Here is a 58,655-nt window from a genome sequence, read left to right on the forward strand (position 1 = left end):
CTCATTGAGCGTTGGGAAAGACCGAAAACACACACACACACAATTGCACATGTGCAGTAAAAGCATTAGGACAAATAAAACTAACACAGAGGATGTTGCAGTGTCAGCCAAACATGAAGTGCCTGAGCGAATGCCATACCATTACTAACCTGCTCTCCTACACATGTTAGGGCTGTACCCCCACACGCTACAGTGTGTTTCACAATGACTCAGAGTCAAGCCTTAAAGCTATGATGTCAGCTCATGGCAAAATTCATCCATGCTATGAATAATATCTCAAATGGTAGTTCATATGCATAACCCTGAAGTGCAAATTATGGATAAACATTTTGATAAACTTTTTGATAAACGTTTCCGTCCACCAACCCATACTACACCATGACACCATCATCAATGGGTGACAGGAGACAACAATTTTTTTTATCTTTAATGCTACTTCTGGGTATCTCTTCAAATTGGTCTTTGAAGACCGAACACACTCGAAGAGGCTTGGAATGTCAAGAATGCCACGCAGACGTTCTCTCACCCTCTCTGCCAACTTCTGCCCCTCTGAGGGGGCAAAGAGGTCACCAGGCGAAACGGACCGGAGGTGATGTTGGTGCACATTCTGAGGGCCCTGACCAAACAACCGCGCTATTTGTCTTGTCTGGCTCTTAAAATACTTGCGCCCATTGTCGCTAACCACGGTCCGAGGTTCTTTTTTATGGGCCTCATTAAATGCAGCTGAGAACATAACATCATACAGAGATGCATGGCGTAACAAACTAGGTCAATGCACTTGAACTTACTTATCGTAACTCTTTCTAATGAGGCGGCAGAGCCAGAATCGCCTCCTTAAATATTCAGAGCCGTTCCACACTTTTCGGAGCCTCCGTATGTGCCGCGCCGCAGTATGAAAGTCAACACTGATGAAGCTCGTATATCTTCCTCTCTCCAACCTTCTTGTCCATCACCTCCCATCTCCACATCTAAGTTTATTTCATTCCCCTCTGGAACGGGGCCTAGTCATGTCCAATTCGCACTGATCGGAACGTGGACATATTTTTTCGGTTTTATTTTCGTGTTCTTTTTTCCGTCTTCCCCTCTCACTCGCCTCCAGCTGTCTTTTGAGGGAGATCTCCTCTCCTAAGCACCTTCATATGTTCACCGGCCGCGGCCAAGAAAGCTGTCAACACAATGGAGCGGAGCCCGGAGCAATGTGCTCCCCAGGATCGACCTGGGGGCCTTCTGTCAGTGCCACTTTCGAGGGCGAGCACCACGGGCCCTGGGTGTGGGTCTCCCCTGCTCCATCAGCATGGAGCGAAAGGTCAGGGAAGACAAGAGGAGAGCCATAGAGCCACGTCTGACCAGCAGAGAGAGGCCTGAGTCAGGGCCCGGGACTCTGGGCTCTAAGACGATGATGACACTTTCTTGTGTGGTGCTGATGGAAGCAGAGAGGACATCTATCTCTGTCCCCTCTCTCTCTCTCTCTTTCTCTCTCTCTCCATGTCTCTCTACCTCTTACTTGTTGCACCAAGCACGGAGTCCATCTGGGGGAGAAGGGGAGTAAGGCAAAACGTCTTAGCTATGCCACACTGGACACAGGACATCACAAGACACGATAAATCACCCGTTAGTCTGGCGTGCCCTGAAGACGTGCTTTTGATTATGGCAATAAAGGGCTCTTTGGGGTATTGCGGCTCTAAATAGCAATAAATCCAGTAGAGAACAGACTGTCAGCAATGGCTAAAGCAGGCCTAATGACTCCCCCTCTGGACGCGAAACTGCAGTGGTATTCCAGCCCACGGGAAAGGAGATTCACTACAGATATGACCACTGACAGCGACTCTGACCCAGTGAATAAACATGATATACACAAAATCATTTGAATTGCTTGGTGCTATGTATGTGAACCTGAATGCGTGAAGGTGAAAATACACCACATTAGCCTTTAGCTTACCGTTGCAGTTTTATTTGGAAAGTACTGCACTGCATTGTTAAATGGTCAACTATAGCTGTCGTTAAAGGTTCAGCCATAGTGCACAATCCCATTGTTTGTATTGCACAAACTCTTGATAACCCATTCAGCCTTCAGAGATTTATAGCTGCAAGTTGCAACCCCTATTTCACACTTGGATGTGCTGACAGCTTGTGTGGAGATGGCTTCCTGACAGTGCACTGCTGAAGGTCAGGGGATATCACGAGTATTTTAGATTACAGTGAACGTATGGCTCCACATGCTGGAACGATACATGACCACGTGCATTAACATACGCTAAAATAACCTCCGCTACCAAAACTCAGTCCAGACGAATGGGAAATGACTTATTTTCGTCTCCGGAGCCATGTAAGACATCGGCGTAATGTGTACTGGCAGAATCAGGGTTAAAGCCCATTCACCACCATCTAAAAGGCTTCCCTTTCCCCCCTTTGCAAACTACCCCTAATCAATACCCTCTCCGTATCAATTTCTCCGACCTTTCAGATTTTAATCGGCTACCGCTGGACGGGGCAGTGCCAGATCTCCTGTTCCAGGGGCCCGTAAGTGAAAGCAGTGAGCGGCCGAATGAAGTCAGTGTGCCGATGTTGATCAAAGGCTCGGCGTCTTGCTGACTCTGCGGCCCTGATGTCATCACGCTGGCCAGAGGCAGGGCGGCCCTGAAAGGTTAAGGGCAAACAGATAAGATGGAGCGCAGAGATGCATGGCCCTGTGTTGAGGGTGGCCGGGGGCCAGGAGCTCCTATTAATAACACTGACAACTAGATTACCAGCTGTGTGTGTATGTGTGTGTGTGTGTGTGTGTGTGTTTTAGAGAGAAAGAGTGTGTGGTTTAAAGAGAAAAAGTGTGTGCCTGTGTGTGTGTGTGTGTGTGTGAGAGAGAAAGAGTATGTGTGCACTTTTACGGTTTGTGTATGTGTGTGTGTGTGTGTGTGTCAGTCGGGGACAGGAAGAGGCTACACTGCATATCCAAGCCAGGTGTGTGTCAAGCATGTGTGTGTGTCCGAGTCCTTGTAAGCATGCTGTTTTTTTGGGAGTGGGGATGGGGTGATCTGAAGGCCTTGTTGTCTTTGAGTGCAACTGGGGAAAAACTTGGAGGGCCATTCCGACCCTTCTCTTCTCCTAAAAAGGACAAGTTCAGAGAGAGGGAAAGGCCTCGCAAAATCCCAGCAGATTAGAGAGATTGAGAGCGCGCACTGAAGCCGCTCTGCTGGGGGTATTGGACTAACAGCAACACAAAAGGCAAATGGGGCTGTTTGTGGGGGGGTGGGCCTGAGGAAGGATGTTTAGCCCACGGCCGTGTTGTTCAGGGTCACAAAGCTCTCCGCTCTCTCACCCACTTGGCAGCGAAGCCCTTGCTCTCTCGCTCCCCTGCATTAGACACGCTGCGTCTCAGAGGGCCGTCCAACGGGCATTCAGACCACGGCCGCTACTCATTCACTCTAGCAGCGAGAGACCAGAACTGATGAATGACCTGCGAGCGTGACACAGGGCCCTTACTTTCAGACAGGGATAAATGGGCTGTCAGGCCGCCACAATAGGGGCTGCCGGGCAGATGAAAGAGCCCCCAGTTGCCCCCCGTGGCAGGCCTTTGCGCGCCGTGCGGTGATAATTAGCCAGACTGGTCCAGACCGCGCTGCAAGAGGGTAGGTTTGTGACGAGCTTGAGAAGTCTGGAGCTCTCACACTGCATGTGAGGCAGTGAATGAGTTAATGTTACATTTGCCAACAACATGGTTTTATATTTACAATGGCAGTCTCAAACAAACCACATTAGCAATTAATGTACAAAACAGAACACGAATCTCACGCACATACTTAATTCAAATAGGAAGAAAGTGTTACCATCCATAGATAAAGCATATGTGGTAGTCCTTACTCGCTATGACAAATGTCAGAATGATGATTCCTTTGTGAACTTCAGTCACAGGGGATAAAAGCCTCTTCCCTTCTAGGAAAACAGGAAATACAAATCTATTTTTAGGTTTTAGCTTCAGTTAAAGCGATACTTTTTTAACAATCACTTCCTATATAGTGGACTGTTGGCTCACTACATGCATGCATACATGGCAGGCCCATATAGGCCCACACATAAGGCAGCGCTGGCTAATTTAAAGAACAGATAGAAAGGGGAGCTGGCCTCTGTAAAAGAGGCGCTTCCTTTGAAGTCCATGTCATGGAGGTGCAGGGAGACAGGGCCCACACCACCCGCACTCCCAAAGGTTAATTCCATTATGGAAGGAACGCTCGTTTAATTGTAAGTGTCTCGTATCGGCCGTGAGGTGTTGGATGAGAGGTCTACCCCTATACCACGCTCCCTCATTCCCTACCCTCCCTCTCTCTCTCTCTCTCTCTCCCTCTCTCTCTCTTGCTCCCTCATTCCCTGCACTCTCCCTCCCTCTCTCTCTCTCTCTTGCTCCCTCATTCCCTGCACTCTCCCTCTCCCGTCTCTCTCTGTCTCCCTCTCTCTCTCTCTCCCTCTCTCTCTTGCTCTCCCACTCATTTGGCACCAGCACACATTTTGCACCCTCTATTTTTACCGGCTAGCAGCTGTGTTCAGCACTGCAGCACACGCGGGATCCCTTTCCTCCTCTTTCTCTCTCACAGATCGGAGCGTACGGACGCCAGGATTCCACTGACTTCAATCCCGAGCCCTGCGCAAAATGACCTTTCAAATATTGATACAGACGGGACGTGATGCCCAATACATCACATGGGCGTCTGCCCCTATCCTTTTCCCCCATTCCAAGCGATCCGTGATTACGCCCGTGGGATTTCCTCCGTTTTATATTGGCCATAAAAAAAAGTAATTGCAGCCGCTGAAGCTGGGCGTGAGGTGTTATGGTGTGCTTGCGCTCTCTCACACCATCTCTCTCTCTCTCACACACACACCACCTCTCTCTCTCTCTCTCTCTCTACACACACATTGTACCAAATATATGGCAATTAATATGCGAGGAGTGCTAGTGTTAACAGAGACCCTGAGCTGGACTAACACTGCAAATCCAGGAAATAAGATGTCTTCATTTATCTGTAATTATGCAGGCTCGTCCACAGCTGCAGTATATTAGGCTTAATTCATTCAGGGGTCTTCCAGCGCGGCCCGGCCTGGGGTCTCCCCTGTCCACTTTGCGCCACAGCAGGCCGTGGTTACCGTGTGTTTGTTTTGGCGTTAAGGTGCACGCGACTGTCTCCGTAACATCCTTAATAAGTGCAAGGGATCCCGAGCGCCAACCATTAGCAATGAGGTTTTAGTGTGTGTGTGTGAGAGTGTGCGTGTGTGTGTGTGTGTGTTTGCTAAGCAAGACTGAAGGACAGGCACTTCAAAAATGAACCTCATCTGGTTGGAAAATATTCTGGAATCACAACATCACCACAGGGGAACAGCATGTAAACAAATATGTGTGCTTAATCTCCGTTAAATACCTCACCCATCCCACAGTTCACTTCATCAAAGCAAGCGAAAACAATCAGATTGATGGCATGGCAGACTGTTGCGTCCCTTAGCGCCATCCCCACCAACCTGCTAACACCCCCAATCCTTCCCCCCCTGTCCCCTCGCATACTTGTCACACTTAAGCCCTACCAGACACACAGAGCTCACGCTGGCCATGTCTCTCCTCGTGCTCGGCCCAGCCCAGCCAAGAGATGGCATCTGCGCGCCGAAAAACTTTCTATTTTTCATGCGTGGCGTGAATGGGCCCATTGTGCGGCCCCCGGAGCCATAACCTGTGCTCTGTGAAGTGTCAGCGGAGTGTTACTCATGCTGTTATCTGAAAAACTGACAGAAATGGGTTCCAGACTCGGGCCCCCAGAACGCTCGCACAGGCAACACAGAGGTGATTTGTGAACACGCGCGACCGTTAAGAGGCTCATATATTAACAGGGAATTTGTAGAGTTTTTATTTTTTAGTAATTCGCTCACCCGCCACCCCCTTGTCTTCATTTGCGTTATTCGATGTGTCAGCGTTGAGAGGAAAAAGGCTCCTTGTGTCAAACCCGCGAGAACGCGCGCATGTTGTTTGAATAAGAGCCACAGAAATGGACGATGTGTCCCTGTGCATTACTTACATCGAGGTGCCTGGTCATGGATGATTGATCGGATTTGCCTAGATGGGCCACTAGGCACCCATTATAATTTCCTACTTAACATTCAGTTTCCCTTGACCTATATAAACCCATAAGACTGCCTGAACAAGAAGTACTCGAGGCGCAGCGCATATGTCCGCGGCGGTTCCATCGTGGGGTAACACTGTTAAGGCTTTCCTCTGAGCTCTGGGTCACCGCTGTCTTTAACTGCGGCCGATTCGGCAACGTTTGAGAAAACCCTCTGGGACTTATTATGGCACTATCTGACACGGCGTTTCGCTTTGAGCAAAGACACTCCATCTCAATTACGGAGCCCGAGGAATGCTTATCATCATGAAAATTAGGGTATCTGTTCCCGGGGGACTATTTGCACACTCCCTCTCTCTCCAGTGGGCTATGTGTCAGAGAACAAGAGAGAGAGAGAGAGAAAGAGAGAGTTATGCATGTGTATGAATGTGAGTCTTAAGAGTGTTTGGGTTTCTGAGTTTGTCTGTGTGTGTGTGAGGGGGAAAAGAGAGCAAGTAAGGCAGAACATGTTTGTATAGTGACAATACTCCCATCAGTCTAAAAAACAGAGCCAAACAATCCAAGCTTTTAGTTGTCCTTTTCTTCTCTCTCTTTCTATCTTTCTTTCTCCCTCTTATAAATGCATACAAACACACACACACACATACAAACACATGCACACGCACACACACACACACACACACACACACACACACACACACACACACACACACACACACACACACACACACACACACACACACACACACACACACACAGCAGTGGGTGTTCGCTTTCCCCAGCTCTAGCTGAAGCCTATCAGCAGCAACAAAGCGTCTTCACTGTCACCCAGCGCCACATCCTCCACGCCTCCCCAGGCGGCTGACAGGAATGTGACAGCGGACGGAAGGGGTTCAGCGGCTCATCCTGCCCAGGCCGTGACACCACTTCAGCGCGGCGCAGTTCTGTTTGCAGGGGAGCTATGTGTGAGGCACGCGCAATCCCAGAGGGCTTTGGTCAGCGCCGCACACTTCTGTGCGATCTGTTCTTTAATTGACCTGCGATGCTACCGAAACATCTCGGGGCACGGCCAAGAATAATTTTTGGAGCTATGTGTGACGGACCCTTTCGGTGAATGTCAAGGTGTGCAATGGTTGTACGTGAGAGACAGAGAGGGAGAGTGTGTGTGTGTGTGTGTGTCAGCCTTTAACTCTGACCATTGAGTAGAGCTCACAGCATAGATGCTCAGCAGTCAACTACCATTGGCTCTGGGACATCAAAAACGCAACAGGAGCCACAGAAGTGTCCAGTAATATCACACAATATGCAAAGACACACAGCATGCAGCTCAGCATGCAGTCAGTATGACTTGCGATGAATAGAGCAATATCTGGAACGATTGAGTTTGTTTCACTGGAAAAATGAAATTATTTCCCCATACCGAACCTTCATTGTCAGAAGCACAATCCCGCACTGGGATCTGAATAAGCAACTATGGTTGACCATGTGCATGCGAGAAAGCCATGTTGGGAAGTGAGGTCTAAACACATTTGCCTTCGTGATATATGCCTGATGCTCCTCGTCTTGGCCCTAAACTGCTACATTCAAGAGGCTAAATTCAGTCATCCTCACAAGCTGATCTCGGTGGACTTCACCATTTCTCACAGTAACCAAAAACTCATTGAGTCATTGAAGAGGTGTTGTTGGGCAGCCATTATTTTCCCACATGACAGCATACATCCAGAACTTGTAGTGAGGGGGGCCCATTTCAAACATCCCACCCCCTGATTGACTAGCCAGACAGCCTCTGCTGTAAGTTTACTTCCACATGATTGATTAAGCAAATGTTAGCGTGGCTGGTTTTGGGTTGAGGCCCCCTTCGACTGCAACTTGCCTTTTTTTTTGTTTGGCCACTGGCTGTGCAGTCTGGACGAGGGCTGATGGAATGTCTCCGTCCACACTGTCACAACCAGCCTACACACACACACACACCATCCCGTCCATACACACTTCCACCACATCTCTCTCTCTCACACAGGGAACACCCTATGTGCCGTACACACACACACACACACACACACACACACACACACGCTCTCACAGTCTCGCACATGCCAAGAAAGGGAGGCCAGATACTGGGGTGAATCCCAGCATTTCAGGCTCGCTCGATCACCGTCTGCACGTCTGTCCTCACCGAGACACGGTTGCCAGCAGCTGAACACAGCCGAAAGGCAAACTGTTCTCTCCGCCCAAATGCATGGCCTAAAACTCAACACTCTGTCATCCTCTGGCATGTTTGTGTCTGAGCGGCCATGACACATCGCACCGATTTCGGCCAACGTAATGAAATCCCAATTACGGCTAATTCTGAACGATCTCCAAATGACAGATACTTAAATAGCACCTGTGAAAGCTGAACTCACAAGCTGTGCGGACCTGTAATTGTCAGTTTTTTTTTCTCTTGCCAGGACAATTTCAGTGACGCGTGGAGCAATATAAATGAATGGCCGGTGAAATGGACTCGCTAAATCACTCATTTCAGGACAGGAAAGGGGGGGGACTAAGGAAATGGATCTTTCAGGGGTTATGACATATCTAGTCTGGCTGGGGATTTGGACCGCAGAGGCTGAGAGAGAGGGAGATGGGCTACATTTGAAAGTAGGACAAATACACGCAGGCAGGTTTTGTGGGGTCCCTTGGCTCTGCATGTGTGTGTGTGTGTGTGTGTGCGTGTGATTAAAGGAGACGGCGGTCTCCTCGTAAGATTAGGGATTAGGTGCACTGTGGCGGGTCTTGACGTCATGCACCAGACAATCCTCTTTATTGCCCCCCAATGGTGTCTAGGGTAGAGGAGCGGGCGGCCGGACCAGGGGTAATTCGAACCTGCCACGCGTGGAAGCCCATTCATCAATGGGCCACACCACCAGGGAAAGGACACACGCACGCACGCACGCACGCACGCACACACACACTCTCTCACGTGCCTATACATGCATTTGCCCACCAATACACTCAAACATACCAGTCTGGAGGATGGATAACAGATAGCCCATAGGTTTCATGTCACATACTCATTTAAACATGTGACATAATGTACCAGGGCAGGCATTCCCAACAACCTTTACTTGACATTTCATGCTAAACATGCAAATGCATACAGACACACACACACACAAGCTTATACAAAAACACACACACACACGTACACACACACAGACACACGCAACAAGCACACACACACAGACACACACACAAACACACAAAACCTGTAACATTACAGTGAAGCACTACAGCAGCTCCCTCACTGCCTGCCAGTCTGTGAGAGAGTCTGATTACAGAGGTAATGTTATGCAAATGACGGCCATATCTTATCAGTCGGGGGCTCGCTCCAACTCAAGTGTTCTGTTCTGATAAGATCAAAGCAGGGTGTGCAGACCTACGGGGGTAGCACCACACCTCTCATCTCTCTCCCTCCCTCCCTCCGTCCCTCCCTCCCTCCACCTTCACCCTTAGCGGAGAGAGATTTGCTTGAGAAGGCAGATAGACTTTGGCCCGTGAGGAACCATCGCCCAAGGGTCCAAGGGCCCGAGGGTTTATCAGCACCAAGGTGCCTGTGAGACTAAACAAAGCTTAAGGGTACCAGAAAGGGGCCAAGCTAAGTCGGCGTGAGCAGACGCACGAGCCAGAGAGCCATGGGTTAACTGCACACGGTGGAAAGTCCAGGCTTTCGTACACGGATTTAGTCACAATGCCTACAGCGTATATACGTGCCAAGCAGGAATAAATTATCTGCAGTACGGTATGTGACTTTTGTCAGTAATGTATAGAATGATTGATGACGCTGCCCGGTGGATTCTGCTGGTATTTAAAACAGAGAGCAAAGCCCCGGCGAACTTGGATCCAGTGACTTATTTCTTCCAGACCGGTGCATGCCAAAAGACACTCGCCCTCACCTAACATGTCGGAGGGCTTAATGAGTCTGCCAGTCACGACCAGATGCCCCGCTGATGCTCCGCAGGCTCCTCCTTGTGAGGCGCACCACGTAGCCGGGACCACCTGCGGCACGGATGCGCCGACAAATCAAGGCGCTATAAATCATCCGCTGATCTATGACAAGCATCTCTCCTCTATGCTCGCATCTCCACGCTCCTCTCCTCCCTTTCTGTTCCTCTCTTCTCCCTGTCTTCCTTCATCTTCTTTCCCCTCTCTATCCTCCCATCAGCCTGGGAATGTGTGTGACATGAACAGTGAGTAAATAAGATGGTCGCTTTTGGGAATTGTCTCGAATTGTAAAACGTGACGCAGCTGTATTGATTTATTGAGGTGGCAGAATGCAAGCCAACGAGCTCTGGAAGGCCCCGGGAACGCAAGGGGATTTTCAATATCACCCGACTCAACAGAAGATAGCATGACATTCCCCTCGTCTCTCCTTACAGAGCCTTTTGGGGGTTATACACCCTGTCAGTATCAGTTACGACATCTAGTTAGTTATCAGGTTTGGAAGGCAAAACTCACAGGGTCCAAGGCTTACAATGTCTCTTTGTGTGAGAGCATTTGGGCACAAGAGTTTTAAATGCTGAGATGCTCCACAGAGACAGAAGGCATGTATGGACTGTTCACATTAGTCTGGGTGCAGCTGTTTCCAGATTGAACTACTTCGTGGGGCATTTAGGAAGAATAGAAAAATTAGGAGACTTTCAAGAAGACTTTCAAGGAGACTTTGGGTCACACTCTAAATGTATTAGAATAATTGGGTAACTTCCAAAGGATCTTGCTCAGCACAACTGTGTTCTCGCACCATTCCCCTCCAGCTGGCTATGGAACTTATCACACCGCTAATAATAGCACAGACGTTCTGCCAAGTTACTCTTATTAACATAGATATTCACAGAAAGAGGGAGAGAAAGAGAAGGGACAAAGAAAGAGAGAGTGAGCAAATAAATCAATATCCAAACTTGACCCTTAAAGGGCACCTACAAGGTAACTGTAAAATTGGACTTTACTGCCCTCTGGTGGAGGACTTTAGCAACATAGATTTTCCATTAATACCCATGCGAACAGCCACTTGCACATGCAAACACACTCACACACATAAAGGCTACACACAAACACATGCAGGACGCCAATCCAGTTTTTACAGCGTTCATCAAATTGCCTCCACTCTTTTAAATGTCAACCCAAAAGACGTGAAAACAAGCCTACGCCTACTGCCAGGCCCCTGCCTGAGCCGTATAGTGGAGCTATATTCGGCCCTTTTGTGGTGAAAGCTGGCGGCCTGACGCACTGGCCCCAGGCCTGTAAAACCCATCAGTTCGGGCGTGCAGGGAGCGGCTGGCCTGACTGTAAAACAGCAGAGCCTGTGTGGGAAATGCCATGTTTACAGCCCTTAAGAGCAGTGTCACGCTTCACAGAGTGTGTGTTTTTGTGGAGACTGTGTGTTTGATTTCAGTTTGTGTGTATTTGTATGTATGGATTTAAATGAGTGTGTGTGTGTGGGGGTGGTGCGTGTGTACGTGCATCCACAAATGTCTTTTCATACATATGTATGTGTGTGCATGTAAGTGAATCCAAAAATGTCTCTTTATACATTTGTGTGAGCGTGTGTGTGTATGTGTGTTCCTGTTTGTTTGTGTTTGTAAGCGCTTCTGCATATGTGAGTGTGTAAGTTAGAAAGTCTACACAACCGTGTGTGTGTACGCCTGTGAGTCTGCCTGTGTGTGTGTGTTTGTGTCCAGACTGGCCGTCTGGAGCAGAGGGCCCCTTTCGTCACTCAGCACCCTGGTGGCTGTGTGGTTCGCTGGAGCGGCTCCGCAGCTCGCGGCCGCTCCGCCTCAGTGCTCCTGGGGCGCGCTGGGAGGGTCTGCTGGGGTGCCGCGTCGCGCTGAGGCCCTTCGCTAACCACCTCTGCAGAGAGTCCACTGGAGCTCAGCCAAACACCCACACATCCACTCACCCACACCAGGCACTCATCAATGTGTGTGCGCGTGCAAGAATGAGTGTGTGCACGCGTGCATATGTGAATGTGCACGTGTGTGTGTGTGTTTGTGTGTATGTGTGCACGGGTGTGTACGTGAGTGTGTGTGTATGTGTGCACGGGTGTGAGTGTGTGTGTATGTGTGCACAGGTGTGTGTGTGTGGGTGTGAGAAAGTGTGCATAACACACCTTTGTTGGTGTTAGTGCACATATGTGTGCATGGATGTGTATGCAAATCTCTCTGTGTGACTAAGCGCGCTTGCCTGTGTCTGTGGAATCAAAGCTATCTGTCATAGAGGGAGTGATATTTCATTTTTATTTTCTGTTTTATCGTAATTCATTCATAGACACTTCCAATACAAATTCTGTCTCATCTTCATACTCTACCCTACACAGCCACCACAGAGATATTACTCATAATGAGGAAGAACTGGGGAGGAATCAGGAGTCCAGTGGGCTTTGTGTGAAGTCCAGCAAAGGGCCACTAGATGGCCCCATTACAAAAGGTGGTAACCCAGGGAAATGAACAGAGAGTGGAGAGTCTCAAACACACAGTAACGCAAAGACACACTCACCGATGGTATGACGAGAGACACACACACACAGGCACTGCGCGCACACACATTCCTAGACCCACAAACACACACCTCTTTCTCCCTCCCTTGTTTTCGTCAACACACACTCACACTCTTCATCCAGGGGGAGAAGTTGGCACGCAAAAAATATGCTTTGACAACCCAAAATCGATCCTTGACAGATCAATGATTAATCTTCTACGGTACATGGAGCACATCCTCGCAGTGCTTACACTAACAAAACTCTGGAGCCACAGCGGCCTTGAGCTTTTTAATACGGCGGATAGTAAATGGCGTCAATAAAGCCCTGGTGTTGTACATTAACACAGACGGGGAGTGGGTGGCCAAGATCATTTTCTATGGGGCGGAGTGATTCGAGGAAAGTTGCCCAGGAGTGAGTGCTTTTATGTGTGTGTGTGTGTGTGGGTGTTGAGCGTGCTTGTTTGTTTCTTTTCTAATTTGTATTGGTAGACATCCAGCTGATATTGTACCAGAGGTATTCAAAGCTCAGAAGTCCACTTTAACAGCCCACATTGCATTCAAAACTTTTTCACCGGCTTGCAGTCAGTCCCTCTTTGATCACAGAAGACATCAGTTGCGAACATGATGCGCTCTATGACAGTGTACAGTGCTTTAGCCAGCCGCTCCTCCGGCTAACCGTCCCTGAGAGAAATCTGCCATCTCGCCGACGCGTTTGAAGAAGGCTTTCAACTTCAACTGAGTTCAGCGCACATATCGTTAGCATTAGCCATACCAATCAAATATTTTCCCTTTTTACAGGCCGGTGTCTGAGTACCGCATGTCCGCCGTATATCTGAGTGACAGCGCGTATCATTGGACATGAAATCGCGGACTGCGGGGAGGAGCCCCTCACATCTGTACCAAAGGTGGAACGAGAGAAAACAAATCTGCGAGGCGTCGTCAGCGGGCAGCCGCCTCCCGCTCTCGCTTCAGTCGGCCAACCCGGGACCGAGATGTATAGACGGATCCAGGCACGTGCACGCCGTCATAAACGCCGACCACCTATCCAGTCTGTCCGCTCATTTTTCATGCCTTTCATCTGGTGCTTTGAGCCGAAGGCATATTAAAGGAGCTATGTGCTTCAGTATGTGATGCTAACTAGGCCTTGGTATGTGCTGCAACACACATGAAAGGGGTTGTCGTGTGTGTGTGTGTACGTGTACGTGTGTGTGTGTGAATGTGTGTGTACGTGTACGTGAGTGTGAGTGGGTGTGTGTACGCGAGGAAGGCTGTAATGTGAATGCTGTCTGCCCACTATGAATCCTTCATCAGTTTTAATTAAGGGATTAAAGAAAGAGCAGTCTCTGGGGAATATGAGCTCCCACATTCCATAGATCAACTATGTTGTGTGTGTGTGTGTGTGTGTGTGTGTGAGAGAGAGAGAGATAGGAGGGGGGAGGGGTTATGCAAGCTTTCATTTGATTTTGAGATAAATACATAAGTGCAGCCATGAATGAGTATGGATTTGTGGAGTTATATGGTCAAGAGTGTGTGTTTTTGCACCTGTACATATTACAAATGCTTGCACTTGACTGTGTCTGTGTATATGTATGCTTCTGCATGTCTCTGTGTGTAAGTCCTCCTCTATGAGAGCAGTAGGCGTGTGTGTGTGTGTGTGTGTGTGTGTGTGTGTGTGTGTGTGTGTGTGTGTGTGTGTGTGTGTGTCTACATATGTCTTATGTTCCTGTGGTGCACATGTGAGCACTCTCCATGCATTAGCCATGTGGTGTTTGTGTATCTTCTACACGTGTCTTTCTTGGGTCCACTTTCTTGTGTGCCCAGGTTGATTTCTACATGGTGTGTGCCATATGTTTGTGTCCTGTACGTATGCTCTACATATGTGTATGCTTGTGAGTGTGTGTGTGTTGTGTAAGTCTTTGTGTGTGTGATATATGTGTACTAGGCTAAATGTGTGTGTTCTGTGTATATACCTTAGATGTGTGTGTGTGTGTGTGTGTGTGTGTGTTTATGTGTACGGTTGTTGATGTGTGGGTCGTGTCCGAGTTGCTGTGAGCCCGTGCCAGGAGAGTCCCAGAGTAGAAGCGCGCTTTGAAAATATTTGCGCTCCACCGCAGCCAAGTTGACTTTAGCGCTGTGCCTGCCGACCCACTCTCCTGTTGCGCCGGCGGAGACAGCCTGGGCTGACCGGCTCTGGTTTCAGCCTCACTGAGCGCTCTGTTGTCCAGCAACCTCCCCAAACACACACCCACACACACACAAATACACACACAGACACACACACAAATACACACACACACACACAGACACACACACACAAATACACACACACACACACACAGACACACAGATACACACACACACCCCTATACTCCAACCCCCATCGTACAGCACCACCATCACCACCCTTCTCATCCCTCCAGCCAGGCCCCCGGGACATTAGACTCGGCAAGAATTCGGCGCAGTAAAAGCAAAAGGAGTTTTTGCCTCTTACAGTGGGAATTCGTTCTTGTGTGTGCATGAAGACAGTCGTTAATGTACAGCTCACAAACTTTCAAAAGCCCTGGTGGCCCTTTGTGCAGGCATTCTTGTGATTTTGGTCGTCCGTTATTAATTAGACTAGCCCAAATTTTTTTACATTTTTTTATATATATTCGAGAAAGCAATAAAACAACGTTTATTTAACAAGCACGGCAACAATCATCATAAATATCCTTATGCATCTTAGTAAAGTTTGTTCTTTTTCCTCTGTTCTTTTCAGAGCCCCAGCTGGCCTTCTGCAGGCCACACTACATTACAAAACTTGTTCTGGCTGTTGGGAACATCATCTCTCCATCACAAGCTCAAAAAAAGTATTTATTTAGTATTCTTTTTCCCTCCCCACAATCCACCTGTGCTACATTTTATGGAATGCAGGCTGCCGGGTGGAACAGGGGCTGCCCAAACAAAGACAGATGAAGGACTGCTGAACAGTCAAAAAAAGTGTTCTACCTACAAGCTGAATCCGATTACCGGGAGAATATTTGGCCTACCTAGGATTAGAGGGTTTGAACTGGTCGGAGATTTACAAAGATGACATTCTAGTCAAATTGACATCGTCTCTCACATCCATCTTCATTTGTTGCAAGATGTGTCCTTCTGCTTGAGTGGTGAACTCAGTGGTTTGACTGGAGTGAAACATAGTCAGAGTGACTCTTGGAGGTAGTTTTAGGATTTATTGATGATACCATGGAAGGAGGTTTGCTCTAGGCAAACTAGAGTTGCTTTAAAATGCCAAGGGACACAGAATTGACATGACAGCAGGTTTTTCTTTTCTTTTCCCCCTTTTTTGTTTTTTCATTTTTAATTCTGGTTGTCGATGTTGTTGATGACTTGTTGTATTGGTGTTCTCATTGTTGAATAAAAAGAAAATTGTAAAAAAAAAAAATGCCAAGGCATGCTGCAAGATAAACAGAGAGGCCCAGTCTGATGTGATTGAAACTCCTGACAGGTAGTATGCTTCTGCGAAGAGTGAGGGAATACAGACAAAGACCCCCATCTCCTTAAAGCAGGTTCAGACAGGTAAGTGTGGAGGTGCGGTGGGTTGAAAATGTGACAAAACTTTCACAACTAGCTGCCGCGCCTCTCCACAGACTAATTGAAAAGAAAAGTGTCTAAATGCTAATGTTCAAGGGTGTGTGACTAATGGTTAGTTCACTGCAAACATGCCCCAGGGTGGGCCAGCGAGCTCACATTATGAGGAGTTTCATAGCGGCACTTAGGCTAATTGTTCATTTAAAGAATAATGAAATTGAAATGAAAATATGAATCGTTGAGAGATTTACTGGGAAGATAACAAGATGTTTAGATGAAGTAGTCTTTTAAGCACACAGCTTAGTGAGATGCAGAGGTCTTGGCCAGTCTGGCATCTTTGACAACACACTGATTACCTCACAGCGCTCCCTACACACTGCTCTCGATCATGTTTCAACAGCAGTTTCATGTCAGTCCCAGTACCGATGCCAGGGACTTTCTGGATCAGTGCCGCTGTGCTGGAGGCAAGGTCAGACCACTACCTCAAAGTCTCTCATAGCTCACCGAAGAGGAACGTCAGCAGATTTTCATCTCAGATAAGGGAAGAAGAAATGTGGCGGCTTTGCGGAGAGATGGAGGCTGACCGCCTCGCCAAGTCATCATAAATGAGTAGGAACAGGATAACCTCTGGGACTTCAAAGACGCACGATCAGGTGTTACATATGACTTCCATTCGAAAGATATCTTCTGTGATTGTGTGCATGTGTGTGTTATGGAGAGTGTGTGTGTGGGTGGGTGTTATGGAGAGTTTGTGTGTGTGTTATGGAGAGTGTGTGTGTGTGTGTTATGGAGAGTGTGTTCGTGTGTGTTATGGAGAGTGTGTGTGTGTGTTATTGAGAGTGTGTATGTGTTTGTGTGTTATGGAGAGTGTGTATGTGTTTGTGTGTTATGGAGAGTGTGTGTGTTTGTTATGGAGAGTGTGTGTAGATGGGACTGGAGCACTGTTTGAGCATGTCCCTGGAGAAAAAAAGGATAGAGAAGTGTGTGTGTGTGTGTGTGTGCTTGGTTGAGTGAAAGATGGAAGGAATCTGAAGAGTGCAAATCCAGTGGTGCATTCCCCCTCTCGCCCTTATAAAAACACCCGGAGCGAGTGGCTTTCTAGGGGAACGAGGTTCAACTCGATGAGGGGAATTCCCCTGGGAGGTTCCCAGTAGAGTCGTGGGGAGGAGAAAACTCTGCCTTTCTCCTTTGTAGAGAGATAGAGAGCAAGAGGTAGAGAGAGAGAGCGCGCACTAAGGAGAGAGAGAGAGAGCTAGCGCATGAGGGAGAGAGAAAACAAGAGCATGAGGGAGAGAGAGAGAGAGCATGTGAGGGAGAGAGAGAGAGGGAGCAAGAGCACGAGGGAGAGAATGTAGGCGCAGGAGCGAGGAACTGCAGCCTATTTGTTCTGACAAACATGGATCGAATCCAGCGCAGGCAAGCCTTGATAACGAGAGAAGCCTTCACAGAGAGCCACCTTCTTTTTCACGCTCTCATTCTCTTTTTTTCTCCCTCTCTCCCTCTGTTAAGACACACACACACACACTCGCTCCCTCCTGCCCTGTCTGAAACCACAGTGTGTGTGAAATTCAGTTGAAAGTCAACTGGTCCAACACCACTGCAGTACATTCACAAGCATGCGGCATAAACACATTTTAGACACACTATGACCGCTTTGATGACCATTATGTTGACCCACTGAATGTACCATTTTTTTGCATCCTGTGTAGCAAGTCTTTTGCAAACTTAATCCTTTGTGTTGCTCTCTCTCCATCCCTACCCCCTCCCGCCCCCCTTTCTCCCCTTCTTGTTCTTGGAAACATTGCTTGTGAATTATCACTCTCAGAGGTAAGCTGGGAAGAGTGCAAGCCAGAGGCATCGTGAGCGCCGTCCATCCCTGCTCAGGGTCCAATGTGGAGGACAGCACACGGTCGCACTGCCTGCAAAGCCACAGATTACAGCAGGATTTAAAAAAAAAGCACTGCCATACCAGTGAGCCAATTAATGAGAAACAGCCTCGTTTAACCGGTCTAAGTCGCTCTCTCTTCTTTTCCCATTCTTTTGTGGAAAGACGGGATCAGCCCCTAAATGCTGATGTGCATCTGGCCCAATTGCTGGGCGGAACGCTTTCACACGGCTCTCGAACTAGGTCAAGCGCTTCATCGAGAGTGGGGGGACATCTGAAAAGTGTGTTTTCATACGATAAAGCCTCCCAAGGGTTTGCTTTTCCTTTTTATTCTCTTATTCCCCCACTCTCTCGATAAACTTGGACGCAAAGTCTTATGAAGTAAATACACATTCATTTCTCGAGATGTCTGTCCCAGATGATTTTGATTGGATTAAAAAGTTAAGCCGGCCGCAAGGCTGCCATATGTTGTGAGGCAGAGAGCTGGACAAAGAGCAAGAGAGGGGTAACAAAGAGGCATTGGTGCCATCCAAAAATGCTCCAGAACACTTGAGAAACCCCACCCTTCTGAATTCTTCTCCTTTTCTCTGTTTGTCCTTCGGTCTGGTCTTCCTGCCTGTGTCAGACTCGCCTCCTCTACAGTTTCTCTGATGATGAGCTCTGCGCAGACACCTTGGCTGTTGCACATCAATGACAGGTGATCTTTCCCATTATGAACACTCTCTCTCTCTCTCTCTCACTCTGACCATCCCCTGTTCTTGTGAATTACATGGCGGCTGGCCTGCTCTAATAATCTTACATAAGAGTTTCATTTCATTTCCACAGGGAGCTTCACTTAAGGCTCACAAAGGTGTGAATAAAGGAGATAATGAAAGATAATCCCGCAGAGGTGACCCCCTCCCGAGCTGCCAGCTCCTCCACTCCCCTCCACGGGCCGCCGTTCTCTCCCTCCTCCGTCTCGACCGACTCCTTTTCAGCTCGGGTCCACATAACAGCGTCCAATAGACACACCCAGCCCTAGAAAACTTCATTTTCCACCCTTGAGAAGCCATTATCACCAGGGCAAGTAGACTGTTGACGGTTCTAGGTACTCGGGAAAATGAGACACAAAGAAGTGGCAGCACTTGAATTTTCACCAAAAAAAAGGAAATTAGCACATGACACAGAAACGCTGACACATTCCGTACTTGTGAAAGTCAAATTAATAACGGTTCACATCAGGTCAAATTAGACTGATGCTCTGGCAAGCACCGAGTAACTGATGGCGTTGAAAAGTATAGAACACTTTTCTGTTAATAGACCTACCTGAGCTAGGTACTGCTAGTCCAGTTTCAGTCACTTCCAGCTGAAAGTCATGTCATTATGAAACAGTTGACATATGTCACACTGTTCAATTATAAAGACAGGTTCAGCCTTTTCCCTAAAGGCATCATTCAGTCACCATCAAATGCCTTTGAAAGCATTCAGAGGAGTTATACAGTATATTAATCCATAATGTGGATAATGTGAAGTTTGTGAAGAAAATTGGGTTTGATGGTATCATGAGGCTTACTGGACACAGCTCATAAATCACTTGAAATATCCCATTAAATATATGATGTTCTTCCTGACCAGGCAGATGACCAAAATAAATCCTTAAGCTTCATACAGTAAATAGATTGTGTTTCGTTGAAGAAATTGCCACATTGACATTTTCTGCAAAAAAGGAGAGAAATGACGACGCTCACTGTAAGAAACATGCTGCAGTGTTACTAGTGACTAGTGGTAAAAGGTTATGAAGACTTTAGCCACTTCTAAACAAATAGGCCTAGGTGTTACACAACAAATTATGCTTTTCTAAACAAAGTTCGGGAGGAGCCCATAGGGACCCCTCCTGTCTACCAGATCACACAGTCTGGTGTAGCAAAGTATCCCACCTCGTCCCTCTTCTCATTCTCCTTCTCTTCACTAGTAGCTTTAAGCTCACTGTATCCCTTATCCATAGGGGGTGTCAGCAGACATTGCTCACACGCAATTTCCACAGTAGGCATTCCAGAACCACGGCCAGCTACCAAACATGCTTATTATCAACGCTCTAAATCAGACATTCCGATGGGTGAACTAGTGAATTAGAATTTGGGCCTACAGCATTATGCTTTTACGGGTAACTGACCTCCTGCATCACTCCGTATCAACTTTTAACCAATTAGAAATCTTCTTCCTGTGCTTTTTGCCAGCCTCCCATCTACAAAACGATGCAATCGGAGAGGTCCCCGCATCAGTACTGTTAATTAAACCTCACGCAACCCTGTTTCCAGGCCTAATTATTGACAAAGCCCAAATCCCTCACAGGCAATTAAAGTCAGGCCTGTTAATTACACACGCCAGCTGATTACGTTTGCTTTCTAATGAGTCATCAGCAGAAAACAAATAGCGAGGCCCTTTAATAACACCGGACCTCACCAGCACCCAAGCTGTTTGGTTACAGATGCTCGTGGGCACAAATGAAGCGTCCAATATCTGTGATTGCACACTTGTCTATGTGTGAGAGTGAATGGGTGAGCGCTTGTGTGTGTGTGTGTGTGTGTGTGTGTGTGTGTGAGCGAGCGTGCGCTTGTGTCATTTTATCGACTTTCATGGGTGACTTTACCAATTACCCCCAGCTAAAACTTTTCTAGGTTACATAACGGAAGCTGTGAAGTACTGCTTTTAATGAAATGGCGACTCTCCAAAAGCCTGGAAAATAACACTAGAGTAAAATTCCCTTTTTTCTCCACTTAGTAAATTAACCTTCTTTAAAAGGGGAAACCGAAACAGTCAGGCTGAAAAATGATCTGATTTGCAGGAGTTAGCGTGCGCCACATACAGCTATATGTTTACATAATGGCGATGTACTGAAGGAGAACACTGCACAGCTACCATCCTTCTGCTTTAAAAGAGGAGTGAGGACAGGATAAATGGTGCTGTAGAGTTTGGATGATGGCAGGTGTTGTAAAACTGGACTCTTGCTGCCTGGTTGACCCATAAAAAGAAACTCTATTAGAGCGGCCATGCTGAGGCATAGTGCGACCTTACACAGAGTCTCTCAATACAGACAGGATGGTCTGACATGAGAGAGAGAGGGGTGAGGGAGAGAGAGAGAGAGGGAGAGACAAAGGGATGAGAGGGGAAGAGAGAGAGAGAGACAAAGGGGTGAGAGAGGAAGAGAGAGCGAGAGGAAAAGAGAGACAGGGGTGAGGGAGGAAGAGAGAGAGGGAGAGATAGAGAGACAAAGGGGTGAGAGAGAGATGGGTACAACCTGTGCCCGCTACCATCCAAACCACACAGAGTGGTCATTATGATCTGACAACCTTGAGTGACTCCAACATAAAAAAAGAGATCTGGTAGACTTGCATAAAGAAAGAGCCAAGGGTTCTGGTAGACATGCAAACACATAACATATGCAGGATACATACACACACAAACGATCTACACAACATTACACCATCATTAAAAAAATGACTGCAGGCATTTTCTGGAAAATTGCACAGGACGGCATAAAAATACACAGACATTCAGATGTGTAGACACACACACTCTCACAAGAGTCACTCCACTCCTCTGAGAAATCAACCTGAGAAAGCACAGCACAAAAGGACCATTCTGCGTGACAGACAAGACAAAAATCCTCATCAAACAAGTGAAAAAAAAAAAAAATGAAAGAGAAGCCAAAAAGAGTAACACACACACACGGCAATTATCGTTAGCAAGTACGACAGGTGTGAAATGCCCTCATCAACCGCCAACCTAGTCACTCGCCTGCTGAAAATGGCTAGCCAATCAGGACAGCCGGCTGATTGCCCGTCTGATTGGAACAGATGCCCATTGCTCACCATATGATGAATCAACAAGCAGAACAACAACAAGGCAATCTTTCAGCTGCACCTCACGGTCAAACACACCTTTCAAGGACTCCCATGAAAACAGCGTAGCCACTGATATTGATGAACGCCATTTGTTGATTTACACTCGTGGCAGGATTTCAAAGAATTAGAAGGAGGGCGTAAGATGGAGTGGAATACGAGAGACCAACACCTCAGTTTGCACAGGTGCCATGCACATCCACGAGCCAGGTTTCCACAGCAACGAGGGCTTTACAAACCTACTCTACCATAGTTGCTGAGAGAGACAGAGCGCGCAATAGCCTTGGCAGGTGAGAGTGTTTATATTCCACAGCAGTGTGGCCTTGCTTATTTTCTGACCAGCTGTGCTCTAGTCTTTTTTTTTTATTGGCCAGGTTCTATGTGAGATTAAGACGTTTTCCTCTAAACAGACTGTCAGAGGCACCCTATGCCACGGCTGCACCTGTAGACAGACCATCAAGGCCTGACATGAAGGTCTTTGCAGACATTCTCAGATGCCTTCTGGAAAAAGGCCACTTTTGGGTCACACGCAACATACTCGTATCCCCATGCGCACACACATCAGATGACCACAAGTCTTCTATAACGGCGTTCTCAAAATCAAGATCAATCCGACTTGATTTTTCCAAATGCTCTTGTGTGTCATAACTTTACGTGACTCTAGACCGCAATGCGTGCCATCGCCATGACAAGCTGCACTGGATTAAACATTAAAAAGCTGCATGCCGTGCGCCTGTGTCTCCATGCATTTCAAATGAGCTGACAGCGTGATCCAATCTCTTCACTTCTCACAGCACTGATCAGCTGAAATTCATATAACAGGTGTCGCATATGTGGACCCCAAAGTCAATGAAAATCCTATTACATTTGATATAACTGGCTTAATGAAACTTGCCCAGCGGTGGTGGCCCAGACGTAATTAATAAATGATGCTCCAGAGAGAGTGCAAATTGAAACCCTTTCCATGTGATTGCCAGGTTTCTGTTTGGATAATCAAGCAGGAGGGGTAACACACTAAACAAATACAAAACCTTTTTTAGAAACTCTTAAAAGCCTTGTTTGTATGACGGATTACAGATACACCTCTCCTACATTTGCATTCTGGTATACTGATGTCCTTAAAACAGCAAGAACTAAATAGGCCACTATGTAAATGTTTTCTCTTCTTTTACACGTCTTTGAAATGTGATTTTATATAGCTGTCGATTTAATGCCGGGCCATTTTTGTATCATTATTGTATCATTATTAAACTTTTTGTCCAGTCTTGTCACAATGTGCTACCTTTGTTCACCTTGTCTTTTTTTCCATTTAGTGAATACATAACTTGGGTAGATCTTTATGCAATACATAGCCTAGTGCTTGTTTAAAACCATAAAACACTGTTAAGGAGTTAACATAGAAACTAATATTAGTGAGATACATTAAGAAACTACAGGGGGTTGGACAATGAAACTGAAACATTGGCCAATACAGTGTTTGAGGTTTCACGTCTATATGTGCCTGGCCTGGTGGCCAACCTTCACTGATTTTAAATTCCATCAGTAAAAGCAGAGTGTGAAGGTTGGATTAGCAGAGCAATAGCACAGCTGTACATAAAATATTGCAATCCACACAACATAATGGAAGACATTTCAGAGTTCAAAAGAGGACAAATTGTTGGTGCGTGTCTTACTGGCGCATCTGTGACCAGGACAGCAAGTCTTTGTGGTGTATTGAGAGCCACGGTATCCAGAGTAATGTCGGCATACCACCATGAAGGATGAACCACATCCAACAGGAGGAACTGTCAACGCAGGAGGAAGCTGTCTGAAAGCTGCCCAACTCACTGCAAAATTAAATGCGTACCTCGACTGTTTGTCGGGAGCTCCACAGGTTCAATATTCATGGTCAGGCTGCTTTACCAAGCCTTCGGTCACTCGTGCCAATGGAAAACATTGGTTTCAATGGTGCCAGTGGGGCAAAAGAGAAATGAATGAAGTCCCAATGTTACCTAACTTAGCTAAGTTGGCTAGTTCTCTCAGTTTCAATGGATTTCGTGGAAATCTACTCGCGGAAGTTGACTGAGCAAATCTATATATAAATATAGAAATCTATATATAAATCTATAGAAACCAAGTGTAGTGAGGGCAGTAGAGGGGAAGATGGTTATACCCCAAATTAGTCCGACTACGCCACCCCAGGGAAAACTTACACCAGTAAGCCCCAGGGAATACTTCAAAGTAATTGTCAGTATGCTGTTTATTATACTAGTAATTTCAGTTTATACACCAAGGCAAAAACAGGTTCGAAATACACGAAGCGACAGACGGGATTCCAGTTCAAGAATGTTTATTAATAACTGAGGGAAGGGAGAGTGGGAGTGAAGAGGTGGATCATGAAATAACCTGCAACGAGACTGACAAGTTAGCAAGATACAAAAATATATTTATTGAATATCATTTATGTCAGTAAGGCTAAAACAGGGAAACTAGTAGACTAGAGTCTAGGCAGTGCTAAGTAGGACTTACCTGAGGGAGGCAGACTAGCAGACGGCGTGCTCTTGGATCCACACCGCTCACACGTGCACACACACTCAAAGAAGTGGTTATAAGGTGAACTATGACACGGCAAGCAACCCACAGCGCACTGCACACACAGCACAATCACGGCACACCCACAGCACACTAACCAGCTTGATACACCCGCATGCAGTGACAGGGGCCCACCACCAGGTGCCTAGCCTCCCTCTGGAAGCACCTAGCAACTGCTTAACAAACAAAATGAAAACAATTATTGCACCAGGGGATATCAACAGTCCATCCTAAGCATGAAACACTCAGACAGTAATAGCAATCATGTATCGAGGCTAACTACAGACCAGAACAAACAACAAGCATGCACCAGGACAGCTACAGCGCCACCAGCCTTATGCCCAGTCACATGCAGACAGAAAACACACTAGACAGAAGCATTACTCCATTGGAGTGGACAAGATGGTGCAATGCTCAGACAAAAAGAACATAACAAAGAAAACGAAAACCCAGCTCAGATATATGTCAGACCAGCATGCACAACAACAGTTTGGCAGAGTCACGAGCATGCTGAATCACACACGCATTGTCAGGCTTAAACAAAACAGCAGCACCTTTGTGATCAGGCAGTTATCAGACGGTTATCACAGGAACGACGAGGTCAGCGGCGAAGTACGGTTCCTCACTAATAAACAGATGCGCTAATTAGAGCCAGTGTGAAAAGAGGCTACTCCTCCAGCGTTAATGAAAATAGGAAAGGCATACCTGAACATGCAGGGACAAGGACATACCGAAGGCGAGCGTCAGAGGGAAGGCTAGGAATACAGGGCTACAAAACAAACATGAAAAGGTAAGCCCAAAAGTAATGGGTAAAAGTTGTACCACTCGCCTGCAAACAAACACCTACCCGGCAAATCAGGAAAGCACCTCAACAGGAGAAGGGGTGTGGTTACAGACACCGTAATGCACGCACACAACGTCTGGTCCTTTTATCTCCATCTAAGTGGAGGTTATCAGTGACTAGGCTGACGATAGTTGGGCTGATTGAATGTGAATGTAAAAGCAGGGAGTGTAGGTGTAACAACACCACCCTACCACAATCTACCTAGGGGTCTTGCATCGTCGTCCCGACGATGGGCTAACTAAAGGGTGCGGGGATCTTTAACACAGGACTTATGGCACAGACGTGGGAGAGTCGACAGCCCCTAATGCAACCCCCAGTGCAGGTCTTGGGAGGTGATGCAAGTTGGAATGCTGACCCGCTGTGGTCCGGGCAGTCCTTCGCACTTCTGTTGCATTGCTGTCTGGTGGGCTGATGGGTACATCTTCAACAGGTGTCAATTCCTGTCCCTCTTCAGGTTGGGGTTGTGAACCGGAAGGGCCAGATAGCAGGGATGGGCACGGAAGACGAGCAGCCACTGGTAATGGCATTGCAGCCGGGGCAACTGAAACTGTAGGTTCGGGCTGTGGAGGGGGGTCAGGTATATGGAGCATCAGGATACCTGGATCGTCATCGGGTCCCTCTTCTGATGGGGCCACAATTGGTAGGACGGTAGCTGGCTGGCAGGGAGGCTTGGCACCTACATGTGGCTTCAACATCGTGCGATGGACATGCTTCACCTTTTCCATGTCGTCCACTGGCGCAATTGTGTACACCACCCCTCCCAGCTTAGGGACCTTCACCACTTGGTGGAGCTGTGATTTCCACAGATCTTGAATCTTGTGTCGGCCCCGGACTCCATGATTGCGGACGTACACCAACTGCCCCTCATGCAAGGACACATCCTTCACCCGATGGGCATGGTATTTTTCCCGCTGTTCCGCAGCAGTGGCCAGCCGTTCTCTGGCCCCCTCCCGGGCAAGGTGAAGTCTGGTCTGGTGTTCCACCACCCAATCGCTCACGGTGCCTGCCATTGGCTCCGCTACCCCTCCTAACAAAAAGTCCACTGGCAGCTTTGGATCTTGGCCAAACAGAAGAAAATAGGGCGACTCACCCGTGGACTGGTGCGGTGTGGAGTTGTAGCAGAACACTACCTGGGGGAGGCAAGAGATCCAATCCCTCTTCCTTGAGGTGGGGAGCACACGCAGGAGATTGTGCAGTGTCCGATTAAAGCGCTCGCATTGGCCATTTCCAGCCGGGTGATAGGGGGTAGTCCGGGACTTGGCCACGTCATATAGGACGCAGAGTTGGTGTATGAGGGCACTTTCAAAACTGCGGCCCTGGTCTGAATGGACACGACTGGGAACCCCAAACTTGTAGAACCATTCCATAACCAGCACTTGGGCCACGGTCTGGGCACGCTGGTCTCTGGTAGGGATGGCAAGGGAGTATTTGCTAAACACATCGGTCATTACCAAGACATTTTCGACCCCGTTATGGGTAGGCTCCAGTACTGTAAAGTCTATGGCCAGAATCTCATTGGGACGGGACGCTAGGAGGTGTCCCATAAAGCTGTGCGCTACTGGCTGGGTGTCTTTACTGACCTGGCAACGTTCGCACTCTTGGCACCAGCGCTTTACCTCTGCAAACATTCCAGGCCAGTAACACCTCTGCTGCACTAATCGACTGGTCCGCTCGATGCCCTGATGACCATGGCTCTGATGGAGCTGAGCCAATACCATTGGCTTCAATGGGGACGGCATGACTAGCTGGAGGATTTCCTCGCCACCGTCTGGGCGGAGAATCCGACGGTACAGGACTCCATCCCTATCCACCAGCCGATCCCATTGCCTCAACAGCACTAAGGCATTAGGAGACAATTTGTGTCGCTCTGTGGCAGTCGGGCGTTCCTTCCTCTCCCAACACACCAACAAGTCCTGAATGTCTGGATCTGCTTTCTGCATAGCCTGCAACTCAGAGGGTGAATGATGAGGGAATACAGAAATAGATGATTGAGTCACCTGAGCGGAGCTCTGATCAACCACAGCCTGCTGCAGGGATGTGGGAAATGCGCTCCCAGGGGCCTCAGATGATGAAGGGCCTGGGTCCAGATACTGCCGTGACAAGGAATCAGCATTGCGGTTACTCTTGCCAGACCTGTACTTCAGGTCGTAGTTGAACACGGCAAGCTGAGCCGCCCATCGCTGTTCCGTGGCACCTAACTTGGCTGTACGCAAATGACTAAGTGGGTTGTTGTCCGTGAAGACAACACACTTCTGGCCAAGTAGGTACTCGCGAAACTTTTCAGTCATGGCCCACTTGAGCGCAAGGAACTCTAGCTTCATGGAGCTATAGTTAGACATATTGCGTTCAGTGGGCCTCAGACCACGGCTGGCATATGCAATGGGACGAACTCGACCACCTTCTTCCTGAGAAAGAACTGCTCCCAGGCCGCTATGGCTTGCGTCGACCTCTAGGATGAATGGGAGGGAGAAGTTGGCGTAGGCCAGCACAGGTGCCTCCACAAACTTGCGCTTCAGGCCTTCAAAGCTCTCCTCACATTCTTCGGTCCACGCTGCCGTTAAACTCTTGCCAGATGCCCTCCGGGACTTGGTTCCTACCAGCTCTGCCACCAACTTGTGCAGTGGAGCCGCCAACTTAGCGAACCCCTCCACAAAGCGGCGATAGTAGCTGGCGAAACCCAGGAAGGAACGAAGCTCTGAAGCATGGGCTGGCCGCCGCCAGTTTGCCACTACATCCACCTTCTTTGGATCTGTAGAGACACCCTGGCTGGAGATCACATGACCCAAATAGCTGACTTCTGTCTGAAAGAAAGCACACTTCTCCAGTTTAGCTTTTAAGCCCTCCTGTTGCAGGCGGCCAAGTACCACCTCTAACCGCTGCAAATGCTGTGAGACTGAAGTGGAAAAGACAACCACATCATCCAGATAAAGCAATAATGACTGACACTGCTGGTCTCCGAAAATTCGCTGCATAAGCCTTTGAAACGTGCTAGGGGCGTTACAAAGTCCAAAGGGCATTCTGTTCCACTCGAAAAGTCCGAATGGAGTACAGAAAGCCGTCTTAGCCTTATCAGACTCAGCAACGGGCACTTGATGGTACCCACTAGCAAGATCGAGCGTAGAAAACCAGCAGGCCCCAGAAAGAGAGTCCAAGGTCTCCTCGATGCGGGGCAGTGGGAACGCATCCTTACGGGTTTTGCTGTTCAACTGGCGGTAGTCTACGCACAAGCGGGGGCTCCCATCTTTTTTCTTAACCAGGACGATAGGGGACGCATAAGGGCTGCAACTCTCCCGTATTATCTGCGTCTCAAGTAGCTGTTGGATGTGCGACTTGACTACCTCATACTCAGAAGGTGGGAGCCGGCGATAACGCTGCCGGACAAGGGTATTGTCAACTAGGGGAATCTCGTGAGCTATAAGGCGAGTACAACCCAGATCCCCATCATGCGCGGCAAAAACTGAGCTGTACTGCAGCAGCACTGACTGACCTGTTCCTGATCTTGATCTGATAGGCGGATAAGTCAAGGGCTTCTATCTTGGCTTGAACAGAGTCAGGGGCTATCGGCTCGGACACAGATGCATATGCTGCCCTTACTTCAGCTACTCCTGGAGGCAAGCTAGTGATGTAGACTTCTGCCAAGCTACCAAGAATGCAGTGGGGATACAGTAAAACATCGTTCGTACCCACGTTAACCACAGGGATATAAGCTGTACCCCTAGTTACCTGGACTATTGCTGGAGATGCCAGAAGACCACCTGGCAACCCAGAGGATGGAGGCTCAAACAGGGCAGATGCCCCTAACATTGTGCTGGAACAAGTGGTGGCTATGAACTTAAGTGCTCCCCCAGGGACACGGTGAGCCCTCCCCCCACGTACTCGGACAATTCTATCCGGGACCTCAGACGTTAAATTGGCATGGTGGCATTGCTGCAAGGCTTCAAGTACTGGGCCAGGGGCCTGCCCTACAGTAGGGGATTTAAACAAGGAGGGGCCGTGTTGGCAGAACAACTCGTTGTAACATTTACTGATAATGTTCATCCCTAAGATACCAGGAACATGAGATGGAGAACCCCCTGTGGGGTCTTTGACTACTAACACCCCGCACCCTGGTATGTCCTTGTCACAGAGCTTCACATCTAGCTCCAAGTAGCCGAGATATGGAATGGCCAGGCCATTTGCTGCACGAAGCTGCAGCCAATGACACAGCCTGAGACGGTCCTGACCCCATGGCTCAAAATTACTTTTGAAGAAAGTCTCTGTGATGGTAGATACCATGGATCCGGTGTCTAACAGACAAGGCACCTCCACACCCCCCATGCTAACACTCACATGGGGACATGATGACATCAGCTGAGGCACAGCCCCTACATCCCCCCTCTTAACTCCAGAACCACTAAAAACCCCACCCGATCTGCGGCTCAACAGGTCGGTGGGCGCTAGTTTTCCTGCACCTGACTGGACTGGACGGCCCGTTGGAAAGACTGGGATGGATTAGAAAAGGTAGCCGCCCTAGGACGTGGCGGGACCCTTTGGCTTTCACAATCTCGGGCAAAGTGACCTGGCTCCTGACACCTCCTGCAAATGACTGGACCAGGAAAGACTCTGTTCTGGGGCCTAGAGGCCTGGAGGAGGCCGACATTACGAGTGAGCAGGTCAAGTTGTGCCTGCTGGCGTTTCAAAATCTCTTTTAATTCTACCAATTCAGGGTTGGGGACCGGGCTACTTGGTGCTGGGGAGGTGTTACCTCGCACCCCATACTGTATACCGTAGACAGAAGGGACAGACTGACTCCTGTTCCTCATAACTATTGGCATCCCCTCCCGTTCCCATCTCATAGCCTCCCCCCGAACATCAAGTAAAGTGGCTGTGGGCTGGCGACGGACAAACTGTTTCAAGTCTCTACGGAGCCCCCCATCAATCACATACTCAATGAACTGGTCACGTAGCATTACCTCGGCATTTGGGATAGCCTGGGATGACGCCTGCTTTATCTTCCCCATCAAACTCATCAAAGCAAGCGAGAATTCGAGTAAGCTCTCTCCATCCTGTTGCTTCCTTGAATAGAAGGCCTCCTGTAAGGACACATGTGACTGAGTGCAACCATACAACTCACGCAAGATCGTACGAATTTTCATTGGATCGGTCCTCTCAGCAGCAGGCCGATATTTGATCTCCTCCCTTGCTTCTCCTTCTAGATGGTCATAAAGAAAGAACGCTTGGTCAGCTAAGGAGAGGTGCCGAGCCCGCATGCAAGCTTGCACCTCCTCCTCCCATTCGTCAAAACCTATACCAGCCCTACCACTAAAGATTGGGCATTTCCGATCCCTAGGAATGAAAACAAATCTGTCAGTTGGCACATTACCCGGAGGACCTGCAGGGGGGGGGTCTGCTTGGCGTGCTGGCCGTTCTTGCCGCAAACGGTCATTGTCTGCGTTAAGCTGCGCGACCATATCCCTAAGCTGCTGCATTTCTTCATTAGCCATGGTTACTGTATCCCACTACCACAGATAAATAAGGAGAAGCGCTCAACTATAAAAAGAGAGGGGATCAACTATACCTGCTATCTGCTCCACGAAGGCTGCTGCTGTTTTGTTTTTCACACACTCAACCACACAATTAGTAGGCCTACAACAGGAGTAATAGACAAAAAATGATAAACAGTTTCACAACACTGGATCAACTGGTGCAATATACAGAAACAAAATAAGAATCCACGTCTTGCCTGTACAGTGCAGTCCTGCCGACTACGCCAGATTGTAGTGAGGGCAGTAGAGGGGAAGATGGTTATACCCCAAATTAGTCCGACTACGCCACCCCAGGGAAAACTTACACCAGTAAGCCCCAGGGAATACTTCAAAGTAATTGTCAGTATGCTGTTTATTATACTAGTAATTTCAGTTTATACACCAAGGCAAAAACAGGTTCGAAATACACGAAGCGACAGACGGGATTCCAGTTCAAGAATGTTTATTAATAACTGAGGGAAGGGAGAGTGGGAGTGAAGAGGTGGATCATGAAATAACCTGCAACGAGACTGACAAGTTAGCAAGATACAAAAATATATTTATTGAATATCATTTATGTCAGTAAGGCTAAAACAGGGAAACTAGTAGACTAGAGTCTAGGCAGTGCTAAGTAGGACTTACCTGAGGGAGGCAGACTAGCAGACGGCGTGCTCTTGGATCCACACCGCTCACACGTGCACACACACTCAAAGAAGTGGTTATAAGGTGAACTATGACACGGCAAGCAACCCACAGCGCACTGCACACACAGCACAATCACGGCACACCCACAGCACACTAACCAGCTTGATACACCCGCATGCAGTGACAGGGGCCCACCACCAGGTGCCTAGCCTCCCTCTGGAAGCACCTAGCAACTGCTTAACAAACAAAATGAAAACAATTATTGCAACCAGGGGATATCAACAGTCCATCCTAAGCATGAAACACTCAGACAGTAATAGCAATCATGTATCGAGGCTAACTACAGACCAGAACAAACAACAAGCATGCACCAGGACAGCTACAGCGCCACCAGCCTTATGCCCAGTCACATGCAGACAGAAAACACACTAGACAGAAGCATTACTCCATTGGAGTGGACAAGATGGTGCAATGCTCAGACAAAAAGAACATAACAAAGAAAACGAAAACCCAGCTCAGATATATGTCAGACCAGCATGCACAACAACAGTTTGGCAGAGTCACGAGCATGCTGAATCACACACGCATTGTCAGGCTTAAACAAAACAGCAGCACCTTTGTGATCAGGCAGTTATCAGACGGTTATCACAGGAACGACGAGGTCAGCGGCGAAGTACGGTTCCTCACTAATAAACAGATGCGCTAATTAGAGCCAGTGTGAAAAGAGGCTACTCCTCCAGCGTTAATGAAAATAGGAAAGGCATACCTGAACATGCAGGGACAAGGACATACCGAAGGCGAGCGTCAGAGGGAAGGCTAGGAATACAGGGCTACAAAACAAACATGAAAAGGTAAGCCCAAAAGTAATGGGTAAAAGTTGTACCACTCGCCTGCAAACAAACACCTACCCGGCAAATCAGGAAAGCACCTCAACAGGAGAAGGGGTGTGGTTACAGACACCGTAATGCACGCACACAACGTCTGGTCCTTTTATCTCCATCTAAGTGGAGGTTATCAGTGACTAGGCTGACGATAGTTGGGCTGATTGAATGTGAATGTAAAAGCAGGGAGTGTAGGTGTAACAACACCACCCTACCACACAAGTTAACTGAGCAAATCCAAGGAAAAATCTATAGCTGCTGTGTTGCAATCACCAACGAGTCAAATGATGATTATGTGGCCTATTACCACGTAAACAATAATGTCATAAGAGACATCTACACATTTGTATTAGCCGCACATTTCTAGCTATTTCTAATTAGGTTAATTACAGTGCCCTCCACAATTATTGGCACCCCTAGTGAATATGAGCAAAACAGGCTATAAAAAGTCTTTGCTGTCTATCTTCTTGGTCTTTCACTCAAAATATTCACAAAAATCTTACCTTTTCATTGAAGTAAAACTATTGAAAGAAAAAAAAACTGTTGACATTAAATAAATATTTTTCTTCAAAACATGTGTGCCACAATTATTGGCACCCCTAGAAAAATCTTATAATTAAAATCTAACTGAAGTATATTTCCAGTCATGTTTTACATTATTAAGTTTACCTGTTTGATAAGGAACTTTTAAGAGGTCAACCATGACTTCCTGTTCCACTGGCGAACAAATATGAGGTGACACAGGCCAAATTCCATTAGTCATTCATCACTGAGGGAAAGACCCAAGAACACAGTGACAATGTGCGACGGCATATGGCTATGCATGTTCAGTGTCAATGTGGTAAGAGGCATATGAAATATCTCAGACAAACATGCAGTTTCTTAAAAGGAAACAAATCTATTTCGTACAGTCAGTATAGGAAATATTGTGTAAAATGGAGAGCGCACACAATAACAGGTAATACATTATTCTTTGTTTGAGCTATCTTTAAATGTTAACTATGGAGGGGTTATTTGGGTATGTCTGAAATGGCTCGATCCTGCCCAGCCCACAACTGTCTGCAGTGAGAGATGGAGAGCCTCGACATGGAGGCTCTGAGTGGCTCTTGTTGAACAAGCATGACGTTACTCTGGTAACCGATGGCCAAATAGAGCGGGAGGAGACATCACACCCTTTAAAAATCACTCGACAGACTGAAGTGGCATCGACTTCAATCAGAGCCCCCAATCTTTGCTTTGGATTTAATCTCGCTCCCCACTTCTCAAACTGAGATGAAAGGTCTGAGTGGCATGGATTAATCAAGAAGTGTTTGCCGTGCCAAACGTGTCCTTATTCCTGGCCTTTGAAGGCAGCAGAGTGCACACTTCTAGGACATAAATGTTTTTTCAACACTGTCCAAAACGATCAGAGTGCAGTGTTATAACATGTCAATGTAATGGTGCATGTCAGTGGGCTCTATATAAATGACAGACATCTGGTTTCCTTAAAAAAGAAACTAATGTATTCTCATAACAGAAATGTAAGAACTCCATGTTAAGGAAAACGTTTAAGATATGTTTTATTTTTGAATGTTCCTTTTGAGTTTCCAAAAACAGATTCCGTGAAGACATATTGGCCGCTCTAGTGATGTATGCAGCATAGTCTAGTCTAATCCATTTCAGCTGTTATTTCAGGAAACATGTCCTATTTTGGATTGATTTGGTTTGAGTTCTGCAGTCATTTTTGTCATCACAGACCCATTGCTTGTTTTTTTCTGAAAGCTATTAACTTCAAGCACTGCACTCAACACAAACCATATCAGAGGACAAGAATGGGCCACAAATCACCTCCACAATTGTGGAGTGGTGCACTTGGGGAGGTTGAGTTTGCCCACCCTTGTCACCTCCATTCAAAACAGGAAGTATGTTGCTGTGCTACACTTCCTGAATGAGGCTCTTCCTGTGTCAAGCCACCCGTCTGGAAAAATAGCACGAGACGGGAAGAAAAACTATGAGCGCTCTCGGAACGCCCTTTCCCTGAGGTCACACTCTCAAGGCGCCTGGGGTGGACAGTTTCCCCTGAGTCAGCACTGAAAATTAAGGAAATTACCTCAACGGGCTACCGTCGGACACCTGTCATAACACTATTTGTACAAGCGTTTGCCATGGCAATACACCTGCACGCTTTGTGCTTGCTTCGCAGAGGACATGTTTGATGGAGGGTTTTGCACACATAGCAGTCTCCTCCCTATATATATATTTCCCTTGGACTTTCTACCATCCCACCTTTGAGTTCTCTGAACAATCGAAGATTGTGCTGGAGTTTTTACAGTCAAAGCATTACAGTTAGTCACCTTCACACTTGATGATCTACACCCCAACGAGTGCTTTAACTCAGTGGCTTGGGCCTCTTTGTACTAACCACAGTCATATGATCCCCTGTCTCCCTCCCATACCCTCTGTTATGGATACCAAGGCTCTGGGCACCATGGACCAAACCCACTCTGACAAAGAACACTAACTTCTTGTCAGCAACACTTGCAAATAAGGCTAAGCAGTACCAAAAGAGGCCACCTTATGATGGACCTGGGTGTGGTTGCTTAACTGCAACTCGATCGCCGCAGATTTTTGGTCTTAACTCCTTAAATAGGCTCAGCAGCTTTGAGTGATGAGAATTCCATGCTGAGGCAAGAAAGCAGAGTTTTTTTTTTCCAAATCCAATCCGAAACAGACGCATTTTGAATTCTTTCAAATCCTCCTCCAGCCTTGCCCCCCATAAGCAGTACATCCAGCCACTCATGACTGACTGTTAATAATATGGATCTGACATGACGGATGGAGTCCTACCCCCTCGGCTTGGCTCGAGAAAGCGATGTGTCACTGCAAATGAGCGCTGTGTTCTCTCCGAAGCAGACGCGCAGTGATGCTCCGATCCTTAACTGGGACGAGAGGCGAGGGGGTCGCTGTTACCCACGCCCACACAAGGACCCCGAGACCGCTCCGATAAGATGACTTTTCAGATACGTCAGCGCCAGACAGAGGCCTGACTCTGATTCCGTCTATGAGACCATATCTGGAGCAATGTGGTGTATGTGTCTATTTGTATGTATGACTGTTTGCCAGGAAAATTCAGGTGGGTGTGAGAGTGTGTGCATGTGCCAAGAATTTGTAGACTGACGACAATGATCAGCCCAAACTCCATTTCAGTTCTCTTGTAAGAAAAGTTTTTTTTTTTGCTGTGGTCCAGCAAACAATGGACTGATACTCCCGCAAATGAGAAACACAAGCTAGCAGATAAAAGGAATTCTCTGACTTGGCGACATCCATTTAAAATATTTGTCCAAAATAACACTATTTCCAAGTAACCCTAAGTAATTTAACTCTCTCTCCCGCTCTGTCTCGCTCTCCATCTCAGCCCAGGACTAAATGGGAGTCATTGGATGAATGGGGTGTAATTGCACATCTGGTAGCATTTAGGGCTGCACACTTGGCACTTAGTAGGTTCCTACAACAGAGCAGAAGAGAAGGGCTCAGCCCTTTCTCTCTCACACACACACACACACCATCTTTATATGCCTCTCTCTGCCTTCTGTCTCCCACACATCTTTGAGTTGAACACAAAAGCTCCCTTTCGGCTCTTGGGGAAGTCTGACCTATGCACTCTGTGGGTGGGGATGGGGAGTGAGAACAGGGGGGTCTGTACTTGGCGTTCTTTTCATTCTCCCCCCCCTCATTCCACTTGCATTTCCTGGGATGCTGGGAACGTGACTATGAGTGTGCTAAGGGATGTGAGAAGTGAGTGATATGAGAAGAAGAGGAGAGAGGGAGGATGAGTGTGTGATCGCAACAGGAGGAGGAAGACAATATGACTCACAGACCCAAAAAAAGAGGAGAGAGAGAGTGAGTGAAAGAGTGAGGGTTGAGAAGTCTCTCGTGACTAATGATGCAGACTCGCGAGGCACCGTGGCCCGCTGTCGGACAGGGCAAATGAGCGAGAGAGACGGAGAGAGCAGACGGTGGAAAATGCGTCGGCAGAGAAGCGGACATGGAGAAAAGATGTTTGAACAGCTGGCTTTGCGGCTTCGGCCGCTCCGCTGACGTCCTGGCTTGCCCTCTTCCCGTTGCTGCCATTTGTAACACCTTTCGCATTCTTCTCTTTCTCTCAGGCTCCTCTGACGTCGAAACCTTTCCATTTTCCGTTCGGTCGTTCTTCATTTTCGAGATCACAAGGAGCCTCTCAGCTGGAAACTAACCTCCTTGTTAAGGTCTCTAGGGAAGGTTCACACAGTACTCCTTAAATCAGCTGTGACTGCACACCCTCCCTCTAGTCAGCAACCAAGCTGGTGGTCTGTCTCCCATCTCAAAGGGAGGCAACAGTCAGCCAAGAGGTGGTCAAATGCTGCCAAGAACTCCGAATGGCCGAAGTCTTGGACTCCTCCAGCACTCCTCTGCGGGCACTGCCAACTTGGCATCACCCTGAGCGTCCAGAAATACACCGCCACCCGTCAACAGAGAAGAACAAGGCTCCTACCCATCTGATGGTTCTCTAACACAGACATGTTATGATCCTCACCACACACACACACACACACACACACAAACACACAGAAAGTGACTCATTTCAAATCACAGCCTGTCTCAGAAGTGGAAAGGCAGACTATCGGGTCGATCTCTTCCAAAACCAGACAGCCAGAGGGATAAACACCATGAGGTCATAATTGAACAGAATTATGGGAATAAATTCATCTTTCTGTGTCACAGAAGTAGTAATTGTAACCCCAAATAGCAATTAATGACGTTTTAAGATACTGTAAACATCAAACAGGCCATTTTTGCACCCAATTACTATGTTGCGGTCTCTGTTCTCAAGGGCCTCTATGATTCACTGAGTTCAGGATGGAGGATTGAGGAGAGAAAGCTGAGGAACCAAGACCACATAATGAAGAGCTGTGTGCATCAGCAGAACAAGCATGGTAATAGTCTTCCCATTCCCGGATCAATCTCTACTTGCAATTCTTAAGTCATTCATACTTTGGTCATGCCAATCTTTATTCACCCACTTCCTCGTTGTGTTGATGGATGTCTTTTTTCACTTAAATGTGGAGAGTGAGAAAACCTTGGTGAGCTTTTTGCAGGAAATGGTGCCAGGCTGTATGTCAGTCAATCCTTCAACCAGTCAGGTTTTGTAATGCAGCCAGTCAGGCAAGCTGTCAGTCTGTCAGTAAAACTCATTATCGCCCCTTCTAATGGCAGCATCCAGGAAAGTGCTTCTGTGTGAACTGGCTCTTCACTCGGGGGAGATGGTACTGGGGAGTTCCAGGGACCGCCACAGACTCAGGCTTCTGCCGGGAAGGCGAAAGCCACAGTGTGAATTCCTCTAACGCCAGATCACCGTGTTCCTCAGAGGCCGGTTCACCCTGTGCTTTAGTCTGTACAGAGAGCAAAGAAAAACACTTTAGCGTGTGCCAAGCACTGCCTTGCTCTCTCTCTCTCCCTCCCTCCAATCCTGTTCTCAGGTTGGTGTGTGCTTAGCGTAGGAGGCCTAACATCTCAACACAATGCTTTTCCAGGCAACCTCACACCATTCCTCAGATGTTTGTTTCCACACGTATCACATGCCTCTCGCTGTAAAAACAACCAGGGACAATTCCGGAGGAGCTTTTCCAAAACCTCTGATGAGTGTGATTGATACGGTACAGAGAACCTTGTGGTGCCTATGGCATATGATTGTGATTGCTGTGCACAACCGCAATAAAACCCACTCATCTGACATTAATTATTGGGGGGAAAGAGTTTAAAACAACAACCCATCATGCAAGACCCATTCATGAGGAGGCTGTATGTTGCTGACATGGTTTTCTGCAAAGAATGGTCTACAGCTGCTTTAATCATTGTCCAGATATGGGGTTGTTTATACACATTGCCATGTAGCTCCAAATCAGTTATGATTGTGCGCCTGATTATGTTTTTTCTTCTCCTACATCTGATATACAATTTTGAGGAAGTCATGATTTTTTCCATTGTGGCTTGCCATCAGACCACCTCAAAGCATCCTGCTTCTGCTGCTGCATCTGGCATCAATGCTCCAATGATCTTTCTGTCCCCACACTGGAAAGAGATAGAGTGCCATGGTATCACACACATGCACCTACAAAGGCACATATACCATCTCTCCAAGTGTGGGGTCATCTAAATGCAGAGTAAACGTAGGAAATGTAGGAGCTTCTCAAAGCTCACAATGACTATTTTTTCAAATTTGGTCACATATCTGGACCCTCATGAATTTTTACTTCAGTTTGACTCGGTCAATGTTAAGAACAATCATAATGAAATGAATGAGAATATTCCAGTTCTACGTAGGTGTTGACATTAGAGCGCGGTTGTCCCCTTTGTTTTTCCTGAGGAAAAAAATCCACTACTTTGGGGTTCTTACCCTCTAACAGGAAGACCTGTTTAACATCTCTATCGGGTCGAGGATTTAAGCAAGAGGGATTATTCCATTCTATTAACAAACTCGTTAACCTGTATGGCTTAAATGTGGAATTATTAAGGGTGTCTGATGTTTGTTTTCCAGGGTTTTGAATTCAGCCACAGAGACTGAACTGGACTCAATGAATACCAATGACAGAAACTGACGACATACCAAACCGAGCCATTGCCTGTAAACACTGCAGACTACAAAGGGAGGCTTGAGAGGGAGAGAAAAAAACTTGTGAAAAAGCAAAGCACAAACACAATAACCACAAAGGCTTGGGATTCGTGTTTAAACACAAAAGTCATCCAACATTCAGCGCTAGTTTTCTTCTCATCTCCCACTGTTGACATGCTCTAAAATTTAAAATGCCTTTCATCAACCCCCCGGATTGATCTCACCACTAAGCTCCGATGGACATCGTCATTTCATTAATTTGCGTTTGGCCTTGTTTCCCTGATTCAATGGCATAAAATCCACACAAGTCAATGTGGAGTGACAGACGTGTATTTTCACGTTTATTCCTGTTTATCACACCTCCCCTGTCCACCATCTCTCCTCTTCAGGATAACACCCAACCGGTGGCTCTTCCACCATATTATCCAATGTGTGTGTGTGTGTGGGGGGGGGATTGTCAGTATTGGTGATGTGTAGGTGTGAGTGAAAGGGGGGCACTATGAAACACTTTCCCAGTGACGTCAGAAACCAAAACATTCTTGCAGTGCATGGAAAAGCTCTCTGGGTTTTCCTCTTCCTCTCCCAGTCCCTGCCAGTGGAAGAGGCCGCGAAGACGAAGAGGAGCTCTGGCTGTGATGACTCCCCGCGGTGCTGACGGATCTCGTGACTGCTGGCGTTGGAGCGCGGTTTCTGAGATTTACCGTCTGCTCCTTTGAGCAATGGAGGCCAGACGCCTCTGCTTCTCGAGAGCAGTGCCTATCGAGAGATTAATAACAGCCATATTTATGATCCCAGTGAGACCCTGCTGTGCATAGGAGGGGCGCTGGGCCAAAAGCACGTCTGGAAGTCGAGAGACGGAGGACTGTTAGCCGGATTCATGACAGGCCAAAAGGATGTGTGCGTGTTAGAGTATGAGTGTGAGGAAGTGTGTATATGTAAGAGAGCAGGAGGCAGATTGAGAGTGGGGAAGACAAAGGAAATAGGAGGGTGAAGAGAGAGTGAAGGGTGAAAAGAGAGGAGTCAACGTAGAGTCACAATATTAGAGGGAAATAAGGAGGGCACTTAGAGAGTGCAGACATCAAGGTCAAATGCCCTATCTCACAGTGTTAACGAAAGAGGAAAATAATTAGAGGATCCACCCTGCGATATGGATCCACTCCAGAAGGTCATGGGTTCTTCCTCGGCTCATGCTATAGCCCCAAGTTTCATGAAAATGACAAACAGACTAACAAACAAACCGCACAGAATCATAACCTCCTTTTTGGAGATCATAATAAATGTGTGCAAATGCCGGGACGCTTTAATCAGCCGTGCTGCTCTTGCTGCATTCTAGGCCATCTCCCTCTCCACTTCAGCGCTGGCCTGTGGAACGTGCCTAATGCTTCTTTGGATCGGCGCCGCAGTCATTTCATGGGGCCTGGAGGCGTAACGGCTACATCACCCGCTCCTCGTCCCTTAATGACCCCAATCGAAATGGTGCCCTCACCTCTCATGATGGCAATTCAGTCCAACCCTGAAGAAACTACCCCTTGGCCATGATTTCCCCTTAACGTTCTTTTAATCCAAAGCGAGATTAGCCAAATGTGCCCCTAATTACGCGTGTGCCTCCGCAAAGGTAGTCCTCGCCACCACCACTGCTAGGAGCTGACTCCTGGCATCCATAAGATGCAGTAATGGCTCTATCGCCAAATGACAGTGATTATCTCGACTTGGGTCAGGTCGTTGGACCGCAGCGGTGTAATTAGAGCCTTAGCTGTACACCCCCCTCCTAATTTTTTTCTTCAGTTTTTTTTTTAGACCGAAAAACCAGCACTCAGACTGTGCCTAGCCAAAGCAAACAGCCCATATCTAATTTAAAGGCAATGTGAGTTGCTAATATTAGCCTCTATTGCAATGTCATGGAGAAGGGCCTTGTTTGTTACAAGGACGTTAAAGGGATGGAGGGAGTCTTCGAGGGATGTGGTACGCAGGATGGGAGGGTTAAGTCTAGAGGGTGGGAAAGTGTGCGTGGGGTGTTATTCCAGAGGAGAGTTTAGATTTGGAGTGTCCCTGTTTTTTTTTTTTTTTCAGATACGAGCTGGGGTTAGCTCTGGAGCCTGTTCCTCTTCCAAGAACAAACCGAGGGGGAAACCATAATGACAAACACTGGGAAGGTGAGGGGATGATGGGAGTATAAGAAGCTCGGCACTCTGGCTACACACCCCAAACAGCAAATATTCAAAGACTATTACCATAATTTAAAGCTAGCAAACGGTACAGCACACCACACCCACCCCCGCATCCGCTCTGAGCTGAAACTAAGGCTACATTCACACAGCAAGCCTTGGTGCTCAATTTGGTTTTTCTTTTGCTCAGATACATTTTTTTTTCCTCAGATCAATTTTTTTTGCTCTGCAGTTTACCTTCTTTTTTTTAAACTGTTGCCACTAACCCACATGACCCGCATGCACAAAAGAACAATAACAAAGATGTCACACTCTGTCGTACGGAAGTAAATATGGAGGCCACTAAAGTCAGTGTGTACGGTTTCATTTATAAGCAAATGTTACTTCTGATGTTGTGTCAGAGGTCTGTGTCGACTACCTCTATCGCAGCTGTCTTCCATGTTTGTATTCACAGAGTGACTCTCGCCAGTGCATACTTATAACAAATGTTGATGTAGAGTGAAGTTAAAAATCGCATGAATTCTGATATGACTGTTCAAACTTAAGTCACATTGCAAAAAGTCAGACCTGTATCTGATTTAGGACCACATATGGAAGTGGCCCAAATCAGAAATGAAAAGATTGGAATCCATGTGATCTGAGCTGTTCACACTGTTATGGGAATAAAAACAGATCTGAGTCATATAGATCTGAGTCATTTATGAGCCACTTTGGGAATATAACCACAATGAAAATTGTTTGTAGTTTTGTTTCATTTTATTTTGTCTGTGCTGATCCATGCTATGTCTGTATGCCATCAAATATGTATCTTCTTTAAAGACAAACGAGAGGATTGAGTTATCCCACTTTGAAGTGCATGTTTGTGGACTGCGAGATGAGAAGGAAAAATCACCACATACAGTGCTTGGGGACGACTGACTCTTAGCTGTAAGCGCTGTTTAGACGCAAACAGTTTCCGACATAAAAGCCCAAAATGCTCCACAAAAAAGCAATCCCCACGCTGTAACTCTGCCACGCTAACTGACACCCCGCAGAAAGGGACCTTAAAATAGACGGCTCAGCGCAGTTCCCTTGCTTTTTTGACACGTTCACAGTGGGGGAAAAAAGAGAGATCTAATAACTCCAACAAAGGGCTTTTCTGATGCCTAAAAACAGCATGAGCGTTTCATCTAGGAAGGAACATGGGATCTTGTGTGTGTGTGTGTGTGTGTGTGTGTGAGACAAAGAGAGTGAAGGAAAGAGGGATATATATAGAGAGGAAGATCAAGAGAGAGAGAAAGAAAGACTACTGGGTTGCTGTTATGGAGGAAAAAGAGAAGGCTGTTCCATTGACACCAAACATCATATAATGAGTTGTGTCAACATTGTTGGGAAAACAACATCTGGGTTGGTACAATATTACTTGATAGTTACAGAGCTATGCAAGTGTTGTGAACAGTACTGGACAGACATTGGTGATTCATTAGTGCCTCTTTGCTCTGTGTTGAAATCTATTAAATGTGAACGAGCTCGTACCATATGCAGTCTCACTCACTCCTAGAAAATATAGCTTTGGTATGTCCAGAAAAAAAATAAAAACTTCTTCCAGGACGACTGCCCGGTTTTGCAACATTATTTTCTTTTACTTCCTACAGATATTGCCGTAAGACATTGGACTATTCCTTGAAGTTCCCACAAGGCAGGGGGTTGTCCAAGCTTTTGTCTCGGTCTCATGCTTGGCGCACCACAAAACTCATTTCCCCACAGATGTGGAAAATGTGAAGCTTTGTTCCATATATTGAGGGACACTTTTGGGTTGGAATCCTCATAATGATCCTTCCATGTATGGTCCATTAAGGACCCCCCTTCTGAATGATGTGTCTGCTTATGCAGTTCCCCAAGCCTCCAGCAGAGGCCAACATGGCCAAATAGCATTCAAGACCTTTAAAACTATTTTAGGCCATTGACTTTTGAACCAAGAGCTTGGGCTCATGTTTTCGGTGAAACCTACATACTCCGAGACACAAGCCAAATGTTTCAAAGTGTGTTGCCGTGGGAACAAAATTATTGAGTGGCACCACCACCCACAAAAGTTGGTATGAAATAAAAATGCATGAGGGGGGACTTCCAGCCTATAAAATGCCAGACCTAAAATTTGCCTTGTATGAAGGTTCTTCCATTCCTGGTTGGGTTATCAAGCCCGCTAACTGAATTTATTCTCAAAATGAAGATATTAGGCTTCTAGATCTTTGATAAGCCTGCAGTGGTGGAGAATGGATAATACCGGTCACGTATTCTCTACTCTGAAAGAGAAAATCTGAACCCTTCCAAATTTCAGTAGAGCTATCAAAGTCTTAGAAATAAGCCATTCAGCTTAGCTCATTAAACCCAAAAACTTCCAGGTGGCTTCAGAACTCGGTGACTTGGATTTGCAGGGCACCATGATGTGTGTTTGTGTGTGTGTATGTGTGTGTGTGTGTGTGTGTGTGACACCCCAGTGTGAGACTAGGATGTAAATGCAGACACTGCATTGCATAGCTCTGCATCCCAGCTGGGTAGGAGACAGATGACATCAGCGAGAGTGGAGTCGACACCCGGCAACAACCCCCTGAACAAGACTAATGTCCCGGATAAGAAACCAGGTGTTGGGGGGGAAACGGTATCGCCAAATGTAATGGATCAGAGAATGTGACAAACAAATCAATTTTCTCAGTCGTGTTTTTATTATTTATTTAATCTCTTTTCTTTATGTGTTAGAGACAGCTCAAGGCATTCACATGAGTCATTGCTTTCTCTCGATTTCTATCTCTTTCAAGAAGTCGGCTGGAAAATATTCCGACTGTTTGTCTTTGAAAATGATCCATCACCCGAGAGCAGCTTTATTCCTGTTTAATTTTTTCAAGCTAGAGATACAGGTGCAAATAAATCTCGCTGCAACCTGCTCTTTCAGTGGAACCAAGCAGGCATTAACGATTGCAGGACGGAGGGAGGAGGGGTGGGGGGGTGCTCAAAAAGCAGCCAGCCTTTATGGATAAACTCAAACGTGATTGTTTACCGAAGCTGAAGAGAAGTGCATTGATCTAATCCTGCCCGCCGAATGAGATGAACAGCATTCAAAGCCTCAGCTCCAAGCACGCAATCCCAAACCTATTTTTTTCCCTTCCTCGAGTGAGATGAATTACTGATGCACAGAGAACAAAGGCACTTTTTCTTTTTTTGCTTGTCTCAGTACCTTTATCTGTGCTCTACATTTGAAGAGGGTATCAATGCATTCGATAAGCCACAATAGGGGTAGGTTAGGCTTGGAGCATGGCTATAGATTGGATTACTACTTCGAAGTGTTAACGCCATACATTAACATAACAGTTTCAAGGTGACTCAAAGTCTACTGCAGGAGGTAAATGCTGGCTTCTCCCCAAGGTCATCAGGACTGTTGATGGGTTGCCATGGACCAATCATAATAATTCCATAAAATGGAGCCTATAGGGCCAGTGTATTTATATTATATATAAGTATGTATATATAATATAAATACATGGGCCCTATAGGCTAATATATATATTAAGGCTCCTTATTGCAGGAGCTATACATTTGACCTTCTCGTATAGATTGAGTAGGGATGTGTGTTTCCATTGCTGCCCCACTTCTGGAATTGGCTCCCGCAGGCAAGGCTCGTGCCTCCCCTCCATTGATCAATGGTATTTACTGTTGCCCTGCTGGTGACAAGTTCTGTTGAGGCACAGCCACACAGCCAGCCTCCTTAAGAGTCGAATACGACATTTCACACTCAAGACTTTGTGCAAAATTTTGTGCAAAATTTTGTGCATTGTGTCTTGCTTTTGTGTTTCACAGACCAGAACATAAGCATCGGTACTAGCTGGGAGAAAACCTAATTCCACAAGTCACACTGGCAGCAAATCTGGTCATGTGCAGTCAGCAGGATTCAACAGCTTGATCAGAGGATCTGAGCATTACAAAGGCATGAGGGGGGAAACATAATGAACAACAAGGCATACATGCAACAGTCTCCACATAGTCTCTCTGAGCTACAAAAAAAAAATGACCCGCAGAGTGATTTTCACATGACTTCAATTGGAGCTCATATGAGCAAAAGGAAACCGTTGATTAAGGATATTGCTTCAGAATGACTCCAATTAGCCAACGGAATGTGTGCAGGGAGCACACGCATTGATGACGGCACACAACAGCAACAGGCCAACTGGGCTGACCTTGAGAGGTGCAGTCCCTCGTTTGAATCAGGGGGTCAGAGTTTGCAGGGTTAGCATCAGGTTGGGCTATTTCTGGTTAACCACTGGAAGCCATTTTGAGGCTAAAAGACAGTGCTTCCACAGTCTACAACTGAAAAGTGTGCATTCTTTCTGTCACAAATGTTAGATGTTTTTTTCATACAAGTTCATGAAATTAAAACAAACACTTTAGTCTTTGCCAGTCTCTGCTACTGATATGACAGCTCATGCACTAGTTCAGTGTTGGACATTAACCCCCTGAAGAGAACGTGTTGACAACATGTTTCTCTTCCTTCAGGATAGTGATAAAGGAGACTGGCTGCTGAGACTTGTGTCAAGGCTAATACCTTTTGGCCCATACTAACATATTAGCCTTATTTATGCTATATAAGAAACAATAAAAAAACATCATTAAATGGTGTCATGTTGTGTAATGTAGGCTTATATTATTGACGTATGACCATGTTTATGACTGCGAATAAAGGAATACATTTTAGCATATCTCTCTGTGGAAGTTAAACATCCTAAATTACCACCTATTGAAATTATTGTTGTGTTCTGTACAATTAATGTCTTGATTTTTAATTGTGGGGCAATTTAGTTTTTTCTAATTACTGCATGTGTAAGGCCTATGCAACAACCCATGCTTCTTGTGGGCTATAAATAGAAGTCGTAGCACTTCAGCAGTTCTCTGTGAGATTGTGTTTGTGGAGTAGAAATTCCGTCCTCTAACAGCTCTCATGTCATCGTGACCCACAGTTTATTGCAATAACGGCAATCCACCTGCAATTAACTGTGTTTCTATGGGTAAGTTGTTTTCTTTCAGTTGGCTTGATTTTAATAGCTGGCCATGAGAAAGATAAACTTAACCTTACACACTGGGCATACAAAACGTCATATATTTAATTACTAGTTATATATTATTACATACTATTATACTTTAATTAATAGTTTTGTCCTGTAAAATGTTACCCTACCAGCAAACCACGGATATAAACAGCTTCAAGCCAATGAAGCACATTCCTGGACGGCTTCGTGACCTTCATTGTGGGCAGTTTTCAAGCCGGAAACATTCATCATTCTGCATAGACCACTACTCTCTAGTACCTGGTGTCATCTGTGATGTGGTGCCTTATTGGCTTTTCGTGTAAATGGTGCTGAGGGTGAGTACCATAGACAGTAAAAAGAGGTGAGCACCCATGGGACGACATTTTTAACGATGTCGGCAGTCAGTTTCATACTCCCTGGGCTGAAGTAGCAAGCATTGCATCGTCCATTGAAATGAATGGAAGTGGTACTTCCTCACTCTCTCCAGCTCCATATAATACCACCATGATTTGAAAGGCTAATTTTGGAAACTGTGATTACAAAAAAAAAGAAGCTCAGGCCTTCTGAAATTTGGGCTAATTTGTTTTAATCTGACACGGAGAAGACACTACAGAACTAATGTCTCATTAAAATGCCATGTTGGTCATTTTGCAGAGAGTAGTGAATGCATGCTTCTATTCAGCATCACTTATACAGAGCCCCTTACCTTCTGGTGTGTACGAATATGGAGGGTATTAAACAGTTTTATTATGCTCTCACCAGGGATGGAAAGAAATAGACTGCCAGCAGAGAGAGAGAGCCTAAATAAACCCCAGACCAGGCATGCACAGACATTTTTCACCTCATATCTCCTTGTTTTCTCTGTACCCTTATTTTTGCTAGGATGAGCAAAATAAAGGAGCCCTTCAATAGCGGCGCTTGGAAAAAGCCATTCCTTCCGATGCAGGTGCCGTGAATACAAAATGGCTCTACCCCGGTACGTTTCATTTATGAGGTGACATTAACAAAAGCTGCCGGTGCCAACCCCATTCTCAACCCCTGCTGGGATGGCAGTTATTAAAGGTATTCATTTTTTTGATTGAGGTTTCATAATAAAAAGCCCATTACAAAGGCATGGCAGCGCTGTTAATTAATCAGTGTGACTACCCTGCTCGTCGGCAGTGGGGATGTTGGATTATGAAAATGCTGGTGAGGACAGACATGAATCACTTTGCTATCAAAGGAGGAGAAACATAAACCTCCTCTTGATGACACTGGTGAGAGGGAGCCACAGGAGCTGGTACTGAAGAATGCCCCCCACACACACATACACACACACACACACACACACACACACACACACACACTGCACCACGACCCACGTGAAACATCACATGGAGAGAAGAGAGAAGCAGGCTGCTTGTTAATGAATGTCTCAATGTCAAAATGTCATCTATGTGTGTGATCGGATAACGAGTTCCACAGTGATATCAGCGTCTGTCTCCGGCTGGAGGCACAGGTGTGTGTGTGTGTGCGTTTGTGTGTGTGCACATGTGTGTGTGTGTGTGTGTGTGTGTGTGTGTGAATGCATGAGTAAGTGGGCATACACACACATGACAGAGAGGGACATCTGTGTGGAACATTGTCTTCATTTCAGCTCACACGCGTCAATGGATTTCTAATAACCAGCCTTTTTCATCTCAGTTCTAGCAGCAGCACATAAATGCCTCCGCTGTTTTCAAACCATATGAGCAAGATGGAGAGATAAAGAGAGAGAGGGAGAGGGAGAGAGAGAGAGAGAGAAAATACAAGTGGGGAGGCATTGTGGGGTTGTGGAAACTTGCAGAGTTGGTTCAAATCCTGCATTCACAGCAAAAAAAAGTGAGTATGATGTAACAGCAGACGAAACAGCAGGACCCAGCATGGAGCACTTGAAGAGATGGAATAAAATGTAATGGGCGCAGATGATGGGACGTTTCTGCTGTAATCCCACACAGGAAAACACCAGGTAGCCTCGGCGGTGCGCCTGTAAGCTGATTAGCATGGAAAAGCATTTGATTCACAGCAGCAAATTACTCACATCATACACATGCACATAGACACACATGGACACACACACACGGACACACACACACACACACACACACACACACACACACACACACACACACACACACACACACACACACACACACACACACACACACACACACACACACATACACACACACACATCGACCACAAATACTGCAACTATATTCAGGAACCAAGTTGCAAGTCCATATAGAAATGATACACACATGGCTACAACATTGACTCAAACTCACACATCATCTCCTTTGTACGTCACTTTGGATAAAAGCGTCTGCTAAATGACTAAATGTACATTGACATATAAAAATTACATTTACACACATGCCTGAATGTTTTGCTTTAGAACCCAAATGCAAATACACAGGCTCACATGCGCCTACAAACATATGCACATATACATGAATACACATACAGGAATTTGCACACAAAAAACTGTCAGATGAACAATTACTACCACTCTCTCTCACACACACACACAGTGGCCAATCGCATATCCTTTTCTAATGCATTTCTGAACATTCCTGGAAAGAAGCAGCTCCAAAATGTTTCCAGATGCAGAATGTCGGGCCTAATCTGGGCTCATAGATCTGTGTGTGTGTGTGTGTGTGTGTGTGTGTGTGTGTGTGTGTGTGTGTGTGTGTGTGCGCGCACATGCCTGTGTGTGAGTATGGACTGCGTAGTTTAAATAGACTACACAGAGAGGGACTCCATCGTGTTCTCTAAACAATCCAGAATCCACTACTAGGATACAAGTTTGCCATCCATAACCCTGAGGGGATCTGACAATTGTGTTAGAAGAACCCTGAAAAGTTCTTTTCATAGTCCTTCTTCAGAAAAGTTTTATCATTGTTGTCGTTGAACACCTTTTAAAAGTGTTGCCATTTAACACCTCTTACTTTGGAGGTTAGCTTTATGGATGTTGAGGAATTGGTAGATCTAAAGTTTTCACAGGGTCGATGAAGAACCCTTCTCCTCCCTAATAGAGCAGAACTGGTTGCTAAGTTCCAGAGACTGTGCCCTTCTCTCCCAGAGAGACGTCTGGGCTATGGTCTGTTTACTGTGCTGTTTCTCCCCCCTTACACAATCACCAGCCAACAGCCAACCTCTGCCTGAATGCTCCAATATGTGCCCATCCACAAAGAACAGTCACGTGTGTGTGTGTGTGCGTTTGTGTGTGTGTGTGTGTGTGCGTTGCTTGCATAAGCACATATATGCACATATATGACTAGACAGATGCAAGCAGACATACGCATACCATGCATAAACATCTAGACATATACACAGTGATATTATAAAGTCAGTAGTCAGTAATGTGCACAGTGGCCTCATGTTTATGAGGAAATATGAGTTCAGTGCTGAACTCATATTTCCTCATAAACATGAATATAAACCTACAAACATGTTTTCACTAAAACGTATAAACTTTCACACATACACAAATACGCACGCACACAGAAATGTACACAACCATGACATCATAAACACACTGCACACTGACATACACACATACACAAGCCTACGCACACAGTCCACATGCAACCTATTTCTTCACAGGAGCAGAGTGCATTCATGGCTCGAGGCGAAGTAACACACACTCAGTCAGATATAAAAAATGCATACACTGTATACAAAGCCGTCAAAAAAAAGGGAGATGCTTGCATATAATTCACCCGCCCAAAAAGCTTTGCCCTGACATTCACAAACACAGCTGAAATAACAAACTCGATCTAATGTACTGAAGTGTAGCGGGGCTCCCAGCGCACAAGTTGCTCATGTCAGCGAGCTGACATATGCAGGATGGTGTGCTCTAATCGCCCAGACGACTTACTGACTCAGAGACATCTCTGGGTAAACAACGGCAGACATTTTGTCCCCAAAAAGTTCAAATAAATAAGAGCGGTGGAGGGAAAAATGGGGTGGGGGAGAAGGCAAAGAAACCCAGGAAACACACAGTAAACATAATTTTGGGTTACTTTAAGTTTTTCCATAATTTGGTCCACGTCTTCTCCATGAACGCCGCCTATGCTGAGGAGCCTGGTTAACTGGTACCAGTCTGCGTACAATGAAAGGGGACGCCATGTTGTTTCGTGGCTTCTGAACCTTTCACTTAATGAACTTTGATGTCAGGCTTTTCTTACGTTCAATTCTGCTAACTTCATCCCAGTGTATTTCCTTTGAAGTGGTAGGGCATCCCATTTTGTGGGATGATTAACAGATGAAATATAGAGGAAAATGTGCGACTGTTGAAAGGGACAGCCCCCAATAACAGCAAACATGATGGAGCACCCTTCGTTTTGTACGGCTTAAATAAGCACGGCCTTAAAAAGTGACCAGCGAAAGGCAATCGCAAGGCAAACACACGGGTCGACTTTTCCCATGCCAGCGAGACGTCTCGGAACATTAGCTGCATGGTGCCCTGAAAAATGAAAGCATCTATCTGTTGTTGACATCACTCGTTGTTTTGCTCCATGAGGGGCGCGCTCAGTGTAGCTTGGCATCAGGTCCGCCCTCTGAGATCTTATCCAGAGGCACCAGATCAGCCAAAATAAACATGGCTGCCTCCGAGAAGCGCGGCAATTTGTGGTGGCAACCTATGGTGGCTGACCTAGCCCAGTGTCCGGCTAGTCAGGCTGAAATTCTCCAGAAGGTGGTGGGAATTGGCTAAAACAACGATGGATGAAAAATGGAGAGAGAGAGAGAAAGGGAGAAATGGTTAAGAGGAAAAAAGCAGGACTTTTATAAACACTAGGGACCGAATTAAGCTCATTAGAAGTAGAGAAAAAAATGTAAAACATTAGGTTTCGTGTGAAAGATTAGCATTAGCAACCATTTGCCTTGCACCAGAACAGCCATTAAGAAAACATAGGCCCTTTCATCAGTCATGTTTGGAGCTTTTGCTGAGAGGGTAATGTAAAAAGAAAGGGAAATACCAGCCAGCAGATGTGAACATATTCTGCTTAGTGCAAAAAAACCTTGGAAACAAAAGTAACTCCATGACAACGTGAGATGTAGAAACTGTGTGCGTGTGTGTGTGTGTGTGTGACATACTGTTTGTGGAAGACGTGAGATTTATGCCGTTAAATAAAGGGGGAATTACTTGCATTGTTGGGCCTGCTCAAGCAGGTTCCACCGTGGTGGGTAACATGTCAACAACACATCCATATCCAGATTGCATGAATAACTAGCTCAGGTTTCTGAAAACACCCGGGTCCTGGTGTCAAAAAAAGAAGAAGGAAAAAAAGAAAAAAAGGGAAGAAAAAGAGCAGGAGATATGGCTGTAAATTGGGAAAACAAACAAGGCAGTCGGGCCTTGGAGTGCCCCATCCCTCTGCGCTTTGCTACTTCCAAATCGGAGGGGAACAAACAGACAGGCAGACAGACAGGCGGACTGACAGACTGATGCCGGCTAATGCAACATGGCCTCAGATCTGAGCTTCACACTGGCCTGAGCATCGTGTTAGCATCCGGAGCCAGGCGGCACATAGGTGCGGTGAGGACATGGCGCCTCTTAGAATCAGTGTTAGGAAAAACATGGAAGATGGACAGGCTAATCTTTTTTCTACCTTTTTTTTACCCTTTTTTCTCACCACTGTTTGTTTGAATTCATACTATCTATTCACTGTTTATCTTTCATTAAGTTCTCTAAGATTGCCAATAGCCCCTCTCTCTCTCTCTATCTCTTTCTCTCTCTCTCTCTATGTCTCTCTGTCACCCTCTCTTTCTCATAGGCTTGCGATGTGAGACGCTGTTGCCCTCTGTATTTTGGCCTGTGAACAGACGTGTTCGTTGTGCGGCACCGGCGTCTCTATTTGCTCTGAGGGGGTGCCGTCTCCCATGGCGTCTTTTCACTGGCTCCTCGGCGGCGATCACACCTGCCCCCCCCCCCCCCACTCACCTTCACCTCTCCCCTTATTCACCTCCCTCTCTCTCTCTCCCTCTCTCTCATTCACTTTCTCTACAACCCCTTCTCCTTTGCTGTCTGCATGCTCCTTACATGTTTTTTTTCTGTCTTTTAGACCGTAACTTCACATACACTGAATACTGCCTCTCCATCCCAGCAAAACTTACTCTGCAGAAGCATTACGTAAAACCGTCCTGTTTTGCGCATTAGGAAATTCTTCTTCATTCCATGAGAGATTCTAGTCATGCCTGGAAAGCTAATACCAGCCTTGTGGTTCTCGTGCCATTCTGGTAAATTAATGAGAGCTGGATTGCAGGCTTATGTAATGTTATCATAGGGAGATTCATCTCCGCCAGTTCAGCAGGCTATCACTTCACCCAGTAGGTAATTTGAAGATGGTAAGAACTCATTCAGAATGTTTCAAATGGGTGATATTAAACACAATGTGGTAGCAATGTGCTCAGAATTGCTGATTTGTTAAAGTTTTGTTTGAATGTGTAGAGCTCTGTCAGATGTGCATCCTCACATTCAGTGCATCCATAACTGTTGAAGGTATGATCATGTCACCTCATTCATGTTTTCCTTTTTCAACTGGTTGTTGTTTGTTCTTTTTAATGCTACAGTGTCTTATTGACATTGTTTGTTGAACTCCATATGTAGTGAAACATTATACCCAAACAGGGTGCTCAATAGCTTACAAAGTAACCATGTTTGAACTATAATTAACTCATATTTAAACACACACGCATACACACACACACACACACACACACACACACACACACACACACACACACACACACAGCAGACACTGAATGATTACTTCTTAAAGGGTTTAAAGTTAAACTCATTATTCTAAATGGCAAATCATCAGAAGCACTTACTACTCCCCTTGGAGTTTTGTGTTCCACCTGAAATTTGAATCATTACTTTAATGGGCTGAACACACTCCTGTAGGCCAAGTGGCAGAATTACAGTGCTGTAAACAAACGCAGGACCCTGGTTTTGCTTACAGTTACAGCCGTGATGTAAGGCAAGCGTAGATGCCAGTGTAGCATTCAGTGTGTCACTAAATCACCCTGAAGTTAAATTCCTAAGCTTGCGTGACATATTGATCATTGACAGCCTATAAATCAGGGATGTGCGGGTCTTTGTCCGCCCCATAGTTCACTTGCACCATTGCCTGTTTTACCCAGACGGCTGCCGGGGCTTGTCTAAATGTTTGCCTGTGTCCACATGAGGGCCAGAGGTTTTTTTTAAAAGAACTCCCAGCACCGTCTGGACTGGGTATTTATTGGACTATGGAGTACATTTTTCCACACTCTATTCGCATTTTCTGGCAGAGAAAGGATTGTGTGTGTTTTTTTTAAGATAATTTCTATTAAAAAAGGCACAATTCCTAGACATAGAAAAAAAAGCCTTTCAGTTGAGGAAATGATGGGCTACGCCACACTATTCCGAGCTTTGAGTTGAAATGTCTGCCCGACAGAATGCATATTGATTAACACCAGGCCATTTAGCTGCAGTGCCCTTTCTGACCCTCTCCTCATTTGCATCTTTGTAAACAGGTATGCTGCAAATGGTGGACCAGCTAAAGGCCACCTAAAATGATGCATTTTGAGTAAGCGTTTTATGAACCTCTTCTGAGATCTTGAGACGCCTCCGCACACATTTGAAAGGGTGGTGGATTTCTTTGTGTGCGTACACTCCGACTCCTTATAATGCAGGCAGCAGCAACAGCATTAGTTGTTTTCACTTGGCCTGAGGTTGAAGGTTTTTCTGCCAAAAGAGATAAAAATAAATTTCTCATCTCAGAAAACATATAAAGGGGTCTTTATGGAAGTTATTTTTATGGACGGAAAGTGTTTTTTTCCCCCCTCATAACACACAATATGTTTGACACAAAAGAAAGAAAACCCATTCCATGGTCTTCATGGTAGATCCTGACCACCGGCTAAATCTACAGGTTTTTCGAAGTCACTTTAATTTGAACCGTGAGAGCGGAAATGCCATACATTCACACCCCATGCAGACGTGGAATGTCATGGTCAAATCCATCACACATGCACATGCTGGAGATGATGAGAGCAGATACACTCCGTCACAAATCCCGAAAGCAAAACATTCTGTACATTCTGTTCCATCGTGCTGTGTGACGCTCTGGGGAAATCAAGCTCTCTCTCTCTTTCTCTCTCTCTCTCTTTCTCTCTCTCTCTCTCACTCTCTCACCCATTCACTCTCTCTCTCTCGGAGGACCATGCTGAAGTCTTTTTCATTCATTGCTTAATCCAGGGGAAATAATAATAATAATAATAATAGTAGTAGTACTAGTACAAGCCGTGGAGGGATGCAGAAGAGACTCCATTAGTTGCTCTCTTGGGCCAGAGGGAAGTGAGCGAGATCACGGCCAGATGGGGTCCTCCATAGCCCACGGCCACAGATGCACAGGCAAGCAAGGCCCCCAGTGCAATGCAGCGCAACTGTAAACGGATGCATTTATCTTATCTCTCATCGTCTCCCACACTAAAGCTGGGACCAGAGAGACAGCAGGGGGGTTTGGGGGAGACGTGATGGTCCAGGGACGGGAAGCAGAGGGGGGCGGGGGGTCACAGACAGGATGAGCAAGGCTAAAAAAGAAAGAAAGAAAAAGAAAGAAACACAAAACAGAGAAGAAAACTATGAAAAAGTGATATGAAAAGAAAAGAAGATACCCGTAATAAGCCCACGGCGGCCTTGAACGCGCTTGCAGTGTATTCATTGCATCCGGAACACGGGGGAACAAAAAAAAGAACAAAGAACAACAACCTTCACCTTCAGACAATAACATTCCCTTTCCCCACCCCACCCCACCCCCGCTCCTCCCTCCGAAAAAAAAAGTCTCAAAGACGGGGCGATTATGGGGTGGCTTCGCATTCCCAGACTCTAAAGAATCTGACAGTCATTTCACACAGAATTACCAGCAAGCCAACCTAGAGGGAGGTTGGGAATGCTGGGAAGGGGGGGGGGGGGTTCCCGTACATGTCTCATTTCTTGTTTGCGAGTGCGGAGACCCCCATGCAATATGCTGTGGCTGGGTCTTTGAGGCCATGACACGTTTAATAAAACCTGTATGAGCCCGGCCTCACAAACGGCTGGCACCAATAAAATGCCACCTTCACACCAATACCCTGCATATAGATGCCTCAAGACCTTCAGTGCCTTGTTGTTTTGAAGGTCTCTCTCACCTACATCTCTCTCTCTCTCTCTCTCTGTCTCTCTTGTTTTCTCTCTGCTCTCGGCCTAGCTCGTGTATCTCTCCTTCTGTTTATTTCTTTTCTATTTTCCTCACTTTCTGATTCCACAAGGCCCTAGCCTTGATTCAATATCCAGGTCTTAATCTATTGAGCCTGGTGGAGACAAAACAAACGTATGCAACCGGACTGGAAAGCACATTCGGGAGTGAGGGGCACTGCGCACCCTGGGCCTGCAGAGCAGAGGCCTGGTATGGGAACAAATGAATGTCCCACCATAACAGAGAGAGAGAGAGAGAGGGGGGGGAGATGGAGGGAGAGGGGTAAATGGAAGAGAAGGAAAGGAAAGGAGGAAGAGAGAGGAATGCAAATGCTGAAAGTCCAGATTTCCACTGAAGTCCACCAGTGCAGACCCAGGCAGGAAGTCCACCAGTGCAGACCCAGGCAGGAGATGCTCTGCCGTGCCACTAGCGTCGCAGCAGATGTCAGCTTAGACAACCAGCTGTACTCATGAAACAGCTCCCCTGTTGCATGGCCTTATAGACATTCCTCATTCCTCAGGCACTCCCATGTCGATCATGAGCCCCGGAATGAATGAAGTTTTATCATACTTTTGCCCCCAACTACGCCCCCCCCCCCCCCCCCCCCCCCCTCCTCCTCTCAGCCCCTACAAAATAGAGATATTAAAAGCACACAGGTGGGGGAACAGCCCTGTTTGGAGAAAGGGGTGAGTCTTCGGGGCAGGTTATTTGCCCCGTGATGACTCTGACAGGAGGCATGTTTTGGCACCTGGATCTGGACACCTGCATGCCAGCCTCTATAGGTGAGAGGTGAGGGAACGAGAGAGAGAGAAAGAAGGAGAGACAGAAGGAGAAAGAGAGAGAAACCAGCTCATGCCAGCCATGTTTACCTGCTGGGGTGCTCAGCATAGCACACTTTCCCTTTCGTCCCCATGGGAAGGAGGTGGTGTGTGTGTGTTTGTGTGTGAGGCGAGAAGGGCTGAAAGGTGGCGTGTTTAGAAAACACTCGGCGGACACTCTGAGCGAATGTCAGCCCGCCTGGCCTCTGGGAGATAGAGGCACACTTATGTGGAGGCCATGACTGGCTGTTTTCATGGAAGGGGGGGGCTGACTGAGGAGCCATTTTGTGGACTCTGCTGCCTTTCTGAAAGCCCCTTTAAAATATTCATTCACAAACTGCCTGGGCAATTTCACCACATCAAACACCCATTCCGCAAGGAAAACACGGAGCTGAGGTCTTGGAAAGTGGAAAAAAAGACAGAGAAAGAAATAAGGAGTAAACAGTTGTGTGTGTGTATGTGCAGACAGAAATTTCTCTAAATATTTATACACTAAATATAATTCCGGCGAGCTGTTTCTTCTCATGTTTTTTTTTTAATACGAAATGTTGTCGAGGCACTGTCTCTCTGCATACACGTTATCTATCGCGCATTGAGAAGCTCTTAAAGCTTTTCATTCTCCTACATACCTCCCCCAAAAATGCCTTCGGACTGACTTCACTTTTACCCATACCTCCCTATCTAAACCATTCATGCTAACTGCTAACCACCCCTCTCTCTCAGAGAGAGTGTATGAAGGGGGAAAAGAAACACTTTCATCACCAAAAGCTAATGGCACACCTGGGCTTGGCTTTTCAGGGATGTGGAGGGCCATGGGAAGGGATATCAACATGGCCAGCTCTTACGCATTGCAGAAGGAGAAGAGGACAGGGGAAACGACAACGGGCCGGATTCAAACCCATGTCCCCCATGGGCGTCAAGCCCGTATGTGGTCGGGGCTACTGCTTGCGCCACAGTGCCCCCCAATCTAAGGATGTCTTGAACTGAAATGTCTTGAAGCAAGACGTGTCATTTTCCATTGACCAAAATTGCCTCTCACGCAAAGATTTCAGACGAGGCACCAGGTCTCATCGCCAAGCCATCTTTGAAAGTGAACAAAACCTGGAAAACGTGTCACCAGTCATCGCTACATCAGCGGATCTGATTCATGAAAAGCTGCCATTGAGAACGAAAAGAGAGAAACCGATTAAAGAGAAATGGAGACACATTGTTTGTGCCATGTGTTTGACTTCCTATGTTCTCTCCTCGCCTTACTGTTTGGCTACCATGCTCAGATGTCTTTCATCTTGGTGTGTGAAAAGGCACTGATTCACTCAGGCACACACATGAAAGAAGTACGGAGTGCGTCCCCTAAATCCAGTGATGTGGTCGCATCCAGACGGATCGGCAAATAGGACAAGTGACAAATAAATGCCGTCTGGTTTCAGAAACGGATAACACATGCCTCTTCTTTCTTCTCCTTTCTCTCCATAACTCCATTTATGTCTCTTTTCCTCCCTCTCCCCCCCCCCCCTCAAAAAGGATATCCCTCATGGTATATTATGCATGTATTGTTCATATGTATTCTGTATTATTATGTAAATATATCTGTATATGTGGTAATGTATCTTTGTCTCATGTATATATACTGTATATATATATATATATTATATATATATATATATATATATGTATATGTCTCTACTTTAAAGCTACTGTAGGAAAAGCCTGCAACCCCTCACACTCCTCTCCCAGTCCTGAAATCTCCTAACTGCGAGTCTTTTGCTGCCGCCTGCCATCTTCTGTGCGGAATGTCCCGGCTAATACTGTTTGGCATGACAGATTTATATTTTTAATCAGTGGAACATTACAATATGTGCGGCTGGCAGAGAAGGCAGGGGATGGAATGAGTGAGAGGAATGAATCTGATTCAAATGAGGCCCCCACGGAGCAGGGGGAGATGAAAGAGGGGACTCGAAAAAATGTGTGAGAGTGTATGTCTGTGTGTGTGTGTGTGTGTGTGTGTGTGTGTGTGTGTGTGTGTGTGTGTCTGTGTGTCTGTCTGTGTGTGTGTGTGTCTGTGTGTTTGTGTGTGTCTGTGTGTGTGTGTGTGTGTGTGTGTGTGTGTGTGTGTGTGTGTGTGTGTGTGTGTGAGTGTGTGTGTGTGCTTGGGTGGAGTGGGGGGCATTCTTGCGAATCAGATGAGACAGGCATGTCACACCCATATAAAAAAATGACAAGAGATGAAGTTCTCTCACTCACTCTCTCTCTCTCCTCTACTCTCTTGCTCCGTTCAATTCACATGTGCTATATTGCCATGATCAGAGACAGAAAAATGCATTACTGAGGTGCTAAAGAAGCACTGAATATTGAACATCCAACT

The 58,655-nt window shown here is 46.5% G+C and overlaps 2 long non-coding RNA genes across 2 annotated transcripts; both read right to left on the reverse strand.

Annotated features, from left to right (window-relative positions):
* Nucleotides 1–24,249: 24,249 nt before the first annotated feature.
* Nucleotides 24,250–25,542, reverse strand: LOC116224990. Its single transcript, XR_004165850.2, has 3 exons — nucleotides 25,357–25,542; nucleotides 25,215–25,278; nucleotides 24,250–25,134 (listed from the first exon to the last, which is right to left on the reverse strand). It is a non-coding gene; the product is annotated as an uncharacterized LOC116224990 (long non-coding RNA).
* A 6,233-nt stretch (nucleotides 25,543–31,775) lies between these two features.
* On the reverse strand, nucleotides 31,776–32,595 carry LOC116224978. Its single transcript, XR_004165837.1, has 3 exons — nucleotides 32,411–32,595; nucleotides 32,269–32,332; nucleotides 31,776–32,188 (listed from the first exon to the last, which is right to left on the reverse strand). It is a non-coding gene; the product is annotated as an uncharacterized LOC116224978 (long non-coding RNA).
* Between the last annotated feature and the right edge of the window lie 26,060 nt (nucleotides 32,596–58,655).

The sequence above is a fragment of the Clupea harengus genome, chromosome 19 (genome assembly GCF_900700415.2).
Source record: "Clupea harengus chromosome 19, Ch_v2.0.2, whole genome shotgun sequence".
NCBI classification, from domain to species: Eukaryota; Metazoa; Chordata; class Actinopteri; order Clupeiformes; family Clupeidae; genus Clupea; species Clupea harengus.